General features: G+C 40.0%; 7 protein-coding genes across 8 annotated transcripts in view; 3 read left to right on the forward strand and 4 right to left on the reverse strand.

Annotated features, from left to right (window-relative positions):
• Positions 1-986, forward strand: part of LOC111410702 (protein LNK1-like) — a 4,404-nt gene extending 3,418 nt beyond the window's left edge. For both annotated transcript variants that reach the window (XM_023041178.1, XM_023041177.1), the window contains 3 exons: positions 163-311; positions 401-536; positions 686-986. In XM_023041178.1, coding sequence (XP_022896946.1) covers positions 163-311; positions 401-536; positions 686-766 — 366 coding nt within the window. In that variant the 3' untranslated portion in view covers positions 767-986. The remainder of the gene's footprint in view (positions 1-162; positions 312-400; positions 537-685) is intronic.
• A 258-nt stretch (positions 987-1,244) lies between these two features.
• Positions 1,245-3,399, reverse strand: LOC111410703 (the record flags this gene model as incomplete). The annotated part of the gene is made up of 4 exons (XM_023041179.1): positions 1,245-1,670; positions 1,796-1,970; positions 3,102-3,225; positions 3,316-3,399. Coding segments are annotated over 4 exons (603 nt in total), but the record flags the coding sequence as incomplete, so codon positions are not given.
• Positions 3,400-24,387: 20,988 nt separating this feature from the next.
• Positions 24,388-28,786, reverse strand: LOC111410704 (5'-3' exoribonuclease-like). The gene is made up of 5 exons (XM_023041180.1): positions 28,211-28,786; positions 26,191-26,315; positions 25,762-26,076; positions 25,494-25,663; positions 24,388-25,064 (listed from the first exon to the last, which is right to left on the reverse strand). Exons 1-5 carry the CDS (start codon positions 28,544-28,546, stop codon positions 24,649-24,651), a joined length of 1,362 nt encoding a protein of 453 aa, XP_022896948.1. The 5' UTR covers positions 28,547-28,786; the 3' UTR covers positions 24,388-24,648.
• Positions 28,787-30,786: 2,000 nt separating this feature from the next.
• Positions 30,787-31,568, reverse strand: LOC111410705 (early nodulin-93-like). Its single transcript, XM_023041181.1, has 4 exons — positions 31,419-31,568; positions 31,278-31,339; positions 31,105-31,180; positions 30,787-31,031 (listed from the first exon to the last, which is right to left on the reverse strand). Exons 1-4 carry the CDS (start codon positions 31,495-31,497, stop codon positions 30,943-30,945), a joined length of 306 nt encoding a protein of 101 aa, XP_022896949.1. The 5' UTR covers positions 31,498-31,568; the 3' UTR covers positions 30,787-30,942.
• Positions 31,569-37,059: 5,491 nt separating this feature from the next.
• On the reverse strand, positions 37,060-38,803 carry LOC111410706. Its single transcript, XM_023041182.1, has one exon. It carries the CDS (start codon positions 38,635-38,637, stop codon positions 37,312-37,314), a length of 1,326 nt encoding a protein of 441 aa, XP_022896950.1. The 5' UTR covers positions 38,638-38,803; the 3' UTR covers positions 37,060-37,311.
• Positions 38,804-41,200: 2,397 nt separating this feature from the next.
• On the forward strand, positions 41,201-41,752 carry LOC111411481. Its single transcript, XM_023042005.1, has one exon. The coding sequence runs from the start codon at positions 41,201-41,203 to the stop codon at positions 41,750-41,752; it is 552 nt and encodes a 183-aa protein (XP_022897773.1).
• Positions 41,753-43,195: 1,443 nt separating this feature from the next.
• On the forward strand, positions 43,196-44,481 carry LOC111411482. The gene is made up of 2 exons (XM_023042006.1): positions 43,196-44,367; positions 44,460-44,481. Exons 1-2 carry the CDS (start codon positions 43,196-43,198, stop codon positions 44,479-44,481), a joined length of 1,194 nt encoding a protein of 397 aa, XP_022897774.1.
• Positions 44,482-72,089: the final 27,608 nt, after the last annotated feature.

The following is a 72,089-nucleotide window of genomic DNA, read 5'->3' on the forward strand; positions in this document are numbered from 1 at the left end:
TGTGTGTGTCTGTACGTTTTGCATCTGATACGTTTTTGTTATTAAAGGAAAATGGAGTGTGTTCATGTCTTACATGTCATGATGTCAATTTTACAGTGTTTAAATTATGTTACGAATTCTTCTGCCTTGAAACTGACGATGGTTAATGTTTTCTTGGTTTAGTTGGACATGAAAACAAAATTATGCATCAGGGACAGTTTATATCGTTTGGCTATGAATGCTGAGCAAAGACATACCCATGCAAGCCCCAATGGTGGCTGCAAAGATGAGAGAGAAGCCAGTGGAGCATTCATGGCAGAAGGATCAAACAAGTAAGTCAAATCTGTGATTTCTGTATCGTTAGTCTCATCTTTAGTTGCAAATAATGACACCCTCTGATACTCTCATGATTTTTCATTAGGTGCACTGGATTTATAGATATGGAAACCGACACAAATCCTATAGATCGCTCCATCGCTCACTTACTGTTTCACAGGCCTTCAGATTCGGCTTCCATACCTGTCAATGACTCATTTGCATTCAGGTCACCAAGCATGGTAATTTTTCATTTCATGTTTAGTTACAACATGCATATGTTGTCCCAACAGTTTCTTGATGACAACTTATGGTGCGTTCAGTAATGAGGATTGAAAAGTAGTAGATGGTAAAATGTAAGAAATAGATGCTAAAATTCTATTATGAACAGGTTCATGGACCCATCACCAGCATGTCTGCAATGGATGAGAAATCTATCAATAATGAAGAAACTGCTGCTGCTGAAACATAGAGAATTGTTTCTTGACTGCTGAGAGTCGACGAGTCTCTAGCTTTTGCAAAGCCCATACCATGTACATAAACATACCAGTTGACTCAAGCTTATATGCTATTTAAATCATGTAAATTTGAGTCTGGTTTTTAACCTACTGTTTGGTGACCAACCTTGTACGGCTTTTCATGGGGAAATTGTTTTTCTTTATTTTATTTTATTTTTTCACATTTTACGAATATCACTGAGTAAATATGAAATTATGCTCTACATATGACTGTTTGATGCGAAACACAGAGAGAGTTTAATGGTTCGGGGTTGAACCAACTTGTTTCTAAGCCAAGACTGATCTTCTATTGCAGCAATTCAAATAGTGCGGCATTTAAGGAAAATGCGAAGATACAATTTGTCCCATAACAATTTCTTGAGCCCGTACATTTCTTGGCGGAGAAGGGTAGCGAGTTTAGGAAGTTTTCAAAGACTTGCCATTTTCGAGAAGTGGAAAAAAGTGAAATGGTTTTAGATTATAATCAAGAAGTAAAATGTGACCAACCAAATTCAAATTCAGCCATAAATAACAGATCTAAAATTCTTACGCTCACAAATACTCTGCTGTTTATGCTATGCTATACATAATGTCGAACAAAAATGAAGAAGAAATTAGCAAGCATTGATGATCTCATGACTAAACAGAAAATTCCACTGCTAATCAAACTGTTGTCGGAGTTGCATTTCTGTCTCACTTTTCCAAGTAGCATGTGAGGATTGACCCTTCATCCTCTTACTCTTTTCCTTATCCTTAATGGTAGATTCTTTCTTCTTGACAGGCTCGTCTGTGTCCATGGGAGGGAGATCACCACAGACAGGGCAGACAATTCCCCTTGAATGAGAGTATGTTTTCGGTATTCCACACCTGACACACATTCTACAAGCAAATCATATATCATTACACAGCATTTCACCCACATCCCCCTCATCCCTTTTGGGATGAGGTTTGGGAGGAAAACCATAGTAAGTGTTCTTTATAATATGGGATGTTAATATACACACCTGAGTAGCTCTGCTGCATCTTCTATATTTGGGTTGCCAGCAGTTACCATGCGCTTTACACCATGTGAATGTCCTACAGAACCATTATTTTGACAATGGGCAATGTTGCTTTCAACATTGCTTCTCACTCTCTCGTGGATTCCAACTAACTGAGCTTTAGATTCCACTACAGCACCTATAACGGCCAACAGCAACATTCAGAATTATAAAATTGAGAAAAATTGTGTCACTCTGTATCCAGTACACTGTAGTAAAAATAAAAAACTTCATTTGCAACGATGTGGTAAAAAGCAACGGTGACTTGAAGGACAGATCTGTTGTGGATTTTTACATATGAATATTGGTAACAGTTGGGTTTAGCTTGAAGTCCATGAAAACCAAATATGCTCTCTTGCGATTGTAGCATCCACATGTCACAAAACACCCCATTCTACCATATCTCATCCACCTATTGGAGAATGCATGATGTTCTCATACCAGATTCCAACAGATGACATATATGGGATAAATACTATAACATAGCTATGATCTGCCGCCTTATTTAATAATATTTGACACTATGTATCCAATATAGTGATCGATGAACTTATATAGCTATGTGACTTGGAAGTCCAACCTTAGCGCCTAACATATTTGTAAATAAGTAAAAGAGATATCACAAAGCATCAAGGGGGCTCGCTCAAAGTTGAATGTAGTCATAGAATCACTTAAACATGATAATGAAGTATTATCTGAGGTCTGAGGACAATACATTAGGAGCTGAATACAACGGCAAAGGCCCATATCCAACCTAACAAAATCCAAATTTTAATAACATCACTTTATTTCCTTTCCCTTCTTACTATACTTCACTATCAACATGGCAACCCAGCTTTACGAGTTTTCATTCCAAGTTAAGTTTTAAACCCTTCGCAATCCTTTCTCTTTGCCTTTCACCATATTCAACCTAGTCAATAAATTTATAACCATGTTTTAAAGTTTCTCTCCAATCTTCACCGTCCATCCAAAAGTCACCTAAGAAGCTTTTCCTTTCCCTTTTTTTTTGTTTTTGGTTAAGGGAAGCCCAAACTTTTCACTTGCTTCCAATCATTAGCCCCAAAACTTTCACCAAAAATTCAATTCCCATAAAATTCAAATCATTTGCCTAAGCAGTTCTAGACAGAAAGGTACTGTATCTCTAACTAGTCTTTTGTTTGTTTAATGTCTTGGAATTTTGATGTTTAATGGAAATACTTAATTATTCTATTGAAATATGGACATTAAGGTTTATGCAAGCATACGAAATTGAAAACCAAAAGGAAATTACCGGCAGGTAAATCCTTTTTATCTCTACGGTTTCTCCGGCCACTATGTCGCCAACCCCGCCGATCGTCCTCTTTTGCCGCTTCCTCCTGGACGTGGTTGTTAAGAAACCTCGGATGCCCTGCAACCTCCAGAAAAAATTCCCACAAAAAAATAAATAAAATTAAGCAATTCCCCCATCAAATTAGAAAAAAAAATATATAAATTCTGGTATTTACTTCGGAGAATGCATCAAAAGCAGATGGGAGGGAAGAAGAGGAGGGTGGATTTGGATCGAACAAAGGTTTGTATGAAGGGTTATTTCAAACGACGCCGTTTTCTTCATCGTCTGAGGAGTTTTGGCATTTCGGGTCTCCTAGTTCTCCGTGTCCTTCTTCTTCTTCAGCCGAGGGGTAGCCTTGCAACAGAGACAAGCTCATTTTTTCAGATTAAAGATTCGACCTCAGTTCGGAGAAAAATTAAGTGAAAATTTGATAAGCGAGAGACTAATTATGATACATTTCAAAAATAAGAAAATAAGTTTCAAATTTTAAAAATCAGATTAATTTAAAAATTATTTATTATTTAGTTAATTAATTAATTATTTTAGTAATTAAATATATTTAAGTAACAGATTTATATAATTTGGTCATAAATTAACGATTTAATTCGTCACTTATTATTTTTTGATCACAAGTCAGAAATTTGATGTCATAAATTACTTTACAGTTAAAATTCGAAAAATTTATGGATCACAGTTTGTTCATCGGTCACAAATCGAAAAATTTATAAATCACGATTTATTTATCGATCACAAATCACAAATATTACAAGTCACAACTTCTTATATAGTCACAAATTATCAAATTATCGGTCACGGATTAACAATTTTTCAAGCCACAATTTTTTTTCATTGGTCACTTATTATTGGTCATAGTAATCCAATTTAATCGTCACAATCAACCAAATAATTTGTGACCATTACCAAAAAAATAATGCGTGACCTAAAAAATATTATTAGTCACAACTCATTTACTCGTTGCAAATTATTGGATTAATTAATTACGATAATTTTTTCGACAATTTAATCAATCGTGAGTCACAATTGAGAGTCACAGTCACAATTTTCATGTTACGTATCCAATTGTGAGTCTCAATTCACGATTGAAAATCAGTCACAGTCACAATTCTCATTGCCATCACCATCACTATTGTCACCACCCGCCACACACCAACACCACAATTGGGAGTCACAGTCCACACAACCACCAGGTCCATCGAGTGCCGCCACCACAGCACCTCAAACAACCCACTGCAACACTTCAAATAGACCACCGCCACCCTTTGAATATTGTCAGTGAACTCCCACCGCCAGATCAGCCACCCACCGCAACACCGCCACCACATAAACACCGTCGTCGCCACCACACAAAATCCACGATCGCCATAGATCAAGGGATTTGTAGCGCACCACTACTGCACAAAATCTACGATGCTGCAATGATCGCAGCACACCACCACCATACAAAATCCACAACGCTGTAACGAAAGGGGAATCGTCGTTGCGCACACACCACCACAGCCTCACACCACCTCCGCCGAATACACACACACACACATCTCGCGACAGTGGTGTGAGCTGCGCCATCGACGGAGATGGAGAGAAAAGAGGAATCGCCGTGATCTACACAGGGTGTCGCCATATCCACCACGCCATGCACGTCACAATCTACATCGCATCTCGCGGCAATGGCGCAAGCTGCGCCGCAGGCAGAGATGAAAGAGAGAAGAAAGTGACGGTGAGAGAAGAGAGAAGAGAGAAGAAAGGGAAACGCGCAACCGATGAGAGAAAGAGGGAATTGAGAGAGAGAGGCAATTGAGATTAGGCAGAGAGAGATAGGCGATAATTAGGTTTGATATTATTAATTTAATTACTTTTTAATTATATTAATTAATTAAAAAATTTTCTGATTTGTGAAATACTAAACATGGTATCTTATTTATGAAATGTGGATTTTTAATCTATTAGAATCTATAATTTCCACAAAAATTAATCTAGTGCTAGATAATGGGGGTTGTACTTAAAGCTCCAGTGTGGGGTCCATTCAAATAAGTATCTTTTATTCGGATGCATCCCACATCCCATATGAAAGGAGTATATACGCTTAGATACATCTCTATGTACAACTAGCACCACCGTTTAGAGAATTCGTTGCTATCAGATATTTTAGAGAAATTTCTTTGCTCTTTCCCTATTGCCAAACTTGTCCTTAATACAAAATTATATATTAAAATATAAGAAGTTATTTATAAAGAAAATTCATTTATGCTTAAAAAAATTATTTTTAATTACAAAATTTACTTATAATAATGACATTTATTTATAACTCAAAAGTTACTTAACTCAAATTGACTTATACGCAAAAAAAATTATATATTGTTATAAATACAGTGATATTTATGAATGACTTTTATATCCCTCCAGTTCTAGTCATTATGACTATTGTATTCCTGAGTCTCTAAAATTCAAAATGAACTAGTTAAAAGGTAATGATTTTTATAAGCATAATCACATGTCGCACGTACCAAAATTAATTTAATGACATGTGAATTTTTTTTTATTGATTTATGGAATTGAGAAAACACAAAAATGGAGGATTAATGCATAGTTGTTCTAGTGTTTATTTTATGGTGTTTATAGTTATTGTTTTACTAATGCATGTACTATTCAAGTAAGATTATTTTGTATGTATGCCATATTTGTATCCATATCTTATTCGTATATCCTGTTTGCGTGGATTTTATGTAAATTCAATTGTGATACTGTTTATACAATGCAACTATTTGGTTAATCAATGATGAGACCAAATTATCTATAATAATATTCCAAAAAAAAATTATAAATTACTTGAAAGGAAATAATCTTAATCAATATTCCAAAGGAATATAATTGCTTCCGAAGATCATGAATTATAATTTTTAATATTCTAGAATAATATTAAAATGTTGTTCATGAAAAAAGCAGAAGCTATCTTATATAAATATTTCAAAAATGATTATTTGTTCCCAAAGAGCATGTTATTACCAAGTATAAACCATATTCTAGAAGAATATTGATTGATTTCTAGGTAAAAATACAAATTAAATTACTCTATTTCTTTACTTATACATTCTTTTGTATAGATTTTATATATTGATATATTTTACCTGCTTGAAGAGCATAATTAAAAATTATGAAAAAATTCTTATACAATTTATTATTTCAAATAATAATATATTATTACTTATGAAGAACACACTATGATTCCAATATTTTAGAAGAATATTGATATTGCTCTTGAAGAATCGACAATAAAATACAACATGCTCTAAATATCACATGTTTTGAAGAATATATCATGTTCTAAACCCATCAAACCAGTTGGTGAAATAGTAAATCGATGAATCGATCATGATTTTTTTGTGGCTTTCCCTATTTTTTCTTTTTTTAGATTTAAATGTTTTAACTTCATGAACGGGCCTCATAAACTACAATTCAAAAATCCATAGAAAAATATTAGATGACATGCTCTTTTTATAGATGCATTTTCCTTTGATGGTTTCATAAACTTCCAATGTGGGATAGTGACACAAAAAATGTTAAAATGACCATCAAAATCATTTTTCAAATGTAATGTCTAATTAACTAATTTGATTGAACCCCAACTAACTAAATTGTAATATCCACCTTCATCTTTTCATTTATTTAATTATCAAATTTAACTTAAATTGCACTTGATTATTAATATATTAATGGTAGATATCATTTTCTATAAGTTTAAACTATTTTTAATTTAACGAAGCAAATTATTTTAACATATTGATTTATAAGTTTTGAAGTATTGAGACTAATTGTAGGATAATGAATCTCATTAACACATTATTAATATGAATTTTTTTTTAAATTACTGTTTTCATAGTATTTTATTATTTTGTAAATATTTATTGCATTCGATTTGATCCCGATTCAATATGTTGATCCCTGACCCTTCACTTTTTCGGATTGATAATCGGGTCGATTTTCAAAATATTGTTTGTGTTTATCTCGAAAGGAAAATATGCAACTTATGTCATGTCCATTGATCATTATATGATTATATAATGTTTAATCATATTTTTCGAAATTAAATAATTGACTTATATCTTATATTGAATCAGAAGTTCAATTTGTTTGCCATGATCAGTTGGACCATCACTGGATCAATAATGATGTAAACTTAAAATTCAAATGAACATTTAACAAAAAACTAGAAATTTTTAATCCAATAAATTCATATATGTTATTTGTTCTCTTTATCGAAAACTGTTCATTAAACATCACTAGTTAAAATATGATTGAATTCCCTATAATTCTGAAAAGTAACTAGGATGATAAATAGGGCTCCATTATCGTATATGTTGATCATTTAAATATTATTTGTATCTAATTTATTTGATATATATACTAGATGATTGCATGATGTTTGCAACATGAAGTTTCGAAATTACTGCTCAAATTTAAAATTTTTGAGTATAATTTTTGCATTATATAATTATGATTGTGCATTGTTAATGCTTGCTAGACTAAATGTCAACCTTTTAATAAATGTTAGTTGAGATGTTGATAAATGATTTAACACTATTATTTGTTAAACGTCTCCAATTAATTGAGAACAAAGTTCATTCTATTTTTGTTTAGAGGATACTATTACACATCATGCCAATATTATAATCCTCCATGTAATAATTAGCTTATGGTCAAAGCCTAATTCAATTATTAGATTATTTTGTAGTGCAATTAATCCACCCTATTGCACCAAAATAAAAAGTAATTCATTTAATAACGCAATTTGTTGATTGTCAATTTGATTGGAGAATTCTTTTAGCATTAGAGTAAGAAATTAAAAGTTGGAAATAATGTATAAATGCGTCATTATTCTCACAAAAGATAATTTGAACTAGATGTTTGAAATATAATTTCTTTAGATGCATGTACTAATCAAAACCAACTTTAAATGCTCCAACACGAATTAATGTCATCTCAAAACCAACTTTAAATGCTCCAACACGAATTGATGTCTTATGAGTACAATTAGTTAGCGTTAAATTTGATATATCTAATGCACACCTAAAGTATGATGATATTCGATTATAATACAAAAATATCAAAATGAAAGTTGAGCAATTACCAAAAGATTGTCCCATTAAATAGGCATACACTCTTAATGAGTATTTAGACATAACAAAATGCAAATCCACAGAAGATGATTAGGTGCCTAATTTGTTAAAAATTGAGATATCTCTATATACCATATCGTTACGAAAAAACAAAATCGAAAATAAAAGTTATCGACAATAATTTTGTACATAATGCAACGCTTCATATTATGAATAGTGACGATATCGAAATAAATTCATGAAAACATATCCCTCGAAGTAATAATTGCCAAATAAAATAAAACCAATCATACTAAAATTGAATTTACTAGATAAACCTAAAGCTTCTAAACGCGATCCTACTAAATTTAAACTTACTAGAGAAATCTGAAATTTTTGGATTTACAATATAAACACCTAAAGGTGTATATTTATACAAAATGAAAAAGAAAAAAGGTAAAGTCGTAATAAGAAATATACAACTCGTTACATAATGAATTTCACGAAGACTTGTATAATTAGATAAATTATCGTGTGGTGAATATAATCACAATTCTCTATTTCATTAACCTTGACAATGCATGAAACTTAATATGCATGTAATAAATATGATTATAGCCAACTCATTTTGGCTGGGTTTAATACTACCTTTGAAAGATTTTATATGCTTGAAGCGTAATTCAAGCGATATTATCTTGAGGAAAGTAAATACGCGTTGTACTTTTTTTTCCTTAATCAAGTGATGATACCAATATTGTATACTCGAGGACCATTTTCTCGAGGACTCCATATGTGCTCCGCCCACTTTTCTGCCAAATGTCCTTGAGATCTTTCTAGTCCTCGAGGACTGCTCATACGAATATAAAAATCACCCCGTATGGCCCTCGGGAATATGTTCTCGGGACATCGTCCATTAACAGATCTTCTAGACGTATGTGCCTAATAAACGGACACCTAAATACCCAATAACTCTATATTAACTCTTACGCCACTAGTCAAATAATTTCATTACGAGTAGGACATTCCTCACAAATAGGACTCCATTGGATAAATACTTCCAACTGGCACAATCCTATTAGGAGTACACTACTTACCTCTATAAATACAGAACATTGAGCCATTATTCAAGTACGTTCTCATTATTCTCCAGTTTATAGCCTCACGCACATATTTCCCTTTCTGACTTAAGCATCTGAGGGATGACGAGAACACACCTCGTTGCCTTTGTTTCAGGTATCGAAAGGTCGCGATCGTGCTCATTCATAGTCCTCAAGCTCAGGGATCCAGCAGGTACAATTTCTGGTAGCATCATTGGCGCCGTCTGTGGAAAACGCTACCAAAAGCCATGGTTAACACACGATCAGGTCTTCCTCCAGCAAGCTCATCTGTTCCCAATCCTAATCATCCTAAAGACCAACGGCTTCTCAAGAAGAGTCATCAGAAATACCTACGGCCTAGCCAGCAGTTGTTACGGCTAGAGCCTTTGAAGAGCTTCGTCAACAGGTGGCTACGTTAACTCAGCTACTAAGTCAGAGAAGTTCGCATCCGTCACCAGTACCGATAGGACATGATGGATTTATGAATGATGCTCGAGCTAGAGCACCTAATCCCGCAACGGGCAATGGAGTAGGAACCTCATGTGTACGCAATGTGGCCTCGGGCTCGAGGTCGGTGACTATGGATTCTGGTGAGATTGCTCGGATTATTCAAGAAGGAATTACAGCTGGCCTACTTCAGAATGCTCGAGGGCCAACGGGTTTTACCCCGAACTCTCCATTTACGCCGGAGATATTGTCATATCCCCTGCCTGACAGATTCAAGTATTCTCGTATTAAAGAATATGATGGGACGACTGACCCGATCAATCATCTCAATCTGTATACCGATGTGATGAATTTACAGGCTGCACCAGATCAGGTGATGTGCAGGCCTTTCCACAAACACTGACTAATGTCGCTAGGGATTGGTTCTCAACATTAGAGCCTAATTCCATAACCTCATTTTCAAACTTGGCTGATAAGTTCTCTGCCTTTTTTGTAAGTAGCAAGCGCATTAAGAAGACCGCAGCCTCTCTCATGCAACTGCGCCAAGGACCGAATGAAACCCTACGAGGTTTTATGAAAAGATTTAACAAGGAAAGACTTCAAATACCCGACTTTCACATTACAACAGCAGTTTCTGCCCTCACCTATGTCATAAGGTATGAGGCCTTCAAAATGTCTTTATCAAGGACCCCACCACAGACAGTGACCGAGCTCCTTAACCGAGTTGAAAAGTCCATCAATATGGAGGAAATCTTGAATCCAAGGAGAGCTGGTCATCCTCATGAAAAGGTCGAAAACAAGAGGCAATATGATCCCATTCCCCGGCATGAGCCTCCTCGGGACAAGCGTAGGAATGAGACCCCGTTAGCACCTCACTTGGTTGAACACCTCTAAGACAAACATCTTGATGGAGATTAAGGATATAAAAGAATTGAAGTGGCTTTCAAGGATAAAGTCGCCCCCCGACACAAGAGATAGAAGCAAATATTGCGAATTTCACGAGGATCATGGGCATACCACAGAGGATTGTCATGCTTTACAGCAAGAAATTGAAGCCCTTATCAAAAGAGGATTTTTTAAGAATTATGTCAGTCAAGATAAATGCCCAAGGAATGATCGTGACAAGCGGAATGACCCAGGGCCAGGAAGCAGTGCTCAACCCACAACTCGGACAATTAATATAATCATTAGAGGCATAGCATCTGGGGGAGACACTAATAATGGATGGAACCAATATGCCCGACAGCGTGCTCATACTTCGAATGGATTCCACGATAAACACGAGGACATAACTTTTGGAGCAAAGGATATGGAAGGGGTGTCATGTCCTCATGATGATGCCTTGGTTATCTCAGCTTTCGTGGCCAACTTTGAAGTAAAGAGAATTTTGATAGACAATGGAAGTGCAGCAAACATACTCTCTCAGGGAGCTTTCACAAAGATGGGGATATCCCCCAGTCAACTCAAGGCAGTAATAACTCCGCTTCAAGGTTTTGGAGGTGGTATCATTATCCTAGAAGGCATTGTTGACCTTCCACTTACTCTGGGTTCTAACAAAGCACAGGTGATGGAGATAACGCCCTTCCAAGTGGTTAGCATTCCTATGTCTTACAACATTATCCTGGGAAGGCCCCTACTAAACAAGATTCAAGCCATTGTATCCACTTTTCACCTAGCCATGAAGTTTCCAATGAGTCATGGCATTGGAGTAGTTCGAGGAGATCAAACAGCTGTAAAACAGTGCCATGTCACTAACATTCGGGGAATAAGTACCGACGTTATGCAACTATCAGACCTCAAGCTCGAGCCGAAAGGTAGGCTTGCCCCGGTTGAAGAATTAGAGGTGGTCGAGCTCGAACACGAGAAAATGGTGACTATTGGTCAAGACCTCAACGCCAGCCTCAAGGAAAAAATCATCAGCTGTCTGTCCCGCAACATTTATGTTTTTGCGTGGAAGGTCAAGGATATGCCAGGGATTGACCCTGAGGTCGCAGTCCATAGACTCAACATAAGTCCACAGGCCAGACCGATTAAGCAAAAGAAGAAGCAGTTTGGGCCGGAAAGGCGAGAGGTTATTCAGGAAGAGGTTGGCAAACTTGTAAGAGCAGGATTCATAAGGAAAGTCCAATACCCTGATTGGCTAGCTAATATTGTTCTTGTGAAGAAAGCTAATGGTAAATGGAGAGTCTGCATTGATTTCAAAGATCTCAATAAGGCATGCCCTAATGACAACTACCCGTTCCCTAGGATAGACAATCTTGTGGATAGCACATCCGGACATAAGTTATATAGCTTCCTAGACGCATTCTCAGGGTATCACCAAATTCTTATGGCTAAGGAGGACCAGGAGAAGACTTCTTTCATGGCTGATTCTGCCATATATTACTATGGGGTCATGCCGTTTGGGTTGAAGAATGCTGGGGCAACACATCAAAGATTGATCTACAAAATCTTTGCTAATTTGATAGGGAAGAATATTGAGGCCTACGTTGACGACATGGTGGTAAAGAGCAAGAAGATAGAAAGACATGTATTTGATCTCGAGGAAGTGTTCGCCACCCTACGAAAATATAAGATGAAGCTCAACCCAGAGAGGCGTGTATTTGGCGTAGCTTCGGGAACATTTCTGGGTTTCATGATCATTCATCGGGGGATTGAGGCCAACCCCGATAAGATTCAGGCTTTGGTAGCAATGGAACCACCAAGTACCAAGAAAGAAGTTCAAAAGTTGACAGGCAGGGTAGCCGCCTTAAACAGGTTCATGTCCCGAGCAGCAGACAGGTACTTTCCCTTCTTCAAAGCCCCCAGGGGTAATTATTACTTTGAATGGAATGCGGAGTACGAGAAGGCTTTCCAGGAGTTCAAGCAGACATTGGAATCTCCTCCTATCCTCACCAAACCCGAGTCCAGGGATACTTTGTATTTGTACTTAGCCGTGTCTCAGAATGCAGTGAGTGGTGTCTTGGTGAAAGAGGTTAACAGGGCCCAGCAACCCATTTATTACGTAAGCAAAGTCCCACTTGATGCATAAACAAGATACACTTTGGCATAATAGCTTACCCTTGCACTGATAGTGGCAGCACGAAAACTTCGACAATATTTTCAGTCACATCCTATTGTAGTGCTCACCAATCAGCCTCTAAAACACATTCTTCAGAAACCAGACGTCTCGAGAAGATTACTGAAGTGGGCAATTGAACTCGGAGAATTTGACATAGAGTTCAAGCCCCGTAATCTATCAAAGCTCAGGCCTTAGCTGACTTCATTGCAGAACTCACCCCAAGGCCTGAGGGGCCAGATGGTAGCTCGAGCTCTTCCCCAGGCATATGGCAAATTTTTGTAGATGGAGCATCAAGCTCCTTGGGCTGGGGTGCAGGGGTCTTAATCATAAGCCAGGACATGCTCATAGACATTCAATGTGCACTCAGGTTCGAATTTGAGGCAACCAATAATGAAGCAGAGTATGAGACCATCATCATAGCCATGGAACTTGACATCAATCTCAAGCTTGAAAACATCAAAATTTACAATGATTCCCAGTTGGTGGTTGGACAAATTGAAGGAATGTTCGATAGGAAGGACGAGAAGATGAGCTTATACTGCTTGAAAGTGCATGATCTCTAGAGAAAGTTCAAGAGTTATGAAATTGTGAAATTACTCGAGCTGAGAATTGTAAAGTCGATGCCTTGTCAAGATTGGTGTTCATGGGGATAAATGGGCTTGATAGGACAGTCCACGTTAGAATTGTAACCGAGCAAAGCATCAATCAAACCGTAGGCGTCATGGATATTGATAATGAGCCATCGTGGATGGATCCAATAGTAGACTTCATAAAACATGGCAATCTTCCAGAAGATCCTCGAGCAGCAAGAAGCATCCGGTCCAAAGCTCCAAGGTATTGCATGATTGAAGAAGTGTTATTTCGTCGAACCCTCAAACTTCCATACCTCAGATGCCTTAAGCCCTCCGAATCATCCCAGACCCTAGAAGAAGTTCATGAAGGAATATGTGGGAACCATCAAAGAGCTCGGGCATTAGCCTGCAAGCTCATAAGGTATGGATATTATTGGCCTACCAGGAAGAAAGATGCCCAGGAATATGTCAAGAAGTGTGACAAGTGCCAGAGATTCGGCAATATCATCTACTCTCCCGCAGAGGACCTCACTAGTATTAGTTGCACGACCCCGTTTGAGCAGTGGAGAATTGACATCCTTAGTCCCTTTCTAATAACTAGACGGCAATTGAAGTTTGTGGCTGTGGCAGTAGAGTATTTCACTAAGTGGGTGAAGGCCGAGCCTTTAGCAACAATTTCAGAGCCTAAGTTGAGAACTTTCATTTGGAGGTCCATCACATGCAGGTTTGGGATATCGAAAGTCCTCATAACTGATAATGGCAAGCAGTACGACAATGCACAATTTAAAAACTTCTGTTCCAACCTAGGGGTTGATCACCGTTTGACATCGATTTCCCATCCTCAAAGTAATGATCTTGCCAAAGTGACCAATCAAATCATATTGCAAGACCTCCGTACAAAGATCGGAGATGCAAGAGGTTCTTGGTCTGACGAGTTACCTTCCATACTTTAGACATATAGAACGTCCCACAGAACCGCTACGAGAGAAACCCCTTTCATGTTGGCTTTCGGTATTGAGGCCACCATCTCTATTGAAGTCAGGTTGCCCAGCCAAAGAAGACTTGAGCCCGAAGATGTAGGACGCACCACTGAACACCTTGACCTCTTGGAAGAAGTTCGTGATCAGGCAGCTTTAAGAATGGCCTCTTATCAAGATAAAACAACAAAGTATTTCAATAAAAAAGTGAGGACGTGAACATTCAGAGCCGGAGACCTTGTGTTAAGAAGGGCCGAAGCAGTAGGTCATGCTCTGAGCAAGCTAGGGTCAGTTTGGGAAGGGCTCTTCGAAGTCATACGACAGCTTCAAGGAGGTGCATACGATTTAAGGGATACATCAGGAAGACCACTTCCAAGACCATGGAACACCGAGAATTTAAATATATATTACAAGTAACTTGCTCTTTCTATTTCAGTAGTCAAGCCTGCGTGTTAAGGTTCACATTTTCAGTTCTCAGGCCTGCGTGCCAAGTCTTATTTTTCGGTAGTCAGGCCTGCGTGCCAAGGTTCACGTTTTCAATTATCAGGCCTGCGTGCCAAGTTTATTTTTAAAGTACAATAAGAATTAAACTATTCATCAAAATGTGATCTCGCTACTAAAAGCCTTTCCCTACGCAAACACCTTAAAAGTCTTGCCCCGCGCAAGAAACTCAAAAGCTTTGCCCCGAGCAAGCACTTCAAAAGCCTTGCCCCGCGCAAGCACCTAAAAAGCCTTGCCCCGAGCAAGCAATCAAAGCCTTGCCCTAAGCAAGCGCCTAAAAAGGCTTGCCCCGAGCAATCACTCTAAGCCTTGCCCCGCGCAAGCACTTGAAAAGTCTTGCCACACGCAAGCACCTAAAAAGCATTGCTTCGAACAAGCACTTAAAGCCTTGCCCCGAGCAGGCACTCAAAACCCTGTCCCAAGCAAGCATCACAAAACCTTGCCCTACACAACCACTCACAGTAAAACTCAACCATGAAACATTCTCAAGCACAATCATGATAGTAATGCCCGGTAGCATATAAAAGTCCTCTATCTTTCTAGACAATTTTAGCTCGAGGATTACTGTAGGAGTTAAAGATTTTTGCCTCAAAACTTGATGCTTGAGGCAGAACTCTAGTCCTCGAATATATCAAATTCCCGAGGACGTCACATGAATAATTACTTCTTTTCAGAGTTAGTGTGCTCGAGATGTGTGAAGTCCTCGAGTATATCAAAATCCCCGAAGACGTCGCATGAGTAATTACTTCTTTTTACAGTTAGTGTGCTTCAGATGTGTGAAGTCCTCAAGTATATCATAAATCCCTGAGGACGTCCCACGAGTAATTATTTCTTTTTGCAGTTAGTCTACTCGAGATGTGTGAAGTCCTCGAGTATATCATAAATCCCCCGAGGATGTGCCATGAGTAATTACTTCTTTTTACAGTTTGTGTGCTCGAGATGTGTGAAGTCTTCGAGTATATCTTAAATCCCCCGAGGATGTGCCATAAGTAATTACTTCTTTTTGCAGTTAGTGTGCTCAAGATGTGTGAAGTCTTCGAGTATATCATAAATCCTCGAGATCGGGATGATTAATTACCTCACATGCACGATTATCTTTTTATTGTTAGTGCATGAGATCGGGATGACTAATTGGTAGTTCATATCTAAAGACATTGATTCATTCAATAATAACAAAACATTATGCAGTCGTCGAACATAATACTTGTTTCAAAAATTACAAAACAAGAGATCAGGGTGGGGACACTATCCAATATGACCAAGGGGAGGGTCGAGGTTGTGGATGTCAATCTGCACGTCGTCCTCAAGGCCTTCCTCGTCGTCGTCCCCACCTGATCCTCCATCTTTCGAACCCGAGAGCTCCGGGTATCAGTGATAGAAGGCACGATCTTCAGATCATCTGGGGTGACGTCGGGTAATTTCAGACGGAGGAAGGCCCGAGCCTCCTTCAGAGTGTGGAAGTACGCCCCCGACGTGTACTCATCCTTAATCTTGTCACAATCCTCGGAGGTTTTAAACTCCTCCCAAGCCTTCTCCTTGACGTCCGCGAGCTCGCGCTCAAAATCCTTTGTCTTTTGGATAAGTCGAGCCTCGCATCCTCAACCTCATCCTTCGCAACACTAAGGTCATCCCAGGCCTTAGCAGCCTCCCTCTTTGTGTCATCACGCTCTTTCAACAAAGCCTCGACCTCTGCCTCAAGGTTAAGAATTCTCCTGTCCTTAGAGGCCATTGAGGTCTCCGCCCTAGCCGCTTTCTTGGCTTCCTTGATTCCTTGAAGAGAAAGTCCTCGAGCTACACTCAACGTCTGAAAAAAAATTTAGGGTATTAATCTCGAAGAAGAAACTAAAAGCTGAAGTCAAATGTTCGAGGATTACCTTCATAGTAAGGAGCTCGAGGACCTTCATCCCATCCTCGAGCTTTACCTCCTCCTTGTATTTATTAACAAGACCGGGAACAAGGTGGCAACGTTCAAAGTCTTCGGTCAGGGAATTCACCAAAGGAACAGTGTCCTCCTCGAGATCGACTGCCTCAAAAGGAGGTCGAGGAGTAGGAGATCTTTGGTTCGACTGCACCGGGCTCGAGACTTGAGGTTGTGCTCGAGATATTTTGCCAAGCCCCCTCACACTTTGCTCAATTGGGGTTCCTCGAGGCATTTTCTTGCTCTTCTTCTTCGCCGGAGGTTGCCCCTGTGGACGGGCATCAGCCCTTGTGCTGACAAAATTACGGAGGGCTCGAGGATCAAACGACATACCTGCAAGATTACAATACTTTAGAATGAGCACAAGGTCAAGCTATTTTTCAAAAAATAAGGGAATATCCCTACCCTCGACGCCTCTAATATCTGCCATGTCTATAACCTCTTCCCCAATCTCCTTCATCATTGAGAAAAGGGGGTTGAGCCCTATCAGCATCCTCCTATGCTCTTCCAACACATCTGGATACACCTAGCCCTCACAGAACTTTTCGACATCGGGGATCCTCCAATCGGGCCAGAAAGGAAGGTCAGGTTCTTGCGCTATTACATAAACCACCCCTCCCTCCACCCCTTTAGAGAACTCGCCATTCTCGGGAACTTAAAACCTCCTATCGTCGAGAGATAGCCAAAACAAGTATACCGAGGATGCTTCTTAAGCTTAAACACCAATTTACAAAGGTCAATGTTGGGCTCGATACCTAAGCACCTACAAGCTATAAAAAAAATACACGAGCATTCTCCAGGCATTGGGCACTAATTGCCCCGGGCACATGGAGTGCTCAACCAACAAAGCAATGAAAAAGGGGTGAAGGGGCCACCTAAAGCCAGCCTTAAGGGTTTCCCTAAAAATAATGAACTCCTCTCGTCGAGCTCGAACAATCCTATCCTCGGGGCTAGGGAATCTAACATCACAAATAGGCATAGTACCATATTCCCTAGCCGCAGCAATAGCTGAGTGCTCTTTTAGCCTACAGGGTTTATCGAGATACTCGAAGATCATATTAACTTGAGCATCGGGTGTAGCCTCTAGGAGAATAGCCGTCGGAATTATCGACGTTCCTACGTCCTCGCTACTACTCGAACTACTGGATAAATCACGACCCTAACTACTCGACATTACTCAATGAACTTAAGACCTAGCTTATGGAATAACTTAGAGTCTCGAGCCTTACCTGGAGTTTCCCAATGACTTGAGAAGTTTCCAAAGTATTTTTCTCGAGCACGACCTCGCAGAATTTAGATTTACAGTGGGTAAAAGTGAAAAATAATGGTGAGAACAGCAGTATTTATAGGTGAAAACGACGGGAGGCCAAATGTCGCCATCTATGGCTGTCCATGAAGACACGTGTTACCAATCCAAGCTCTATCTCTGCAATGGTCATATCAATACCGACCTTTATCGTCAACCTGTATTTCTCGACGACGTTACCTAAAGTGAGGTGTTCATAACTCAGGTTCACCCCATCCCAGAGCTCGGTCTCTAGGAAAAGTGCACGGGGGCCAATGATGATACCAATATTATATACCCGAGGACCATTTCCTCGAGGACTCCATACGTGCTCCGCCCACTTTTCTGCCAAATGTCCTCGAGATCTTTCTAGCCCTCGAGGTATTTTGGTCCTCGAGGACTACGCATACGAATATAAAAATCACCCCCTATGGTCCTCGGGACATCGTCCATTAACAGATCTTCGAGACGTATGTGCCTAATAAACGGACACCTAAACACCCAAGAACTCTATATCAACTCTTACACCACTAGTCAAACAATTCCATTACGAGTAGGACATTCCTCACAAACAGGACTCCATTGGATAAATACATCCAACTGGCACAATCCTACTAGGAGTACACTACTTGCCTCTATAAATACAGAACATTGAGCCATTATTCAGGTACGTTCTCATTATTCTCCTGTTTATAGCGTCACGCACATATTTTCCTTTCTGACTTAAGCATCGGAGGGGCGACAAGAACACATCTCGTTGCCTTTGTTTCAGGTACCAGAAGGCTGCCATCGTGCTTATTCAGAGTCCTCAAGCTCGGGGATCCAACATGTACGATTTTTGGTAGCATCATCAAGTTTTTTGTCCCATTGGATTTTCATGATAAAATTTTTAAGGGGTACATTTTTATAGCATATTCAAAAGAATAATATTTTTTTCATTAGATTTTAATGAGGCATATTCTTTGTATAATAAATGTCCATGATATAAGATACACTCAAAATAATACTCTATATGTATGAGACCTCTGAAGATATCATCAAGAGCTATTTTTCAAATCATCGGGTTAATACCATCATCAAAGATCGATAAATATCTTGTATCAAGACGGTGCCAATTGAAAACTATACAAGATAACACGAGACATACTTCACCTGAGATTACAATATTGAATATATTGACGTAGAAGACATGGATGACTCGATATAAGAATTTTTATTTATTGAAATCAAGGGGAGCAACTGTACTCTTTTTCCTTCGATCAGTTTTGTGTCATTGAGTTTTCTTGACAATGTTTTAACGAGGAAACATTTTATTACTTCAAATTATTTAGACTCTTTTTTGTTGGCATTTTTGTCTCATTGGATTTTTGCCAAATAATGTTTAAATGAGATAATTATTGTGTAAATAATCATTTAAGGAGGAGTGTAGTAAATATAATAATATTTATGAATAACTTATATACCCTACAGTCCTAATCATTATGATTATTGTATTCTTTGTAACCCTAATTATTCTCTATAAATATGAGACTTTGATTTTTAATAAAACATACAATTATATTGGATTCTCTCTTTTGTTCTCTTTTTATAACAATATAAATAAAATATGAACTATGACTAAAAATGTCAAACAAGAAATTATAAATTGAGAACTTGGCTAATATATATATATATATATATATATATATATAATAAACTCTCAAACATCAATTGCACTGTTTTATGTTACTAGAAGTTATCCCAAATCGAACCCTCTTATAAACGTCTAAAATCAAGATGTATACATGTGTAAAGTTGCCTAAGGGCTCATAGAGTTGAAATTGTTGGATATTTGATACCCAATAATCCCGGACGATGAAATTAAACAGTGTCGGATAGTCGGATTAGATTTCATAGGCTTCGACCGATGATTGAAATATTTATTAACACACTCGATTAATTGGCTCGACCCAAAAAACAACTTGAGGGTCGTTTGAAGCAACTTAATATAGTTAATGTTGCTCACGACCCATTTACTTCTTGGATGGCTCAATTTGTGTTCCGCCCCCTTTACCCATTAGTTGGTCCATGAGCCCATTATATTATTACACCCTAAACCTATATATTGCTCCCATTTGTTGAAAGAGCCATGTGTTTTGCAATTGAAAAGAGGAGCCGACATTTTTCCCTAGTTTTCTCTCTTGAGCCTTAAAAACTGAATCCGTCTTCCTCTATTCTTGGTGATTCATTGCAGCCACCATATTGTGTTCTTTGTGAACACATTGACTTGAGCAACTGAAGTAAGAATCATGATTGTTTGGGTTGGAGCCATTGTTGGGTGTGTTTAATAAGATAGAGATTGGCGAAATTAGGCCCGAAAAATCCACCATCGGAGGTCGATTGTTCAACATTTGTATCAGAGTGAGGTTGGGGTGGAATTTCCGGCCAAAATCCAACCAAAAAATAGGCAGAAATCAAAAAAATAAAACTGTCCAAAAAATTTTCCCAAAAATCGGATCTGCAACTTCAATTTTCGGCAAATCCAGACGTCTTTTGGAGAAATGGAGGCCGGATTCGTGATCTGCACGTGGAGGCGGTGCTGGGTGGCCGACGGCGATGGCGGGGGCACGTGGCTTCTTCGGCGGCCCGTGGGCCCGATTCTGGGGAAGGTGTCTTCAAATAGTTTGTTCCTCATATTATTTCTAACATTTTTCGTGTTGAAAGTTTTCTGTTTCAGGTAACATAGAAAAAGTTGGACGATTTTGCCCCTGGAAATCAAACTACATTTCTTGGCGAGCTGCACGGTTATATTTTCTGAATCTTTAGGACGAATAGTGGTGGTCCTAAAGTAGCAGATTCGCATATCTCTCGATTATATGGACTCAGACACGTCCGCTCTGGTAAATTGGCTTAACCCGTTAATTTAAGCATTAGTGTGTCACCGCGTGGGATGACAATAGGTTGGGGGTTGTCATTGCTTGGCATCCATTGCTTGTGCTAGAAATTAGGATTACTTGCACTTAATTGTTGCGATTGAGTACTTATTTTTGAATAAATTAGCGTATTGTGCTTTGTGCTAAAATTGTCGTGAAATTTCATTTGATTGGATATACCTATTTTGTTGCATCGTAAATTCCACTGTGTTGTTACTTTCGTTAGAATACCTAGACCTTATCCGTTCAAACGTTCCCTTGATCTAAGACAGCGAGTCTTACGAAACCCTGGGAATCTAGAACGGTGTATATTGCGACCGTAGGATTACTTTGTGTGATCTATTTGCCTAATTGATTATTTCGTTTTTCAAAAATGTCTTCACATTTCGAAGTTGGTATTTTCAATGGAAAGGGTGATTTTTCAATCTGGCAACAAAAAATGGAGGGTATTTTAGTCCAACAAAAATCTGGCAACAAAAAATGAAGGGTATTTTAGTCTAACAAAAGGTTTCAAAAATCATTGAAGGCAATTTTCCAGCTAATTTTTCAAAAGAACAAAAAGAAGAAGCCGATGAGCTTGCTTATACCTCAATCATTTTACATCTGTCTGAAGCTGTTTTGAGAAAAATAGGAAAATTGAAAACTACAAAAGATCTTTGGAAAAGGTTGGAAGATCTATATTTACTTAAATCCACTCCAATAAACTTTATCTTCTTGAGCATTTCTTCAGTTTTAAAATGGATCCTTCAAAGGATCTTGATGACAATTTAGATATTTTCAATAAACTTGTGCAAGATATTGTTAACTGTGAAGAAATCATATCTGAAACTTACAAGACTATAATCTTGCTTAATTCTATGCCTGAGTCATATAAGGAAGTTAAAAATGCCATTAAATATGGTAGGAATACATTGACTCCCGAGATTGTCGTAGACTCACTTAGGAGTAAGGAGATGGAAATGAAAGTTGAAAATGAAGATAAGAGGAGTGGTGAGTTACACATGATAAGGCGTGGGATGAAGTTTAAGAAAATGAATTTGGGTAGAGTTCAAAATAGCGGTGATTCGAGTAGTGACTCGAGTGATGAAGGTGGTAAGATGAAGGGCAAGGGACGAGACAAGTCTGGTGGTAGACGATGTTATATTTGTGGTAAGTCTGGACACTTTATTAGGGATTGTCCCAAGAAGAAGGATAAGCAGAAGGGTTATGTGAGGGGTGAGACGAATGTGGTTGAGGGGTCGAGTTATGACCCCAGTGAGGTTTATTGAGAGAGTAAACCTAGTCACTGCATATGCATCTGTGTGTGATCCTTTCAGCATGTGCGTGATTGCCTAATTTGTTGCATGACTATATGTTGCATTTCAATTTGTTTGATATGTGTGTCTACATGAATTTTGAGGTAATGTGATTACTTGGTGTGATCGTTTGCATGCATAGTGGGTTAGGATGCATTAGCAGTGTGTTAGATGTCTTTTGGTAAGGTGAAGTATAGATGTCTAGGGGTACATGGTGATTTGTAGCGGGGAATGTGGAGTGTGACATTTGGATCACGAGTGGAGATGTGATCAAATGTGTAGAAATCTTTTATCTGTGAAAGAGACCCTGTACAGGTGGAGTGCGAGAGAGGCACTTCTATCACTTCTATAAGGTGGAGTCCCATTATCCACGTAAGTTAGGAGAAGTGATGGTTATAGAGGATTATTCCTGAACTTAGGATCTACTGTGACTTGTCATTTTGACATGAGTTGTGTGATCTATTTAGTTAGCATGGTGGGCGATGAGAGGAGATATGTGTTCTCGAGGTGGGAGTAACACGAAATGGGATAGGATAAGTGTGGTGAGATCTTTCATGAGGTCATTTATGCATTTGTTGCATATGTGTTTGACCGTGTGCTGATTAACTTGGTGTTAATCTTTAATTCTGTGTGAACGTGAATTTGAAAAGATCTGTGTGATGTATCCTATATAATATCTTTATCGCATGATTAGTTGTTCACTGTAAGTACTTGTTTCTACCTGGGTGTTTTTTGGACTTTAGCCCCGATGAGTACATGGATCAGGTATGGTGTGTGTTTCGGTTCGAAACACGAGGTAAGGTCTGAGATACCAATTTTATAGGATTACCTTGATTGTGTAAGTTTAAACTTTGTGTTTTGGTTAATTTGCAGATTATTGGGCATCAAAGTGGAGATTGTTGGGTTTTTGATATCCAATAATCCCGGGCGATGATCTTAAACAATGTCGGATAGTCGGATTAGATTTCATAGATTTCGGTTGATGATTGAAATATTTATTAACACATTCGATTAATTGGCTCAACCCGAAAAACAACTTGAGGGTCGTTTGAAGCAACTTAATATAGTTAATGTTGCTCACGACCCATTTACTTCTTGGATGGCTCAATTTGTGTTCCGCCCCCTTTACCCATTAGTTGGTCCATGAGCCCATTATATTATTACACCCTAAACCTATATATTGCTCTCATTTGTTGAAAGAGCCGTGTGTTTTGCAATTGAAAAGAGGAGCCGACATTTTTCCCTAGTTTTCTCTCTTGAGCCTTAAAAACTGAATCCGTCTTCCTCTATTCTTGGTGATTCATTGCAGCCACCATATTGTGTTCTTTGTGAACACATTGACTTGAGCAACCGAAGTAAGAATCATGATTGTTTGGATTGGAGCCATTGTTGGGTATGTTTAATAAGATAGAAATTGGTGAAACTGAGCTCGAAAAATCCACCATTGAAGGTTGATTCTCCAACAGAAAGTTCTGAAAGAAATTCTTCATTTATTTGATTAAGTAATTCATTGGATGTGTTAGCGTGGTCCTACCAAGATATGCCTAGAATTGATCTTAAAATCATGCAACAAATGATTTCCACTTGTCCAAATGCTAAGCCATGAGGCAGAACGAGACGGAGATGGATTAGATTGATCCCATGAATTCCAGTTGATAAATTGCCTGTGATGTAGGGAACATAACGCACTCCTAGACTTGCATACTGTCTTTTTGGATTCGAGCTAACAAACCTGTCTTCATCAATTCCAAATGGAATTCAAGGATTGTTTGAGCCGCGTTCTCTTCACAAAAATACATTTTGTAATATATTATGATGGAGAATGTGTGGTTGAAAAATAAAGAAAAATTTTAAATTTACGTGTGATATTATTTTATTGAAAAATGTGTGATTGAAATAAGGTCAAATCACTATTTAAAAATACATTTTGATAGAAAAATGGGGCTCGATTCAAACCCCTTCCTAGATCAGCATAATTCCACATGTTTCATGCGATCCAATACTATTCCTCCTAAAAAGTTAGAAATTTTTTTATTTTTTTTTAGACGAATGGAGCTGCCAAGTTCACTCGTAAATAAGTAAACAAACAAATGTTGTTTATCCATCAACACTTAAAAATCTGGGTGATTGTCTAGCTCTGAAGAAGAATTACATGATGACGCTCTTCACGAAAATAAAAAATAATGGAACCATCTGAACTTGTCAAAAACGTAACATATTACACTGACAACTCTGAAAGGAGAGTTGCCCTTAAATGCATAGATAAAATTACTCTTCTTGGAACTTATGGTGTGTGGAAGGAACACGAACAGAGGAAAAAACTCGAGAGAAACTATTTACTTGCTGCAAGAGCCTCCAACTCTGTTTGACTGACTGAAATATGGGAAAGCTCCAATTTGATAGACTCAAAATCTGTGCTCTCTCTTTCTTCCTTTGACAACCATGTCGATAAATATTGCTTTATGAACTCACTGGCAGACGTGAAAGTTGAAATGCCCCTTGAAACCTTCGTCTGTCCAAATCTCGTAATAAGTTTCAAATTTGAGTCAGTGGGATCTTTGACATAAGTTTCTAGGATTTCTTTGATGGCATTGCACCAGATTGGCCGAGCCACCTTAAGGAACTCGTGCACCACCATCACTGGAAGACTCACACTTCCCATCTCGGATTCGTGCTGACCACTTCTCCCATGATAGTCCGATCCTCCAAGTTTCAAAAGATTTTGTGCATCAGCCAAATCACTGTATACTATATTGAAACAAAGGGTGAATTAAAATATCAACATAAAACCTTACAAACTAGAATTAAAACATACATTTGTAGTTCCTTCGCAGTTGATCTAAATAACAACCAAGAAGAAATCATTTTTCAAAAACTCTCATATACAGCTAATCAGAATATGACCCGTGCAGCCATATCTGCAGCAGGTTGTCATTTGAAAATCATTCCTATTTCTTTTTGGAAGGGCGGGGACGGGGGTATATAATTCTAGAATCTCTAGTTGGAAAGTCAACTAGTCCTCTGGTGATGGTACTTAGTACCATTAACTAGTACAACATTTCGCCGATAACTTCAATATTAAAATCTGTTAAGCTCAAAAAAATTAAAAAATTAAAAAAATCATAAACGTTTTGGGTGAATTACATGAGAGTAGAACTATATATAAAACGTACGTACCTTCGAGTTTTCCATCGTTTCGGTAAGCCTCTATCCCATGTAGTCCTGCTTCTTTCAGTCTTCTGATGATGGTGGCAGGATTCTTCAGTGCCCATGGATGTGCCAGCACTGCAATACCTCCCGTTTCACGTATCAATTCCACAGCCTCCTCAGACACTGGCTCACTTCCCCTGCACCAAAGAACATGCAAAACTTCTACATTGGACTATTTGAAAACATAAAAACCAGCAAACAAATAAAGCCAAGTTGACGATGTCAAAAATATTACATAGAATATGCAGGTCCACCATCATAAAGATACTGAGTAAAAGCCTGTTTTAGATTTTCTACATGGCCAGCTTCTAGCAGAGCACGAGCAAGATGGAGCCTCCCAGGAGCAACACCCTTTCCTGCAATCTTGATTAGATTTTCCCATTTAAGAGGCATCTTGAGCTTGTTCAGTTTTGAGATCATGTTTTTCGCACGGATGAAGCGTCCATCCCTAATATTACCTAAGAACTTCTCGAATTCCTCAGATTTTTTTGGCCCCCAACTGCTGTAATATGCGAGAATGTGAACAGGTTCTTTTGGTCCCGACTCTCCTCTGCAAGTCATTTTACAAAATAAATACATAGTACAAGAAATAATTGCAACGTTCTAGATAATCACTACCATGATAGTAAACATTAAGCAAATGAATACACAGGAAAACAATAACCTTGTGGAGAACATTGTACTAATTTCAACACCAGGTATAATCTTGATGCCAAATCTGCGTGCTGCTTCCAGGGCTTCAGGGATTCCAGACATCGTGTCGTGATCCGTTAAAGCAAGCACTTTGACCTGTTATGGACAGACTTACAAATTAATAGCACAACTAATTATGATCTAAAAAGGATTATTCTAAGAAAATAATTTGTCCTCAAAGATAAAATTACACTGTTCTTGATAGAAACCAAAAAATAAAAGAACAACAAACAATGTTGGAGGATAGATTATCTACATAATCACGATACAACCTGAGCAAACAGCATTAAACATAAAGGATAGATCTCCAACAACACATGATATATCAAATAATCACAAGAAATAGAATTATAGAACATCTTCTCTCAGATTTTTATGTCACACACAAAATCAAATTAGATTTATATGTTATACAGATGGTAAATCTTTAATTTACTCTCTCTCTCTCTCTCTCTCTCTCTCTCTCTCACACACACACACACACACACACATTCATGCGATTATAAAGCTTCCTTGTTCACAGAAATTCCTCTGCATATGTTTTAGAATTCATTTTTATAGATGAAGGCAAAGTTCCTCTTGGATTTCAATATTGTTCAATAAGCTGTAGTTATTTTACAATTTCCTTATTGATTTATTTGATTGTTCCAGAAGGTTGCAGGACCAACACCAAGAAGTCATTATTTAAAGCGAAAGGAAATAACTACAGAACACCCTCTATCGCGAACTCCTACCCACCCCCTTACTACCATTCCTTCAAAGAGAAAAGGAAAAAGAACCTCTTTTTGGAGGCGTGCACACACAAATAAAAACAAAGCCACTCAATGAACACCAACAAATACATACTCTTGGAATGTGATCGTATCGAATTTCAGAAAGGACATCTGACTTTGCGATGACAAGAATAGTTTTTGCTTACATGTAAACTAATATACATTGACCTGCTTTTATTTCCATTCTTCTAGCCTTTCTGGTAGTAACTTCACAATTAATGCCAGTAAGGCCATTTGGTAGGCCTAAACAGGTTATTATCTATTAACATTTTTCTTCTTGCAATATTTTGCACATTTAGAATAAATGATCAGGAAGAATTGTAAAAGAATGCAAAATGCTACCAAATGCATTGATGGCATAGAAGATCTGCAGAGACGAGACATCTATAAGACAAACAATTTGTGTCTCGTGCTTCTATGACAGCAATCAACATGAAATTTGATGATTAAGTTGAAAAGCTGGCATATGGATAAGGAAAAGATGATATAAGTTTTACAACCTAACTCTGTCTCCTTCCCCTTCACAGTGAAAAATTGAGCCAAAATAAAATACCCCAAGGAGTGTCATAAACCTACAAAAATGATCCTTCTTGATAATTCTGAAATGTTCTATCCAATTCATACAACACAGTTCTCAAATTGTCACCTACATTATCGTGTTCTGCACTTGACGACATTTAAACTACAAGATCAGAATGCTCCGGTTTTGACTAATGTGTGGAGACCAGAGACTTCAAAACTTAATTCCAATACTAAATTGAGCCCAAAGGAATCATTGATAGTCTATGCACTGTCCGATTTCCATCGACTTATGTACTCAACTGACTCCAAAGTTGAAGAGCTTATATATAAAGTTATAAACATACCTAGGATTGTAGAATTTTTGCCTTAAAATTCGTCACAATTCAATCATCTACCCAACTTTTCCAAAAGAAGAAGCAAAAGGGTGAACTTTGATAATCAGAACACAATTCAATCAGAATGAAATTTAACAATATGGGGAAAATATCAGATACTTGATCCAAAAAATCATCAAATCCTTTCGTTTATAATTGAAACACCAATTGCATATGAACAGGGTGAAAATAGAAATAGCACATTCAAATGTATAACAAAACCAATTCAAAGGAAAATTCATCTTCCGTAACTACAAAAAATGAAGAACACCCCCCACCCCCAAAATAATAATAATAATTGGAAAATGAAAGAAAAGCTCACCCCATTTTGATGAGCTCTCTCCACAAGCTTGGAAGGAGACAAGAATCCATCACTGCATGTTGAGTGACAGTGAAATTCAAAGACAAGTTTTTCTTTTGGCTGGTACCATTGCACCCCAAAGTCATCCAAAACCGAATCAAAAAGACACATTGAATTAAAGCTATTATCATTAGACCGGTCCAAGAAAACCCATTCCCGGACTGATTTGTATGCCACTGTTTGTTCAAGGGTCATTTTCCTCTTGGCACCGCCTCTCTTCTTTTTCTTCTTTTTCTTAGAATTATTATTGCTGTTATTAACAATTGGCTTTTTCGAGCTTTCTTTATCAGCCATCATTTGATTTTGAGAGAAAAAGGAAATAAATGATAATGACGAAGCAGGAGAAAAATAATGAAGAAGAAGAAGAAGAAAGGAGGAGGGAATCGTTGGGTTTTATTGAACAATTGAGGTCAAGCGGTAGGATCTGTGTAGGGTATATATCTATTTGTTTTCGAATATAGTACTTTGTTCTCTATCTTTTCTCGTTAAAATAAAAAAAATATTATCGTTATTCATAACATTGAGTCATCAAATTAAAATTTTTATATTTTGTATGGGACTCATAATAATTATATTTTTCATTTTCATTTTTAAAAAAATGAGAAACAAACAATAGTCATAGAAATTGGAGAAGATATCTTTACATGGTTTCTCTGAATGGAACACTCTCAGGGAAATTTTCTTTTCTTTTTTTTCTTTTCTATTTAACATGAAAATAATGCATAGATTCCTTATCAAACAAAAAATAGAGAGAGAGAGAGAGAGAGAAATTAAGATTCTTGATTGTACTTGTGGTTTCAAAATGGACCTACTAACTTGGAACTTGTTTGCATAGATATTTGAAAATTATTTTTTTTTAAACTTATTTTTAATCATATATGTTCACAGTTTAATAATTGAACACGCGAACATATAATTTTTCATTACTATTTAACACACCTTCTCTAGAATTATTTTTCCACTTCAAATGAATAAAAATTGAAATTGAGATTTGCCATCCTACAAGGTCAAAATAAATCTGATTAGGCACTAAACGAAACTAAAACACGGTATAAGGCTAGCCCTAATAGTTGATTATTGGGCCCGATCATCCTATCAATTAGTTATATGTGTTTGTTTGGTAAGGATTTTGATAATTGATTTTTTGACCATTAGAGATAAATTGGATCCTACCTGTGAGAGAAAAAATCAAAAATAACGATTGAAATAGTGAAATAACAGTCAAAAATTGATTTTAATTAACTTTTAAATTGTACCAAATAAGTTGAACAATTTTCAACTACAAGAATAAAGTGTACACTATTGTTTATAAATATATTGATTTTCATTTTCCCTCCATTATTACTTTTCTTGTACACAACCTTTTAATCCTTTGGGTAATTTAACTTTTGTTAGGCGGTTCTCTTCTAAAGCCTGTCTCCCACTAAAACAGGACGTTGCCAGTCCCCTGAACCTGATCCATTCCTCCCACTCCTCTTTTTCACAATTTAATTTTCAGATACGACGTGACGTTATCAATCTTCTTTTACTCAAAATAAAGTCTTAGAAACAATATGAAAATTTAACAAGAATTAAAAGTTTTTTTGTCAGGAAAAAATGTCATCCTTATTGACTAATACCCACATGAGGCTCAAAAAAAGGTCAAATAATTGCTGCTGCCTATCGTGAGAGGGCTGTCAGAGAAGGTGTCAAACCCTCAAAGCAAAGCAGGATTGATTTAACAATATCATGACTGAATTCTGTCTATGGTGATCAGGAAATATATACTTACATGTTCTTTGTCGCTTGAATTAATGCATATGCAAAAATATTTGAAGCTATTATATCATGTAATGACGATCAAAAATCTATAACAAATATTTAGCTCGAGATTAATGCACTGTCTCCTCCATCATTTAGTAATTACTAGTTATAAACTTATGTTTGGAGAGGAGATATTTCTTATACTATTTCAACGACCAATGAGATGGTACATTAGGCAACTAGGGCTAATTGTTCAAGCGGCACAACCCATTGTTTTCCACGGCTTTTTGATTATTTGGATTAAAATCTTCATTATTTTTCGGTATTTAAAAAAAATGAAAAAGAAAATTTGGTTGGAGAGCTGAATGACAGATGGTCTAATCAGATGTAGAGTGCAGAGGCCCTCAGGCCCCCTTGCCATAGAAATGTTATAGCTGATTTTACTGAGACAGCATCTTTCCACCTGTACACCCAACATTTTCCAAGATGCATACAGTGCATTTGTACATAACTTTAACTGTCTATAACCACCGACCAAACAGCTCCAATTCAATTCGATTAATGGGTTAGGTTGGCCCGCCAAATACGGACTAGGCTCGCCCACTCTGATTGTTTCCCTTTCCTATTCAAGAAAATATATTTTTTCTACTTATCTTGTACATTTTCCTTCTATTTTAACCCTACGAGTGTCCATTAGGTGTGGGGGAAAGGTGGTTCCACCAGGATATCTACTAGGATCATTTGTTTTACAGCAAAAAAATAAAAAATAGTAAAAGAAAAGGAACCAGAAATACAATTTTTATATTTGTGCTGAATAAGAATTTATGCAATTTTACAATATAAAATAAAGGAAAAGAAAGCAAATTTTATTTAATACTGAAAGCGGTAAAAGATGGATAAATATTACATAACTGACTGCGAAAAACAAAACTTTTAGAAATTATTATGGTTCAGTGTAGTTGTGACTGGTTGAAGGAATTTCGCCGTGCTGTAGCCAGAACGGTCTTGTCAGCCACAATGAAATATGCCATTCCAGCCACTGTTATTTAAATCAAAATAAATATTACTTACTGTAAATTAAAACTGAACAAGTTTCAATGTAAAAAAGTAACCTGTGGAAACGATGAGAGCTTGAGCGGTGGGATTGAGATTGGCTCTCACCCAAGGCACCATTCTTGCACTTGCCAACTTTTTTAACACATATAAAAGTAGGGTTTATAATAAGTTCAAATTAATTAAACATGTAACAAAGCCTATTATTATTAATTTAATTGATGTTATGTACCGTCGGAATCGCAGTAGCAATGGAAGCCATGACAGCTGCTTTGGCTCCCGCCATTACACCTTCTGCAAATACAATTAAATATGTTTATTAAACTGTTCGTTTAGTATTGTACGAAGAAACAAAGATAATGATGTTATGTACCATGAGAACAACGTTTGGCAATGGCTAGCTTTCGATCGAGGGAAGCCAAACTGGTTATTTCAGTAGCATTCTTGGCCATTGTGTTGTGGTTTGGTTAATTGGTTGGTATATAGTTACTTAGGGAGATGTTAGTGGAGTTTATTGATTTAGTTAGGTATATATTTATAGAAAGCAGTCAATGTTTAAATTGATAGCAGCCCCCTGAATCTTGATCCATTTCAGTACAACATTTGATGGTTTCATTGTCATTTCTAAGGTCGGATTCGGATTAACATTTTATGGTCGGTTGCCAACTTAAAATTTCAACATAACCCTTCTGTCTCATATACATGCCATGGACATTCGTAATTTGTTTTGAATTAAGTCCCTGTTTGGTAGCAATTCATCTAAAAAAATTAATTTTTTGATCGTTATTTTATAATTTCAGTCGTCATTTTTGACTTCTTTACTTACTGATGGGACTCACTTTTCTCTCCAACGATCAAAAATCAACTCTTATAATCACTATCGAACATGCCCTAAAAATTTATTTTCAAGAGCGATTTTGAAGTGTCGTGTCACAATTTCTCATTTCTATATCTGATCATCTATCCGTTCTCATGTTTGGTTCAGCTCAATATGATTTCCATCAAAACCAGGAGGCATAATGTAACATGGTTGGCACTTGAGGTGCGTACAGATCCAAATAAAAGTTTCTCTTTATCATCAATGAATTCATAAAAATGTGATTTTCCCCAATTATAAAATAATTTCCCGGATTTTATTGCATCTTTTCATCCACTGCCACTGGTTTGGTGTCCAAAACCATGGGAAGAATTCGCCTGGATCTGGACCCAACAACACTTAAAAGTCCATCGGATTTCAACGTATGTCAACAAAAAAACACAGATGTATTTCTGTGTACTGTATATGGAAAGGATGGATACCAAAATAATTGAAATCCAGACTTTGACATTTTTTTTTTTAATATATCCAAGTATCCCATCTTACACTAGACTAAATCCTGGATCTCCAAAATCCATGCCCCTAGAACCTTGGAGGAGGTAAATCGCGGGTTATGCCTCAACTGGATCACAGGTTCCCCCTATTGACTGTACACTTCTGCGCACAAGAGACCCTCCTCCACAGTAATTGCTCCATACCAAATTTTTGGCCGCAGGTTCCCACCAAGAATCGAATTCTCCACCCTGCCGCTAGAAGCAAGTCAATGTTGATTGATCCACCAGTTGAACTGTGCCCCGGGGCTCCAGACTTTGACATTTTCCATTTGACATATGGATACCAAAGCTTCAATTTAATCTTACCTTTACAAATTAGCAAAGATTTATTTGAAGGGATCTATCTACTCTTTTGAAACAAAATCATTGCTCTTAGTTCTAAAAACCCACTTGAGTGTATGTTCAGTATAATGTACAAGCTATTATTGTGTTCTGTATTTGTCCAACACAACATCCCGAACACCAATGACTATTCCCTAATTGAGAAGCAATGCTTTTTATCCCTTGAACTAAAATAGATACGTAAAACTTCACATCTCTACTCAATTTCTATATATAAATAGTGATGACAACGGTGCGGGTGTCCAGCCGCCGCCCCGTCTAACTTCACATCTCTACTCATTTTCTATATACAAATAGTGATGGCAACAGAGCGGGTGCCCTGCCCAGCCCCGCCTTGCCTTAGACGGGGTGGCGGCTTGCCACATTTATTTTTTCATATTTTTTATTATTTTTACTATTATTTTTTTAATTTTTTCTCTTCACGGGGCTGAGCATCCCCCGCCTCGCCAACCCATCGAGATGGGGCAAATTGCCATCCCTGTATGCAAAAGGTTCCAATACTTAGCAACATGGACTTGTCAATGAAATACTTTTCTCAACCATAAAGTATTATTCCATATGTACCGAATGGTGTCCCCCTTTCACAATGCATGCGGGCTCCACGTGACTTTAAAAATGCCGATATATGATCTTCACTCCTGTTGTGAGTAGTAAGTAAAAAATTTGATAAAAAAATTTAATATGTGTAGCATTGTCCTAAAGTAAAATCTACATTCTCAAAAAAAAAAAAAAAAAAAAAGTTAATAAAAAAAAAAAAAAAAAAAAAAAAAAAAAAGTATTGCAACTGGAAAAAATGAGTGCAACTTTTAGGAAATAAGCACAAAAAGGTTCACACATTTATTAAAATTTATTTGATGAACGAACTCCCTCAATAAGAAACTTTCAAAGCTTGGCTGCTAGTACCGCTAACTAATAAATGAGATTGAATGTGTAACAAACGTGCCATCAGTTTAGATGTAATTTTCCATAGTACAAGTTTGGTAGAAACTGTGAAATGTAGACATCACAATAACAAAAAAATCTGAACTCTCCAGAGTTATCAGAAAACAAAGTTGAAAAATGCCACAAACAACGTGTCAGTATCAAAGGTAGAAAGCAATTCAAACTTAATTTTTATTTACCACCAAGATCAAATATTAGCAAGTAATAAAACCTAAACATTTCAATCTGACAACTAATAGTGAAGGTGCTTATCAGGAAATTTGCTTTTATGTTTTGTGGAGTTCTTGAAATCTACATTATGTAGTTCGGAAACAAAACTTGGCAAATGGTTAAAACTTAAAAGAAAGGTTCTATAAGCAAGACGTGGCAAGGTGACAGGATCAAGCCTCAAGAAGTTTTCTTATTTTTAATATTATTTCAATCATTCTAAGATTAATAACAATAATAATAATTCATTTTACTTAATTAGTTTATTTAACTAAGAAAAGAAAAAAGGAAATAAGGCGCATAAGACCTGCATTAGCCTACCCTTTTGGTGCTTAGATCCTTATTATAGGTGGTCGAAAAAGGGTTAACTACCATTTTCACACCTTTTCCATATGCAGGTCGCCTTTTCACGCCACATGCATAGCAGCATAGGCCCTGCCTTTTAGAAAACTAGTTGAGAGATAACCTCCAAGAATAACTTGATTTAAAAACTTCTAGTTTTTAATGTATAATCAGGCCTCCATTCCAAGCTTTAGACTGTTCATGCTTGGCTTGATATCATAGAAGAGCAAAAAAATTGTTCATTTTGAAGCTATGTCTAACCAAACTACTGTCTTTGTGTGCCTAAATTAAAACCCAACTTGGTTGATTTACATTACACTTACAACTAAACAAGCCGGGCTCGACTAGAATCCAAAAAATTTTAGAAGCTAAAAAGTATGCATTGTCTCTCCCAAGTCTCTATACAATATTCAACAAGATATAGAGAAAGTGAGCACAAATTGATACATAGCTGCTTGAGCCTATATACAACTGTAGACACTTCAGGATAACATAATAGGTGTTTCCCCCTTACATGATTTCAATGACCGACTGTATCTCATGACACTGGATACTATCAAATTCCCATTAATTTATCTACATGTCTTCATCTGATATATTTACCTCTAGATATCAACATAGGACACATACCCTAACCAATAGGTTTCTCATTTTCATTGTTGACAAAGAAGAAAACATTGGTCATCTGCATAAATTGTGTTTCAAGTTTAGAAACTGAATGAATGCCCACGTGCGGTTTCAACTATATACTAAATTTAACTTCATCAGAACACAGCATCACTATTCGGCAATCATTTACATCAGAATCTCCCCATTTTTGCCCCCATTTCAGAGCAGACATCAGATACAATTTGCCTATTTTTACACGTACATGCTGCAAACAGCATTGCTGTCTCTTTTCACTGTGCAATGTCAGCTATTCCAATTCATATTCCCCATAGAGAAAGCACAAGATTTGCAACTTAATCATCTTCTTTAAGCCCCCGTTTGGCCCCCGTTTCCTGAAAATGAAAATTGGTGGAATAGTATTTTTTTTGAAAAATGAGTGATTGAAAAAGAATGAAAAGTTTTTGATTTATGTATAATATTATTTTATGAAAGATTGTGTGGTTGAAAGTAGGAGAAAGAAAAATGAAATGTAATATAATTGAATTTAATGGGGGCCAGACGGGAGCTAAAACTCACCAATCCCACCCACTTCCCAAAAAACTCAATTTAACTGAAGTCAACTCAATAAAGCTTCTTCTCACGCTTGATTGGATGAGTGACAAGGATCTGCTGTCAGAACCACTTCTATAACCTAATCAAAGGCTCTAACCCCTTTTCAATTATCAAAGTTCACGTATTTTTTTTATAAAAAATCTTCTCTATACTAGCCCCGTTGTTTCTCCTGATAAGTGCATCTAAATGCCTCAGTGACTGTACAAACTGTCTTAATAAGTTCTCCATCAAACATTTGCCAATTACATACCATGATACGTAAAAGCTACATTCGTTTTTAACAGTGTTAATTCTATAGAGCGTTCAAGAGGCTTAGGCTACCACATTAGTCAACTACCCATAGGAACCAATCAAACCAAATCATATCTTTTGATCTAGAAGTACTGATGTGCAAAATTTGAGATATCACCAGTTCGGCATGCTCCTATGATGTTACATAAAATCCAGTCCTCCCATTGTTGTTCCACCCATTCATCAACAGTGAGAGCAAGACTTACAATCTCTAGCTATTTCCGTGTCAACAACAGCAAAAGAAAAGCAAACCAACCAGTAGAAAAACATAAATGGTGTGCTAACAATCAGGTTATCTAGGTAGGCATCAAATTTAGTTAAATAAATGTTCTAGAAAAAGAAGCTAAATAAGTAACAATAATGCAGTTACAATATAGTGATGAACGTTTGCATGGGCAAGAAAAGGCATAATGATGGGATGGCTAACTTAAGTTCTTTATATGGCAGTTCAGCACTTCGCTTTTAAGTTCATCACATATCTTAAATGACATATACATAACTCTTATAGCACAACCATAAAAGGAGGAATACATGCAACATGCACATTTCCTCTTCTATCAACTGGTAAAAATAGCAGTAATAACCTAATACTCCCTCTATCACACATAGACAGTATGGGCTTCAATATTTATCTATTCCGAAATACACGTCCTAGTATTGATTCATCTATTTTCACACCACCATCTTAGTTGAATATATCCGAGAAAAATGTAACAGGGCGGAGAATCATTCACTATAACCTCATCCATTTTTCTATATCAATTAGCTAGCTTCCAGGGTCTGACTGATACACAAGTAGTAGAGATCATTACTCTGATGTTCTAAATTTAGAACCACTCAAGCCTATAATTCATTGCCACAGACAAAAGTTTTGAAGTTTAATTGAATATTTGACTCAGAACCTAAGTAGAGTCAGCATATAATTCAATAAGATATTTCTAAGATATTTCAAATTAGACAGCGTACACTTATGCCAACAAATACGTGAAAAGATTTTCTTAACAAATAAAGAAGCATAAGACGAGTTGTACTTGATCTCTTATAGCAGAAGTCTTAAGCAATATGAATAAACCTACAACAATATAGCTGCAAATAATCACTAACGAGACCTAAATCAATGCCAAGCAGTGTTAACACTTTGAACGCCTGTAAAACCCAATTAAGTTTCAATTACAGAGAAGTTGGATACACAAATAATTTTCTTCACATGTTAGTTCAGCAATGTATTAAAGAATATGTAGAGATAGTCAATTAAGAACCAAAAGGAAATGATTTTAAGCATAGGTATATACAAAGAGTTAACAACAAATTAGCATCTACTAAAAGCATTGACAAGACAAGGAAATTCGAAATTGAAAATTATAATCTTACACAGGTTTTTACTCCTGGGAATTGTAACATCTATCACTTCAATCTAACATACTCATGGTAATAAATACATATGATACACTCAAATGAGCATTTAAAAACTAAGGTAAATAGAAAAAACATACATTTTCACAAAAATCAAAGTCGATGACAGGTTTAAAAGATGCCTTCTACTATTATAATCACTTGGAAACCAAAAGGATCTCAGGCTTCTTAGCCTTACTTGGTGTATTTGCATTGGACCCAGGGGCACTGGCTGTTGCTGATGCTGATGCTGATGCTGCTGCGGCCTTCACTGCATCACGCTCCCTATTGTCCAGCTGAATTAAACTCCTGGTAGCCAAAATTGCCTGCGGAACCAGATCATGTGAAGCTCTAGCATACAGATGCCGCAATGCCACTGATGCTGCATCCTTCATCTCCATTACATTCAGAGGACCCAACAAACAGTGGCCCAAAATTCTCAAAACTGGCTGCAGCAACTCCCAGGGAAGCGGAATTCTACCATCCGGCCTTGCATCCTTGCAATTATCATCCTCAATATCCAAATCCGTAACCCTTGCCACCACGTTTTCAATCTCATTGAAATTGACCCTCTGATCTTTCTCAAACCCATCATTGTTCTCAAACCCGTGATTATTTTCCACAACATTTTCAGGTTTTTTGTCAAAATCTGACGTACATGGGCAATCCTGACCGGCCCATTCAGCTGTGAATTTACAAAAATCAAGCTTTGACCAAATGGGCATCTGCGAGATCTGCTTATAATAACAATCCAGAGCAACCCCAACAATGCAGGCACGTTTAGTTGATTTCACTGCGATCTGTGGTTCTAAAGGCGGCGATAAAACCCCAACCAAAGGCTTAACCTGAGAATTGGCGGAATTAGGGTTCGATTTAACGGGATTCCGAGGGGGGTGATAGAGTGAAGGTTGAGAGAGATCCGGGATTGAAATAGTTACAGGTTTGCCATTTCGTGATTTGGTTTCGGAGGAATAGAGGGCCAAGAGCACAGCTTCAAAACCGGCCAGAGATACGGCGGTTGAAGAGGAGGGATGGTGAATGCGGTGAAGGTATAGGGACGTAAGAAGGGGGAGAAAGGAGAGAACGACAAGACGGAGGTCTGGATCGGAAGAAAGGAAAGTATCATATAGCCACTGGCAGAGGGGGTCAGCGCCGGAGCCGGAGGAAGGGGAGGAAAGGGCGGCAGAAAAGGAGAAGTAGGCGGCAGATGAGAGGAGGAGGGAGCGGGCAGGGCGATCGGTGTCAGCGAGAGATGAGAGGGAGAGAGAAGACTCTTCATCAGTGGGGAGGAGAGATGATAGGATGTGGATGCGGGAACGGGCTTTGGAAATGGTTTCCCACCATGAGTGCATGGAGTCGGAGGTGGGAGAGGGGGAGGAGTAGAGATGTCCATTTTGGTGGTGAGGGGTGGAAGAGTTAGGGTGGTGGTGGTCGGAGGAGGAAGTGGAGGAGCAAGGAGAGCCACGGGGGAGGTTAAAGTCCATGGCAGCGGCGTAACGGTGGAGCGAAGAGATTAATGGAGGCTCCTCCTCTCCGTTGGAAGGAAGAACCGTGCTTCACTTCCAAGGCCACGAGGAGATTAAGAGGAAACGAGCATCTAGGTGTGAGATGGCCAGAAATTTTATATCGTATCAAATTCAGAGATTCGAAATTCAAAATACCCCTAACGATTGAAGTATCAGAAGATAAAAACGTAACAATGTTACCATCCTCCCTTGTTTGACATTGTGCCAAAAATACTTTTTTTTTTTTCCCTATTTTTTCATTCACGTATATTTTAATAAAATAATATTACGAATGACGATGCCAGTATTGATACACCCCGAGGAATACATCCCGAGGACTCCATATATACCCCATATCATCTCTCTGCCATGGTCCTCGGGGTCTCCCTAAGACCTCGAGGTATTATTATCCCCGAGATTCCTCGAGGACATATTAACATCCTCTCAAATCCTCGAGAATAGTCCTCGGGACATATACCACCAACATACCTCCTAATACCTGGGTATCTAACAAACAAACCTGATGCTACCAAAAATCGTACCTGTAGATTTTCCGATACCTGAAACAAAGGCAACGAGGTGTGTTCTCGTCGCCCCTCCGATGCTTAAGTCAGAAAGGGAGATATATGCGTGAGGCTATGTGCTGAAGAACAATGTAAAAACGTACCTGAATAATGGCCCAAGGCTCTGCTTTTATAGGAGTAGGTAGTGTAATCCTAGTAGGATTGTGTTGGTTGGATGTTTTTATCCAAGGGAATTTCTATTATAAAGAGTATCCTACTTGTAATGGAATTGTTTGACAAGTGGTGTAAGGGTTGATGTAAAATCCTTGGGTGTTTAGGTTTGTTAGTTAGGTACCCAGGTCTTACGAGGCATGTTGGTGGTGTATGTCTCGAGGACTACTCTCGAGGACATTTGGGGAAGGTAAACGTGTCCTCGAGGTATCTCGACGACTATGATATCTCGAGGACTTGGGTTACCCCGAGGACCATAGGGAGAGAAATGAGGTGGGGTATGTATTGAGTCCTCGGGGATACACTCCTCGGGTATATCAATATTGGCATAGTCAAAACCTAAACACCCAAGAATTCTATATCAACTCTTATACCACTTGTCAAACAATTCCATTACAAGTAGGACACTATTTATAAATAGAAATTCCCTTGGATAAAAACATCCAACCAGCACAATCCTACTAGGGGTACACTACCTACCCCTATAAAAGCAAAACCTTGTGCCATTATTCAGGTACGTTTTTTCATTGTTCTCCAGCACATAGCCTCACGCATATAATTCCCTTTCTGACTTAAGCATCGGAGGGGCGACGAGAACACACATCGTTGCCTTTGTTTCAGATACCGAAAGATCACGTTCGTGCTCCTCATCAGTCATCAAGCTCGGAAAATCTACAGGTACGATATTTGGTAGCATCATTGGCGCCGTCTGTGGAAAACGCTACCAAAAGCCATGGTAAACACACGTTCAGGTCTTCCACCAGCAAGCTCATCTGCTCCAAACCAGCCCCCTCCTGAGGATATCCCTGTTCCTCAAGAGGAATCATCAGAAGTGCCAGAGCCCCAGCCGGCAGATGTCACTGCTAGAGCCTTTGAAGAGCTCAGACAACAGGTCGCCACACTGACTCAGCTACTAAGTCAAAGAAATTCGCATCCGTCACCCACACTAGCATCCTAGGGGGGTTTTATGGCTGATGCTCGAGCTCGAGCTCAAAGACATGTCCTTGACAATGGCGGAGCAGGGGCCTCGGGTATACCACATGTGACCTCGGCCTCGAGATCAGTGACCATGGAGTCCGGGGAACTCGCTAAGATTATTCAAGAAGGAATTACGGCAGGCCTATTTCAGGGCAACAAAGGGACGACAAGATTCAGTCCCAACACTCCCTTTACTCCCAAGATATTAACATTTCCCTTGCCAGACAGATTTAAGTATTCTAGGATCAAAGAATATGATGGGACCACCGATCCAATCAATTATCTTAACGTATACACGGACGTCATGAATCTACAGGTCGCACTAGATCAGGTGATGTGCAAGGCCTTCTTGCAAACTTTGACGAATGCTACTAGGGATTGGTTCTCAACCTTAGAGCCCAACTCCATAGCCTCATTCTCGGATTTGACGGACAAGTTCTCTGTTTTCTTCGCAAACAGTAAACACATTAGGAAGACAGCGGCTTCCCTCATGCAACTTAGATAAGGGCAAAATGAGACCCTACATGACTTTATGACCAGGTTCAACAAGGAAAGACTTCAGATTCCCGACCTACACATAACTGCAGCAGTTTCTGCCCTCACATATGCCATAAAGTGTGAGGCTTTCAAGATGTCTTTATCCAAAACTCCGCCAAAGACAGTGATCAAGCTTCTTACCCGAGCCGAGAAGTACATAAATATGGAGGAAACACTGAACCCGAGAAAGGTTGGACCCGAACCCCCGTGAAGAACAACATTGGAAAAAACAGAGACAGGAGGTTCCCCCGACGTCATTCACGCGTTTAAATACGTCAAAGACCAATATATTGATGGAGATCAAGGATATGAAGGAACTCAAATGGCCTGTCAGAATGAGGTCACCACCCGAATCCAAGGACATGAACAAGTACTGTGAGTTCCATCGGGATCATGGGCATACCACGGAGAACTGTAAGGCCTTGCAACGGGAGATTGAAGCCCTTATTAAAAGAGGACTCCTGAGTTCCTACGTCGGTAATGACAAATGCTCGAGGAATGATCTTGGCAGGGAAAAAGCCCCTGAGGCAAAAAGGGATGGTCAACCCACTGCTGGAACCATCAATATCATCATTGGAGGTATTGCCTCGGGAGGAGACTCCAACAGTGGAAGAAAACAATATGCCCGACAATATGCCTTGGCCTCTGGGATGCCTCATGGAAAGCTTGAGGATATTATTTTTGGGACCGGGGGCTTAGAAGGTGTATCACTTCCACATGATGACGCCTTGGTAATCTCAGGGATTGTGGCCAATTTTGAAGTAAAGAGAATCTTGGTTGACAATGGGAGTGCGGCCAATATACTTTCACAAGAAGCTTTGGCCAAAATGGAAATCTCATCTTAGCAGCTCAAAGCGGTTAAAACTCCTCTCCAGGGGTTTGGGGAAGGAGTCATCACTCCAGAGGGTGTCGTCGAGCTTCCTCTAACTTTGGGTTCTTGCCAGAAATAGGTTACGGAGATGACATCTTTTCAAGTGGTACATGTCTCAATGGCCTATAACGCTATTTTGGGAAGACCACTCCTGAACAAGATTAAAGCCATTGTGTCTACATTCCACCTGGCCATGAAGTTTCCAACAAGTAATGGCGTTGGGGTCGTCCGTGGAGACCAGACAGCTGCCAGACAATGCTATGTTGCCAGCGTTCGGGAAATAAATAACGACGTCATGCAAATCTCGAGGATTGAGCCCGAGGTCGGGCAACAAATCAGACTTGCTCCTGTCGAAGAATTGATGGAAATTGAGCTCGAGCATGATATGAAGGTGACGATTGATCGAGATCTTGACGTCACCCTAAAGACAGAACTTGTTCGTTGCTTATCTCGCAACATTGACGTTTTTGCCTGGAAGGTTGAGGATATGCCAGGGATAGACCCTAAAATTGCAGTCCATAGGCTTAACATTAGCCCAGGGGCCAGAGCAGTAAAGTAGAGGAAAAGACGGTTTGCCCTAGAACGTTGGGAGGTCATTCGCAAAGAAATTAACAAACTCGTCAGTGCCCAGTTCATTCGGGAGGTCCAATATCCCGATTGGCTTGGCAATGTTGTTTTAGTGAAGAAGGCCAATGGTAAGTGGAGGGTCTGCATTGACTTCACAGATCTTAACAAAGCATGTCCAAAGGATAGTTATCCCCTACCGCAGATTGACAACTTGGTGGATAGCACGTCTGGACATAAGCTGTACAGCTTCTTGGATGCATTTTCTGGTTATCATCAAATCCTCATGGCCGAGGAAGATCAAGAAAAGACATCATTCATGGCCGATTCCACCATATACTGTTATAAGGTCATGTCTTTCGGTTTGAAAAATGCAGAGGCAACATACCAAATGCTCATCAACAAAGTCTTTGCTAACTTGATTGGAAGGAATGTGGAGGCGTACGTTGATGACATGGTGGTCAAGAGCAAACAGGAGGACCAGCATATTTTAGATCTTGAAGAGGTTTTCGATACCTTGCGAAAGTACGAAATGAAGTTGAATCGCCCAAAATGTGCATTTGGCGTGGCCTCGGGCAAGTTCTTGGGCTTTATGATCACTCACCGGGGGATAGAGGCCAACCTTGACAAAATACAAGCCTTAGCGTCTATGGAATCACCAAGGAACAAGAAAGAGGTACAGAGGTTGACTGGTAGGATAGCAGCCTTGAACAGGTTCATGTCCCGAGCATCAGACAGGTGCTATCCCTTCTTCAAAGTCCTCAGAGGAAACCAAGGCTTTGATTGAAGTGAAGACTGTGAGAAAGCTTTTTAGGAGCTCAAGCAGACATTGGCATCTCCTCCTATTCTCACTATGCCTGAGCCTGGTGACACCTTATTTTTGTACCTGGCCGTATCTCAAAACACGGTCAGCGGGGTCTTGGTGAAAGAAGTTAACAAAGTCCAACAACCTATCTACTATGTAAGCAAGGTCCTACTGGATGCGGAAACAAGGTATACTTTGGCGGAACAACTTGCCCTTGCCTTGGTTATAGCAGCACAAAAACTCCGGCAGTATTTTCAGTCTCACCCTATTGTGGTGCTCACTAATCAACCACTTAGGCATATACTTCAGAAGCCGGACGTATCGGAAAGACTGATGAAATGGGCAATCGAGCTTGGAGAATTTGACATAGAATTCAAACCACGCCCATCTATCAAAGCCCAAGCACTAGCCGACTTCATTGCAGAACTAACCCCTAGGCCTCGGGGGCCAGATGACAGCTCGAGCATGAGCAATAATTTGGACACTTGGCAAATATTTGTGGATGGAGCATCGAACTCCTCGGGCTCGGGCGCAGGGGTCATCATCATCAGCCCTGACAAACAAACAGAGATCCAATGCGTTCTCAGGTTCGAGTTTGAAGCAACCAACAATGAGGCCGAGTATGAGGCTGTCGTTATTGCTATGGAGCTAGCCCTTTGCCTTGAGCTCGAGTTCGTAAAGATATTCAGTGATTCACAACTGGTGGTCGGACAGATTGAAGGATCATTTGAAAGGAAAGACGAGAAAATGAGTTTGTACTGTATGAAGGTTCAGGATCTTCAACGAAAATTCAAGAGTTGTGAAATTGCAAAAATTGCTCTAAAGGACAACGGAAAAGCCGACGTATTATCCAGGCTTGTGTTCATGGGGGTAGACGGCCTTGATAGAACAGTTCACATTAAAATCATCACAGAACCCAGCATCAGTCAAATCCTCGACATCATGGACATTGACAACGAACCATCCTGGATGGACCCAATCATAGAATTCATCACAAGTGGAAATCTACCAAGAAATGCCAGGTTGGCTAGAAGCATCAGAGCTCGAGCTCCTAGGTACTGCATGATCAGCGGTGTTCTCTTTCGTAGAAGTATTACTCTTCCATACCTAAGGTGCCTCAGACCATCAGAGTCATCCCAGACCCTTGCTAAAGTTCATGAAGGTGTGTGCGGGAATCATCAAGGAGCCAGGGCCTTGGCCTTTAAACTCGTACGATATGGGTATTATTGGCCAACTATGAAAAAAGACGCCTCAGAATATGTTAAAAGATATGATAGGTGCCAGATGTTTGGTAATGTTATCCACTCACCAGCCGAAGACCTCACCAACATTAACTGTTCGGCCCCGTTTGAACAATGGGGAGTAGAAATCCTCGGCCCCTTTCCTGTGGCAAGAGGTCAATTAAAGTTTGTTGCTGTAGTAGTAGAGTACTTCACAAAATGGGTAGATGCCAAACCTCTCACCACAATATCGGAGCCCAAGCTAAGAGCCTTCACTTAGAGATCTATCATTTGCAGGTTTGGGATACCTAGGGATGTAAACGAGCCGGGCCGAGTCGGCTCGCGAGCCTAAAATTTCGGCTCGGGCTCGACCCGGTTAAAATGACCGAGCTTTTTTGCGGGCTCGAACCGGGCCGATTGCTCGGCCAAAAAAAATGGGCTCAGCTCGGGCTTTTTACGAGCCAAGCCGGGCAAGCTCGTTTTCTCCCCAATTTTTTTTCTTCCCTCCTGCTGCCTTAAAAGGCAGCAAGCTGAAGGCAGCGAACTGCTGCCTGTTTTGCCTTAAATTTTTTTTATTAAAAAGCTCGCGAGCTCACGGGCCGGCTCGGGCAAAGCCCGTGTCCCCAAAATGGGGCTCGACCCGAGCTTAGGCTCGGGTCTACCAAACCCCGAGCCGAGCCACGGGCGGCCCGAGTCGGCGAGCCCGATTGCCATCCCTAGGGATACCAAAGGTCCTCATCACCGACAATGGCAGGCAATTTGACAATCAACAGTTTAGGGACTTTTGCTCAAACCTTGGGATTGATCACCGTCTAACACCAGTTTCGCATCCTCAGAGCAGGCGACTTGGTTCTGAGGAGGGCTGAAGCTGCAGGTCACCCCCCAGGGAAGCTCGGGCCCATCTGGGAAGGACCCTTTAAGGTCATACGACAGGTTCGCAAAGGAGCGTACAGTCTAAGAGACACTTCGGGTAGACCTCTTCCAAGGCCCTGGAATGCTGATAATCTGAAAATATATTACAAGTAACATTCTCGATGCCATCTAGGAGATTTTCTTTTTATTCCTGCATTTTTTCTTCTGAATATTATTTTTGGTTCCTCGGGCCTGCGCGCCCTTGCCTTTTATTTCTCTAGTTTAGCGGGCCTGCGTGCCCATGCATGTTTTCTGTTTTCTCTCATAATGAACTACGTTCGGCTTGATCCCGTTTGGGTACGTAGGCAGCTTGGATACAATATAAATCCAAGTCCAGTCTGAGAAATTAGTAAATTCAAACCTCGGGTATAACAGCCCTTTAGTTTACTTTGCGTCCAGGAATCACCAAAGTCTTGCCTCGAGCAAGCTCCAAAGCCTTGCCCGCGCAAGCACAAAAAGCCTTGCCCCGAGCAAGCACTCAAAAAAGCCTTGTCCCGTGCAAGCACCAAAGCCTTGCCCTGCGCAAGCACAAAAAGCCTTGCCCGCGCAAACACAAAAAGCCTTGCCCCGAGCAAGCACTCAAAAAAGCCTTGCCCCGTGCAAGCACCAAAGCCTTGCCCCGAGCAAGCACCAAAGCCTTGCCCCGCGCAAGCACAAAAAGCATTGCCCTGCGCAAGCACCAAAGCCTTGCCCTGTGCAAGCACAAAAAAGCCTTGATCATATACTCAAGCGTAAACCGTTATAGTAACACCCGGAGACATACAAAAATCCTACATCATTTTTTACAATCCCTTGAGGATATCACATGAGCAAATAACAACTATTTAAGTTAGTTGTGCTCGAGGTTTACAGTCCTCGAGAATATTACAACCCAACTTTTTAAGTTAGTTGTGCTCGAGGTTAACAGTCCTCGAGAATATCACAACCCAACTTTTTAAGTTAGTTGTGCTCGAGGTTTACAGTCGTCGAGAATATCACATCCCAACTTTTAAGTTAGTTGTGCTCGAGGTTTAGAGTCCTCGAGAATGTCGCATTATTTCATTTTAATCCCTTAAGATTATATGCTCGAGTTGTAGAATCCTCGAGTAAACTCTTCAATGTTGCATGAGCAGTTAATTTCCAATTTGTTTGCTCGAATGTATGAAGTCCAAGGGGTCGGGATAAATAGTTCAAATAAATTAACTTCAGAACATACATAGTCCTCGATCAAAATACATGTTCAAAGTTTAAACAAAAATTACAAAAGATCGGGGTGGGGAAGTCATCCAATGTGGCCAAGAGGAGGGTCGAGGTTGCTAATGTTGATCTCAACGTCATCCTCAAGACCGTCCTCCTCATCTCCGCCCGATCCTCCTCCATCTTCTGAACCCGAGAGCTCCAAAGTATCAGGAATGGAAGGCACTGTCTTCAGGTCATCCGGAGTGACGTCGGGCAACTTCTGACGGAGGAAGGCTCGGGCTTCTTTCAGAGCATGGAAGTACGCCCCCGACGCGTACTCCCCTTTTATCTTGTCACAGTCCTCGGAGGTTTTAAACTCCTCCCAGGCCCTCTCCCTAACAGCCGCGAGCTCGCGCTCAAAATTCTCTGTCTTCTGGATAAGCTCGAGCCTCGCACCCTCGACCTCATCCTTTGCTACAACAAGGTCATCCCTGGCCTTTGCAGCCTCCATCCTTGCGTCATCACGCTCCTTCAATAAAACCTCGACTGAGCCTCGAGGTCTTGAATCCTACTGTCCTTGGAGGCCATGGACTTCTCGACCCCAGCTGCCCTCTTGGCCTCCTCGAGTCCTTGCAAAGAAAGTCCTCGAGCTACACTCAACATCTTGAAAAAATGAAGAAAATGTCAAGTATTAATCTCGACCAAAAAACTTGAGGCTAGAAGTCGAAAGTTCGAAGATTACCTTCACCGTAAGACCCTTGAGGACCTTCATCCCATCCTCGAGCTTCACCTCCTCTTTGTATTTGTTTACGAGCTTAGGAGCGAGGTGGCGAGTCTCAAAGTCCCCGGTAAGATACGGGTCATCCTCAAGGTCAACCACTTCAGAAAGAGGTCGAGGAGTGACGACCCGAGGAGTGGGAGATCTAAGGTTCGGTTGCAGATGTTTCGCCAGGCCCCCTCACACCCTCAGGAGTTCCTCGAGGCCTCTTCTTGCCTTTCTTCTTCGGGGGTTGCCCCTGTGGATGAGTGTCAGTCCTTGTGCTGACAAAGTTCCGAAGAGCCCAAGGATCAAAAGACATACCTGCAAAAATTTACAAACATTTTAGAACGAGCACAAGGTCAGGCTATTTTTCAAAAAAAATAATAAAGGAACATCCCTACCCTCGACGCCTCTAATATCTGCCAGGTCTATAACCTCTTCCCCAATCTCCTTCATCGTCGAGAAAAGGGGGCTGAGCCCGACCAGCATCCTCCTATGCTCTTCCAAAACATCCGGATACACTTGGCCCTCACAGAACTTCTCGGCGTCGGGGATTCCCCAATCAGGCCAGAAAGGAAGGTTGGGTTCTTGGGCTATAACATAAAACCACCCCTCCCTCCACCCCTTCAAAGAGCTCATCATCCTCGGGACTTTAAAACCTCCAATCGTCGAGAGATAGCCAAAACAAGTGTATCGAGGATGCTTCTTAAGCTCGAACACTAATTTACTGAGGCCAATGTTGGGCTCGATACCTAAGTATCTACATGCTATAAAAAAATGAACGAGCATTCTCTAGGCGTTGGGCACTAACTGCCCCGAGCACATGGAGTGCTCGACTAATAGAGCAATGAAGAAGGGGCTACCTAAAGCCAGCCTTAAGGGTCTCCCTAAAAATAACAAACTCCCCTCGTCGTGCTCGAACAATCCTATCCTCGGGGTCAGGAAATCTAACATCGCAATTAGGCATTATACCGTATTCCCTAGCTACAGCTATGGCTGAGTGCTCTTTAAGCCTGCAGGGTTTGTCGGGATACTCAAAAACCATATTAACCTGAGCCTCAGGAGTAGCCTCTAGGGGAATAGCCATTGGTATTATCGAGGTCCCTACGTCATCACTACTACTAGAACTACTAGAAGAATCTCGACCCTCACTACTCGACATCACTTAGCAAACTTAAGACCTAGCTTATGAATAACTTAAAGTCTCGAGCCTTACCTGGAGTTCCTGACGACTTGAGAAGTTTCCAAAGTGTTTCTCTCGAGCACGACCTCGCAGAATTCAGATTTACAGTGGGTAAAAGTGAAAAATAAAGGTGAGAACAACAGTATTTATAGGTGAAAACGACGGGAGGCCAAAAGTCGCTATCTACGACCGTCCACGAAGACATGTGTCACAAATCCAAGCCCTTCTCTGCAACGGTCATATCTCGACCTCTATCATCAGCCATCACTTCTCGACGACGATTCAAGAAATGACATAACCCATGTGCACCCCATCCTAAGAGCTCGATCTCTAGGACGAGTGCACGGGGGCCAGTGACGATGCTAGTATTGATACACCCCGAGGAATACATCCCGAGGACTCCATATATACCCCATATCATCTCTCTGCTATGGTCCTCGGGGTCTCCCTAAGACCTCGAGGTATTATTGTCCTCGAGGTATCTCGAGGACATATTAACATCCTCTCAAGTCCTCGAGAATAGTCTTTGGGACATATACCACCAACATACCTCCTAAGACCTGGGTATCTAACAAACAAACCTAAACACCCAAGGATTCTATGTCAACCCTTATACCACTTGTCAAACAATTCCATTACAAGTAGGACACTCTTTATAAATAGAAATTCCCTTGGATAAAAACATCCAACCAGCACAATCCTACTAGGGGTACACTACCTACCCCTATAAAAGCAGAACCTTGGGCCATTATTCAGGTACGTTTTTTCATTGTTCTCCAGCACATAGCCTCACGCATATAATTCTCTTTTTGACTTAAGCATCGGAGGAGCGACGAGAACACACCTCGTTGCCTTTGTTTCAGGTACCGGAAGATCACGTTCGTGCTCCTCATCAGTCATCAAGTTAGGGAAATCTACAGATACGATATTTGGTAGCATCAACAGACAACCTTGAGGTCGGCCCTAATATATTGGGGGTCTTGTCCAAACTTCAAATATGGGATCTCTATATTTTGAATTTTTTTACATAGAGTTTTAATATAATTATGAACAATCTGGACAGACGAGTAAGCCCCAAATTTTGAAGAGGAAAATAAAAAAATGTCATATTTCAACATGCAATACAAATTGTTACGCCCCCTATCTGAACCACCTCGGAATGGTCACCACCGCACACTCCGATCCGCTAGACACCCATCCGAAGTGGTTCCAAAGTGATCTCCCCAATGTCAACGACCTGCTATCACACTGCAATACATAGGCAATCTTTTTGAACTTACCGAAGTGTCCTCGCCCCTGAGGCCGAGGCTAAGTAAACTCCGGAGACCTCTGTCAGAAGATCCGCTACCAATTTCAGAAGGAGATCTCTGTCAAGATCCTTTCTACCCCTAAGATTTAAATTGATTTGACGTCTCCATGAGGCTAGTTGATGTGACTTATCAACTTTATGTCAACTCAACTCGGGAGAAGCAATTACCCTCCCATCCTACAGACGCGGCTGATTGACGCCTATGAGTAGACACCTCATGCCGTCAGATGTATACACATGCCCCACATCCAACGGTTCATCCCACCTATAAGTACCCAATGGTTGGTAAGAGGCAAAGGTAATGAAACTCTTACTACATAGCACTCTATAGCAAGTATATATTTTCTCATCCCCCTTATTATTTTGCATAAACTCTGGGTACTATTTCGACCACTTGAACCTGACTTGACAGTCGGAGCGTATACGGTCGCCACCACCCCCGCTGGTCCCAACCGTGTGTCTTTCACCGTAAGTTGATTGTGCGCAGGGAGGAATACGTGGAATAGCTCTCGGTTGGCCACGTGGAAGATTCAATTTTCGAGGTTAACAGATTGGTTTCATAAGGGAAGCCATCTACCCAAAATAGATATCCAACCCGATCTTGGTGAAAAAGCCTAGCGAAAAGTGGAGGTTATGCGTAGACTTCACAAACTTGAATAAGACGTGCCCTAAAGACCGCTTCCCACTTCTAAGGATAGACCAACTTGTCGATTCCACTACTGGACACGAACTGTTGAGCTTCATGGATGCATACTCAGGGTACAACCAGATACCCATGTTCCGACCTGATGAGGAAGCTACATCGTTTATTACGGACAGAGGTCTGTACTGCTACAAAGTTATGCCTTCGGATTGAAGAATGCCAGAGCTACATATCAGAGGCTGGTCAACATGATGTTTGCCGAATTCATTGGCAGAACTATGGAGGTTTATGTGGATGACATGTTAGTCAAAAGTCTCCGGGCAGCTGAACACTTAAGTCACCTCAACCAAACTTTTCAGATACTTAGAAAATATAAGATGAAGTTGAATCCTCTCAAATGCACCTTTGGAGTGGCATCGGGTCAGTTCTTGGGATATATTGTCAATCAAAGGGGAATTGAAGAAAATCCAGTTAAAATAAGGGCCTTGCTAGAGATGAGGTCACCTCAGAGACCAAAGGAGGTCCAAAGCCTCAATGGTCAGATAGCCGCACTTAGTCGCTTCATCTCCAGAGCTACAGATAAAAGTTTGCCTTTCTTCAATGTGCTTAAGCAAGGAAAGAAGTTCTAATGGATTGCTAAATGTGAGGAAGCCTTCCAGGCGCTGAAAAAGCACCTCAGAGAGGCACCCCTCCTGTCAAAACCTCAACCAGATGAGTTACTACTGCTATACTTAGCAGTTTCGGACGTGGCGGTCAGCGCCGTCCTAGTCAGAGAAGAAAGTGAGCGCCAGCTGCTAGTGTACTACATCAGCAAAGCACTTCTCCCAACTGAAACACGCTACCCAAACATGGAGAAACTGGCACTCGCCCTTATCACAGCATCAAGAAAACTGAGGCCGTACTTCCAGGCCCATTCAATCGAAGTTCTCACCAATTTCTCATTGAAGCAGGTGATGCAGAAAACAGACGCATCAGGACGCCTACTAAAATGGACAATCGAGCTCAGTGAGTTCGATCTATTGTTCCGATCTCAACACGCCATCAAGGGTCAGGCCCTTGCAGATTTTATGGTTGAATTTGCCAAAGCCCCAGAAATGAAGGTGATAATAGAACCAGCCGAGCCCCCCACATGAAAACTTTTCATTGATGGGTCCTCAGGAGAGACTGACTCCGGGGCAAGGATCGTCTTGGAAAACCCAGAAGGCCACAAGCTAAACTACGCAGTAAAGTTCAGCTTCAAAGCCTCGAACAACGCCGCTGAATACGAGGCCCTTCTGGCAGGTCTTAGACTTACTAAAAAGATGCAGGTCAGAAGGTTCCTGGCGAGCAGCGATTTTCAACTTATAGTGAATCAGGTCAATGGGAACTTCGCGGCCAAGGACAGTAGCATGGTTGCATACTTGAAGTTGGTTCTGGACCTAGTTCCTCATTTTGAAAGGTTCGAACTGACTCAAGTCCCCCGCCTAAAAAATACACATCCAGACGCCCTTTCAAAACTGGCCAGCAGTAGAGATTCAGAGCTACTAAAGGTTGTCCCTATTGAGCACTTATCAAAGCCCTCCACTTCCGGAGGTGAAGAGGTACTATGGATAGAAGGCACCCCAATATAGATGCAGCCTATCATCACTTATCTAAAAGATCAATCCCTGCCTGCCTCTAAAAGATAGGCGCGGAAGTTAAGAAGAAGGGCTGCACACTTCGTCCTGCAAGAAAATACTCTTTACAAAAGAGGCTTCGCCTCGCCACTTCTCTGATGTGTGGGAGGCGAAGAGGCCACATATATATTCAGGGAAATCCATGAGGGAATCTACGAAAATCACTCTGGAGGAATGGCTCTAGCACACAAGGTTCTTTGTCAAAGCTACTTCTGGCCGACCCTGAAAAGGGACGCTTGCCAATTTGTCCAGAAATGTGACAAGTGCCAGTGCTTCTCAAATATTCAAAGGCAGCCTTCTCAGAGCCTCTCCGTAGTAACCAGCCCTTGGCCATTCGCCAAGTGGGGCATTGACTTCATTGGTCCACTCCCAAAAGGAAGAGGAAGCGCAACTTTTGCTATTGTCTTCATTGACTACTTCACTAAGTGGGTCAAGGCTGATCCCCTTGCCAAGATCACCGAGGCGAATACTACTAAATTCGTCTGGAAGAACATCATTTGTAGCTTCGGTATTTCCCACTCCTTAGTGTCTGACAATGAAAGACAGTTCGACAATAAGAAGATGCGGGAATTATGCGACGAGCTAGGCATTAAGAAAGACTTCTCAACGCCTCATCATCCTCAAGCAAACGGGCAAGTTGAGGCAGTGAACAAGACGATCAAGCACACCCTGAAAAGGAAGCTTGACACCTCAAAAGGGGCTTGGGTGGACGAGCTCCCCTACGTCCTCTAGGCCATTAGAACATCTAGCCGAACTGCAACAGTAGAAACACCATTCTCAATGACCTACGGGGCTGAGGCCATAAGCCCGGTCGAGGTCGGTGTCCCATCACACCGTCGGATACACATCAATGAGATCAGCAACGACGAGGCTCGAATAAGCGAACTCCACCTCCTTGAAGAAAGGAGGGATACTTCCCAAGTGAACTTGACAAAAAATCATCGAAAGATGACCCGCTATTATAACTCCAAGGTCAGAAACAGAACTCTTCGATTGGGAGACCTCGTCCTAAGAAGGGTATTCCAATCTTCAAAACCAACAGGATCCGGAGTGTTTAAACCGAATTGGGAAGGCCCTTACCGCATTCATAGAGAGTCCCGACCTGACACCTTCGAAATTGAAGACATGGCAGGAAAGGCACTACCTCATTAGTGGAACATCGAACACTTGAAGAAGTACTATCAATGATGAGCCTTTGTTCCGATCCGATCTCAATATTGTCTAATGAATGGGTTTTCTGATCTGATCTTCGTTGTAAATTTCCTAGCATACAAAGTGCTGAAATTGTCTTGGTAAAGTATGGTGTAATTTGTGTCACATCGGTTAGTAAATTGTTTTCTCAGTCCTTCAATATGTTTATTTAAGTGATCCAATCCCAAATTGTTAACTGATTAACGCCTCGAGGCACTTCATGTTTACTTAAGTGGTCCACTTCATATTAACTTAAGTGGTCCGATCTTCTGTTATTAACTGGTTATTATTAAAGGGCACTTAGTCTTGAATGTTCATACAAGGGTAAACAGATCAACACAATAAAATAGCAGAAGCACCAATACTTAAACAAAATAATTCATTTCATTTACGTCAATTCGAAATACAAAAAGGCTGAAGCCATTACAAAAGTTGACCCTATTCTACCGAAGGGTCTTCTTGGGCCGCTTTTGCCTCGACCGCCTCTAAGGCCTCCTGAGCTTCTTCAGAAAGCTTGTCAGGTCGGCCTCCAGTTGGTCCACCGAACCCCGTCTCCAAAGTGGAGATGCCCAGAGTAGGGTGGACCTCTTTTAGCCAATCGAGCAAGCCTTGGGCACTCCAAGAGGCCCAAAAGTTAGCGAAGTCGTCGTACAGGGAGTGTTCTTCGAAGTGGTCAATAAAATTCTGAACCGCCACCTCCCCTGCCGACTTCAACTCCTCCTTCAAGGAGGTGATCTCCTCAGATTGAGCCTCTGCCTTTTCTTTGTTCGAGGCCTCCAAAGTCTCTGTGGTGAGCCAGTGGTGCTCGTTGGCACGATCCACTCGCCGAGTCATGGCAGCCACCTGGTACCCCACCTCATATAGCTCTTTTTCAGTCGCTTCACTTCGGCTTTGGCGGCAGATTGCTGGGCCTCGGCCTCTTTCCTACTCTTCTCCTCCTTAGTGGCCTTGGCCCGGGCTTCCCTCACAGTATCCCCATAATGCATCGCCTCCTCAAGGTGCTTGGCGAGGTCCTCCCTTTTAGCACTTAAATCCTTCACCAAGCCCTCCAGTTGGATGCTGGTGCTGAGTGGTCGGGCCATGCAGGCACTATTGGCCGTCTCCAAGTCTTCGACCGTGCAGGAAGCGGTGTGGTCCCTCCACTCTTCAGTCCAGTATTTGTTGTGGACCACCGCCACTACAGCCATTTTTGGAGGAAGAGCCTCCAACACTTCTTTAACCGGCTCCTTCGGATTGGTGTCCAAGAAGTCGGCCTTCTTAGAGGGATGGGCCCTTTTCCTTCTCTACTTCCCTGGCACTTGAGCAATAGGAACCGCAAAAAGTGACGAAGTGGCCGGGACAGTAGCAACCTCTGCTGGTGCAGGCCTCTTCTCCGGAATGGCCACCCCAGTTGGAATTGTTGTTTGCTTTAGAATTGAGGTGGCCTCGCCACAGTTGGGCGTTTCGAAGGGGCGGCACTCTTCTTACCCTTCCGCTGAAGATCCGTCGCGGGGTCCTCTGCCACCTCCTCCTCGGTTGGAGGTAGGAGCCTTTTACTAGCGTCCACTAGGTCCTCCATTTGCTTCTTGTAGGTGGAGGAGGAGGTCTTCAGCGCCCAAGCCTCTGCCATCATCTTGTGGATGGTCTTGAAGTCGGAGCGCACAGGCATCTTCTTGTTGAAATTATCTGTAAAGAACAAACAATGAATCAGTACAAGTGTAAAGACTTCAGAAATATGAAAGGACGAAGGCTTCGGAATAGTTACCTTGAGATGCCATCAGGTCGTGTGTAACGAACTATAGATTTTTTCTGATCAGCCGGTGATATGACCTCTTCTTCTGAGGCAACTGATAAATGATGCAAATGGTTTCGAAGTCCTCAAAAGACAGTTCATACTGAGGAAGAGTACCTTCAAAAGAAATACAAATATTAGTCACGATCCGAACCGAAGAGAAATATAAAGAAACGCAACTGTGATACTCACTAAGTGTCGAGTGCTTCATGGGGATTGTAAGAGGTGCCAGGGGGTCCCCCTCCATCGTGTCCCATCCTCCTACGGCCCAGCACCACAAGCCCTTCCACTCTTTGATGGAGCTCGGCAGATCGAGCACGAATGGAGTATGGGAACCCCATGAAGTAAGGTAATACCAACCCTGGGTCTTATCCCCCTCAACTGTCACTTTAGGGATATAAAGGGTCTGAAAAATGGAGAAGGGCATCTCAACCCCAAGTGACGCCTCTTTCCACAATATCCAGGAGCCCACCATTCGACTCTAGGAGTTTGGGTTGAGTTGAGTCGTGGCTAACCCATAGGACCTAAGTACCATCCTAAAGAAATGATGGATTGGAAGCCTAAGGTCGGCCCTAAGAATTGCCTCACTTATGACCACGCACCCTAGTCTAGGGTAGCAAGCCCTCTTTTCAGGCTCGGGGAATATCAGATCTACACTATCTGGAATCCTATACTCTACCCTAAGTCTCTCTAGATCGGCCTCTTTTAGTTTGGAGGGATAATCCGACGCCCTCCCAGTGCACAGAAGTATCAGCTGGGCTATCCGGCCTCCTCCATATATTCTCCCTCCCCAATAATCACTTCGGTTATCTCAGAGGAGGTCGCCACAGTGGGCTCGTCCATCCTCACTAATTCTAGCCCCCTCCTCGAACCAGAACTTCCCTCAAACGCCATTTTTCAGAAAATAAATATCCTAAAAGATATTGAAACTTACGAGTTCAGAGGGTTCCCCAGTCGAAAATGGTCAAGAAATGGTGTCAGGTCGTCGAAAACTGATATTTCCCGTCGAAAACGCTTGAAAGATGCCGGAAATCGTGAATGGTATGAGAGCAAAATGAGTTTTCTGTTTGCAAAGAAGGTGAAAAGCTTCAAAGACGCTTAAAGTCCGCCTTTTATAGAACGCTTCAACTGATCTCCACCGTTGAATTCAAATGCAATCAATCTAGGTCTTCCGTCGCACAATCAATCTAGGCCGTTCAAATGACACGCCAGATTTCATCTACGCCTAAGATCTTGCTGTGACCCTCACACTCGTATAAAATGAGTCACCTCGGTCACCACCAGCCATCGACAATAAGTAGCCCCAGCAGCCTTTTAGGGGAATGGGCATGGCACCCAACTGTCACATTGAAATACGCAACAGCTATCAAATCATTTAACGTTAGATGCTCGCCTCGGGTCGATCTCCTCACTCAACTTTACAAAGCTTAGACACACCTGATACGGAGTCCCCTGTGGGTCATCACCTCGGTCGCTGCATTTTTTCCTAAGCTTTACGAAGTTTTAGCCATCTTCTAACGCGTCGTCCCCTGTGGGTCATCGCATCGGTGGTAGATGAGCTCCTCACTCAACTTTACAAAGTTTAGATGTACCTTACGCGGAGTCCCCTGTGGGTCATCTTCTCGGTCACTGCGTTCCCTCCTAAGCTTTACAAAGTTTTAGCCATCTCCCAACGTGTCGTCCCTTATGGGTCAGCGCATCGGTGGCAGATGAGCTCCTCACTCACCTTTACGAAACTTAGTAGACGCACCTGACGCGAAGTCCCCTGTGGGTCTCGGTCGCTGCGTTCCCTCCTAAGCTTTACAAAGTTTTAGCTATCTCCCAACGCGTCGTTCCCTGTGGTTCAGTGAATCGGTGGCAGATGAGCTCCTCACTCACCTTTACGAAGTTTAGACACACCTGACGCGAGTCCACTGCAGGTTATCGCCTCGGTCGATGCGTTGATCACATCATCTAGTCCTGCAGCACTTCGATCCACATAAATGATTTCCTTACGCAGTAGCGAAACTTTAGAGCATCTGCCTAAGATCATCACTTCGGCGAAATCAGAAGATCGACCCACAATCTACCACAAGTCACGGTCTATGTACCGAGGCATACACATCCGGTCAGAAAAGCAAGCCCACTCATGATATAAATATTCATACCTGGACTTGGGGAACCACTGTTACTCCCCTATCTGAACCACCTCGAAATGGTCACCACTGCACACTTCGATCTGCTAGACACCCATCCAAAGTGGTTCCGAAGTGATCTCCCCAATGTTAACGACCTGCTATCACATTGCAATACATAGGCAATCTTTCTGAACTTACCGAAGCGCCTTCGCCCCTGAGGCCGAGGTTAAGTTTACTCCGGAGACCTCTGTTAGAAGATCCGTCGCCAATTTCAGAAGGAGATCTCTGCCAAGATCCTTTCTGCCCCTAAGGTTTAAATTGATTTGACGTCTCCGTGAGACTAGTTGATGTGACTTATCAACTTTATGTCAACTCAACTCGGGAGAAGCAATTACCCGCCCACTCTATAGACGCGACTGATTGACGCCTATGAGCAGACACCTCATGCCGTCAGATGTATACACGTTCCCCACATCCAACGATTCATCCCACCTATAAGTACCCAAGGGTTGGCAAGAGGCAAAAGTAATGAAACTCTTACTATATAGCACTCCATAGCAATTATACATTTTCTTCTCCCCCTTATTATTTTGTATAACCTTTGGGTACTGTTCCGACCACCTGAACTTGACTTGACCGTCGGAGCGTATACGGCCGCCACCACCCCCACTGGCCCCGACCGTGTGCGTTTGACCGTGCGTTGATTGTGCACAGGGAGGAATACGTGGAGTAGCTCTCGGTTGGCCATGTGGAATATCCAATTTTCGAGGTCAACACAAATTAGAAATGAAATTTGGTAAACAAAATTACAATGCGATGACAAACGGGTATGTTTGTTTCTTTGATCATTTTTTCCAACAACTATTTTTAAAAAAATTGAATATACATTTGAGTAATTTATGTACAAAATTGTAGAATGTTGACAATAAAAGATAGTGTAACAAAATAATAAAAAAGACGATCAAATACAAGTGATCTTCTAATTTTATATTACTTAACTTACACATAAAAAGTATGAATACAGACAATTATTATTAAATTTAAAGTACCTTCAACAAACATTTAAAAGGGTTGTGTACTCTGTATATGTTTTGAAAATAAAAGAGAGAAAAAACTTGTAAGACTGTAACAATGGTAGTGAGACCAGACTAGTCAGTTAAATTGAATCTTCAAAATTTTAATTCAAAGGGAGATAATTTATTTCTTATTGGGTTAGAAAAATTTTGGTGGGTGACTATTGCATGTGGATTTTGAAGAGATAAAGAGATCATCTGTTCGATTAAGAAAAAAAATAGGAATGTTTGGAAAAGATGGTCAAAGTAGTTAAAGAGAGAATGTTTGTGATATATATTTATATGATAAATAAATATAGGTGGTGAGTTTTAGAGTAAAGCTACTTTGTGGTGCTAATGTAATATTAAATAATAGGTGGAATTAAATGAGTCATTCATAACATTACCTGAGTTTTATGTCCTTTATATGATTTATTAAAGATTTTTGTATTTTCAATTTTTATTAATTTCTTATGTTTGCATATGATAATTCTTTTTTTAGAGAATTTCATAAATATAATTTTCTTTTTTTTTTTCCTTCCGACCAACTAATTAACCTTGCATAATTTGGGGGCGTTACCAAAATGGAACCTTAGGCGATCGCTTATCCTGTCGATAGTCATGGCCGCCACTCACAACCTAAAACTCTCTTTTTATTTTTTAATTACACATCTTCAATTAATCTACTAGTTCAAAATGTAATTTTACAATAAAATTAGGTTCAAACAAGCTCCATATGTAGAGGCATTGTTGCCCCTTAATTTTTTCTCAATTCTTGGACCAAAGGGCCGTGCTCCCTAGCATTGTTATCCCACTGTCGAAAACTTGACACATCACTAGGTTACCTTCTCGCCATTTGCAAGCAAGAATAATTATAGTTGATGTTATCAAAAATCTACACCTACCGATTCTTGAGTTTGAGAATAAAAGAAGCACATGAATAGAATCTCTAGTACCTAAAAGAAAGGCAATAAGATCACAACTCGTTGTCCCTCTGATGCTAAAATTAGCGAGAGGGAAAAATATAAGTGTAAGGTTATAAATTGAATGTAAAAAGCGTACCTTAATAATGATCCAAGGTTTTGTATTTATGGAGATAGGTAGTACACTCATGTAGGGTTAAGTAATACACTACTACTAGGATAAACCAATTGAGCATCCTTATCTGATTAAAGTTTTTGTGAAGTGTTTGGGAGTCTTTTAATACTGAGGAGTTGTAATTTGATTGGAATTGTGAGTTTGGATGAGTATAAAACTCTGATGGTAAAGTCCTATCAGATTAACAATATCCGTGGTTTTGTTAATGAACTGAAACACCTCATCAGGGTCATGTACACTACCCCAGAAAGCCTCAACCCGACGACCAATGAAACTTAGGTCTAAATACCTTGAGCTCACTCATCAAGGGTGATCTTCGGGGATTCCAAAATTGGGAATATCCTGATAGAAAGAGAGGAAAAAGGATGGTAAAGGACACAAAATGTCAAAGGGCTTCAAGCTCGAGTTCATTCAAACAAGCTCGAGGATATTCTGGCCCAGGGAGAGAGTGTCTTCGAGCCCATTCACATAAATTCGAGTGATGTTCTAATCCTAGGAGAGTGCTCAAGGTTCTCAAGACCTAGAGCATGAGGTCGTAGATGGTTGAGTCATACAAAAATAGTACACATCAATAATGGTGTGACAATCAACGAGACACCAAAAAAATGAAATCGTAGATCTCAATTCACTGTGAGGCTAGGGCTTGACACAAATTCAGTATGATAAAATTATCTCAAATCATGCACTTTAAATCTCAATTTCAAAAGGGTACTAATAACTTCTTTTTATCAAAAACCACATATATTTACCACACCCCACTTGTCTCCTAATCTATTTCTCCCCAAATCAAATTTATATACATGTGGTGTAAACGTTTTGCATTTTTTAATGGTCCATCATTGCCCTCATTTATTGGTAAACACCATCTCATAACCATCCATTTTCCCTAACCGTTCATATTTTGTAACTCCTTTGATGGGAATGAGTTTATAAAGGGAAGTAGTGGTATTGGTCCCCGAGTCGAGACTTTCACGAACTTGCACCATCGCAAAGAGGCCTTGAAGACTTGGAAGCACCAAACACAATCTGAAATCTGGTATTTTGAAGATCAATGGCTAGAGGTTAGTTTCTGTTATTTATTTTCCGCATTTGATCTATATGTTGCTTGTTTATCCACACATGATAGGTCAAGATAAAGTCTAACAGTTGGTATTAGAGCCATATTTGCTTCTACCTTGCTCACTAAGTTCTCTGCAATTCTTGGAAAAATTTTCAGTAATTTTTCCAGAAATTTCAAAACCTTATTTTGTAGTTTTTTTTTTTTTTTTTTATGGAAATAAGGATAGGAATCATTAGGAAATTAGATTTCTAACATTTCTAGGATTTGAAATGTGATTTTTGGTGTCCGAAAGATAGAGAAACCGTGGGGTTTTTCATTGGGTCGAAACCGGATCAAAATGACCCGATTGAAGACAATCTGTAGGGGAAAAACTCATGGGCCCACTTACGTGAAATAAGGCTACTGTTGTACTGTTAAGTTTGGTAAAGATCAATTGTGCCAATTTGTTACTGCACATGATTACCAAATAGTGAGTTGGTCAAAAATGGTGCAAACTTCCAAGTCCTTTCCATAACAAATTGGTTATGTTATTATTTTGGAATATTTTTATAACATTTTTGACCACCGAACATTGACACAATTGGAATTTTTTGAGTTCGTACATCACTATGGAGCCATGTGCTAGAAGTTAATAGGAATTGTTTATTAACTTTGCTTTTGTGTGCTAAAGTTGTTTAGTTTTGTTATTCTGTATGTATAATTTTCTTGTTTTGTTATACATGCAATATAGAGATAAATAATTTAGCACATTGAAATTTTAATTTTACTGCCCATACTGCTTATGGGTTTGCGCAATTTGTGAATTATATTTTTAATGTCGAGTGACCCATAAAATTTTAATTAATTAGGGAGTAGTCATATCATCTTTAATTATGTAAAATTATATATTAAAGAGGCATTAATTGTGGTCGATCATATTTAATATAGTTAATTTTATCCCATAGGAATTTTTATTTGTATGATCAACTAGGATAAAATATTAATTACTTTCCTAATTACCCATAGGAATTGGGAATTAAAACATGATTTAATAGTTTTATCATAAAGTTTGTACATGAATCTAATTAAATAAGACTTTAGCCCACAGGCAAGTTCTATGTCACTAGATTCATATTTTGAAGCATAATTTTACATTGGTAAAAGTAATTTGATAGTTTATCATAAAGTTTATACGTGGATCTAATTAAGTAGGACTTTAGCCCACAAACAAGTTCTATATCACTAGATTCATATTTTGATAAAAGACAATAGAAGTATTTCAACAGTAGGCAATATGTGCATGATTTGGAAGTTCTATGTCCTGACTTAAAAAGGCAAAAATTCAGGGAAATACAGCTAAAAGTTAAAATTAATTGCAAGTGGGTGGGGGCACTTGGACCATATAATAGAAAATAGAAAAGAAATTTTAAAACATCTGTGTAACAAGCATTTATTTATTTAGAAAGAAAAGAGAAATATGCATCTGAAAAACATTAATGTAAGAAAACAATAGGTGTTGCCGTTGCTCGAAGTGTGGATTTATTATCCACTTAAAAGATTTCACCAACAAAAATCAAAATTTATAAAAAAAAAAAAAAAAAAAGTTTTGTTTTTTTTTGGAAAAAAAAAAAAAAAAAAAAAAAAAAAAAGACTCCGACCAACACTCCAAATGAAATTATTCTTTATGAATGATGGGAGCGATCCAATCGCCTTAGTGTGATGTTCATATAGAACAAGATTTATGCTTGCATTCGTGGTTCCATCAAAGAGCATAAAAATGTTAAGGCATTGCTGAAGGTTATTGATGAGCAATTTGAGACTTTAGATAAAGCACTTGCCAACACCTTGATTGTGAAGTTTTCATCCTAGAGGATCACTACTGAGAGAGGTGTGCATGACCACATCATGCAAATAAAGGACATTGCGACTCAATTGAAGACACTTAAGGTTGATATGTCTGTGTCTTTCTTTATACACTATATATTTTAAACACCCTTCCACATCAATGTGGACTCTTCAAGATATCTTATAACACGTATATGGATAAATGGTCAATTAATGAACTTTTGACCACATGTGTTCAAGAAGAATGGAGATTGACAAATGGAAATGGGTGAAAGTGCTTTGACGGCAACGCAAGGAAATGATGAAAAACAAGCCAAAAGAAAAGGAAAAGGCAAAATACCTCCCCAAAGTGGAATAAAAAAGGAATCCAAGTGTTTTTTTTTTTTTTTTTTTTTTTTTGTAAAAAGAAGTGACACATAAAGAAGGATTACACAAAGTTCAAAAAATGGCTTGAGAAGAAATGTAAATCAATCTCACTTATATGTTATGAATCTAGTATGGTTCATTTTATTTCTAACACATGATGGATTGATTCTGGTTTTATAATCCATATTTCGAATACCTTACAGGGTTTCTAAAACCTAATCAAACCAGTAGAAGATGAGCAATGTATTTATTCAAGAAATAAGATGCCTCACATGTGGAAGCTGTTGGAACATGCAGTTTAGTTTTAATCAGTGATTTTATTTGAACTTAGAAAAGACATTTTATATTCCAAGTTTTTCTAAGAACTTGATTTCAGTTTCAAGACTTGTACCTTTAGATTATTCCTTTAATTTCTCAAGAAAATGATCTTTTAATTTATTTTATAAATTTGATTTTATTGGGAATGGTACATTGTCTGGATGGCATTTTCTCTATTAATCAACAAAATAATACTAACAATGTTATGCATGTTCAAACTGGTATGAAACGATGTGTTATGAATGAAAATTCCTCTATGTTGTGACATCGAAGATTATGACATATCTCCATAGAAAGGGTTAAGAAATTAGTAGATGATGGAGTACTTAGTACTTTGGATTTTATTGATTTCGACTCTTCCACAGACTGCATTAAGATAAAGAAGACCAACAAGTCTAAGGAAGGTGCTAAGAGGAGTACATACATATTAGAAATCATACATTTAGACATTTGTAGTCCAGATATGGACTCGTATGGTTCGAAATACTTCATCTCTTTCATAGATGATTATTCTTGATACATGTATATCTACTTACTTCATAATAAGAACGAAGCAATAGATGCCTTTAAAAATTTTAAGGCCGAAGTAGAGAAACAATGTGAAAAACAAATTAAGATCGTGAGAATAGATAGAAGTGGAGAATATTATGGTAGATACACCAAGGATGGATAAGCACCTGGTCCATTTGCGAAGTTTCTTCAAGAGCACGGGATAGTTGCCTAATATACCATGCCTGGTTTCCCGAACCAAAATGGTGTAGCAAAAAGAAGAAACTGAACTTTAATGGACATGGTGAGGAGTATGCGAAGTAATTCCAAACATCTTGAATCCCTGTGGACTGAAGCTCTTAAAAAACAACAGTGTATATATTAAACTGATTTTCAACCAAGGCTATCCTAAAGACGCCATTTGAATTATAAAAAGATTGAAAACTGAGTTTGTGACATATAAACATTTGAGGATGTCCGTCCGAAGTAAGAGTTTACAACTCACAAGAAAAGAAACTAGACCTAAGGACCATTAATGGCTACTGTTACACGTATAAATTACCGCTTCATATTGGGCCATCTTATTGGACTTGGACGAGGCCCATCAGAATTGGGCCCCAAAGTCGAGGCTCTGACGAGGCTAGCCGAGACGCCACAGAGGCCCTAAGGAGTTCAGTCAAAGTGCTCGTCGAAGTGCCTATTATTATGTTCATATGATCACCTCCTTATTGCGCTTGGACTTCGGCCCACCAATCCGTTTGGCCTATTTCATTTCCATTTTTCTATATATATGGATTCACTCACACAACTAAAACATGTTCTACACTCTTTATCCAAATCTCCATCTCCATACTATTGCACTCTATATATCTATCTCCGTCCGGCTGTTGACTTGACAATCGAAGTGCAAACGGTCGTCGGACCTTATTTTCGTCCGGCCGTCTTTACCTCTTGACGGGATGCTACTTGTGCAGGTTTCGAGGGGACGAGGGTAGGAAACCTATTGGAGCCATTTTTGGAGGTCAACGGATTGGCGCCGTCTGTGGGAAATGGTACGTTAACCATGTTATACCACATCCCAAAAGCTATCGAAAAGGGAGAATTTTTCCTATTAGTTCTCTGCCAAAAAACGGCAAAGACAGCAACCAAGAATGAAGAAGAAAAGGCAGTAACTGGAAGAGGGTTGAAAAAACTCGATGGTTATTTTCGGCACAAAACATAGCTAATCAAAGGGAGAAAATAGTTTGGCAAACCGAAATTAATTTTTAGTGGAGTTTCTCATGCCCAAATTGAAGAAAAAAGTCATGAGAATGGTGATAAGGAAAGAAATGGACATCTACCCTAGAAGGTTCTGCCTTTACGTTTGAAATAAGAAAAATACTCCTCTTGCTAGAATTATCTACTTTTGCTTTCCTATACAAAGAAAATTTCAAAGGATTTATCTTTAAATCAAGTACTTTAACTCCCTTCTCATATGAACTAAACAAGTGGAGTCTCTGCAAGGCCCCTCTCCAAAATGAAAAGAATTTCGAGTCCAAAATAATTGCAAGCAAGAAAAGCAAAGGAAGATCCAATTCTCATGACAATTGAGGAATTTTCTACAACCATGTTGAAAGGAATTAACATTTTTCTATAGAGGCTCATGCAGATTGGTAAGTTTCTCTTAGCATACATGAAGAAAACGAGCCATCCTAATTCAAAGCTCTCATAAACTAACATGGCGGTACCGATGTTCGCCTGCTTCTGTTGATAAATTCTATCCGTGAAAGAATGCCCACGCTGTGAGGTTGCATACCAAGTGTTTGACAGAATGCTCAAGTCAGAAATTTTCTCTATGGCTATTAACGCTTGGCATTTTCTAAACCTCCGACGAAGGTTGTTGAGACATCCATCGGCGCTAGCGACATCCTACAACACCGCAGTAACCACCGGTGCATCAACACGATGCCGTCCATATTAATTGGTGATGGGGCCCCTAGGGCATATCTCCCAGTGGCAAAGGGGAGGACGGATAGGGCTCAACGCGGCAGTGTGCAGAGTTCGATTTCCCGCAAGGTGGAATTGGCTTTGTTGCAAGTGGGAGTTACCATATGGGTTAACAGCCTTGGCCTATCCATGTGCTCTCCACCCTGGCTCTTGGGAGGCACGTCCTGCGATTTACCTCCTCCACGATGGCCCAGGGCAGGTTCGGTGGAGGTCCTTAAGGTTGGGGTTCAACCTTTTTTAAGGTTGGAGTTCAACCTTTTTTTTTTTAATTGGTGATGGGTGCAAGACATGGCGGTAGCATGCTTTTCAGATGGTTTGATGGGCTGTCAATCTTCAAAACTTCAACTTTTGCAGACTTTTTGTTGTCAAATGAGAAAATGTTTTGCAGGTTACTGTATACTTTTAGGAATTATGCTACTTGATTAGAATTAGAAACAGGGTCAAAAACAAGAATTTAAAATTGGTGACGTGGCATTTGTTGGAGGGAAGCAAACAATAAAGACCCCAAAAAAAATGAAAAAATCTGGAACATTCTCTATCCAACATTGGGCACCTCTAACCCCGTCGCCTTCCCCTCCCATTTGAAACCCCCAAAACTCAAACCTTCATCTCCAGTAGTAAAAAAAAGTGGAAGAAATCTATAAATCAAGAACTTCTCTCTCTCACAATTGAAAATCCAAAAATCAGAAGGCCAAAGATTGAAACCCTCCATCTCTGGTCGTTGCGCCGCACATTCGCGAAAAGGTGTTGCCGTCAAACACCAGTCCTCGCAAGCATTGCCCAAAAATGCCCATTTGTTGTTGACACCTAGACACAAGCCCGAGAAATATTCCAGTTTCATTGATAGGTGTGAATTTGCAGATGATGGGAATATAGATTCAAGTAGCGATAGAGCAAAAATGTCTGCTTTGCTTTTGTTTATTGTGTAGATTGATTCAAAGGGTTATACTAGTGTAATGGGGACGATTTTGGATGACAAGGTGACTAAAAAGCAAAGAAAGGATGCGATGCAAGTTCAACAGGCTTAAGAGCAATACTCTACCAAAGTCGAGTCAATTCCGATGGCCATTTCAGATACATCTAATGGCTGACTGGCTGTGGTACTCATCGGATCAAGAAAAATGCAGCCATTACAACGCCGCCACCATTGGTGTTTCAAGGAGTTTTCTACAGGGACCTTACGGTGGTTTAGGGTTTGGTTTCCCAGACAGGATTTAACTGTCCGATGCCAGCAAAATATGAAGCATTGAGCTACTGATAATGTTGATTATTGCAACAATTAGCGAAAATTGAAATCAAGCTTTGAGGCAAACAATAAATTCACTGCGTTTCTTGTTCAGACGACACTTCAATAGCTGATTTCTACCATGTTCTATAGCCTTTTCGAGTAGCACTTCAATCACACTTCATGTAGTTGTTGTTAATGATGTATTTTTTAACTATTTGTTTCACTTAAGTTATTTAGTGACGTTATTTACTAATTCATTAGTGATGGAAAAGATTGCTTATTTACTGTGTTATTCTTTGACAGAAAACTCTTCTTCCATGGACTAAATACTGAATTGGAAAAAGAGGATTAAATTGCACTAATTTTGGCTATAAAAAATCATACTGTATACTTAATTCAGTAGCTCCACAATGAATCAAAATCTGAAATATCAAGACTAAATGATAGACCATCAAGGTCTTCAAATGGATTCATGCTTTCAATATCTCCCTCAGTAGCAATATCATGAGTACTCAATCCAGTATCTCGGGAATAACTGATCAAAGAATTGTTCGCCGAAAAATGCTCGGGTTTGCACTCTTTCTCGAGTTCCAATATCCTTTGATCTGGTGGCATCAAAAGATTTAAGCTAGGCTGTTCAGATTTCAGAACCTTTGAAGGGGAAGATTGAGTGATATCTAGGAAGAAATTCAATGAACTCACAGAATTCTTGCTAAATATCCGAATTCTGAAATAGGTCGTCTTTTGATGGAATCCATTCTCTTTTCTTTCATGGCTATTCTCCTGCCATATAGGTCGTCTTCTCTTCGCCAAAGCTTGAGAAGTAAGAAATGGCTAGGACTTTGAGAGATTTCTGTTAATTGGTGTTGTTGGATTGCAGAAATTATGTTCATGGCACATATTTATTTCTGTTGATGCTCTTTGTTGACTGGGATTTTGACTACGTGGTCGTCTTTTATTTCTGCCATTGATTCGAATGCTTCCAAGAAACTAAAAACAAATTGACGATATAAACAAAGAAAGTAAAAAACAACAAGTATGATGTATGCAGCAATTAGAATTCTACAGAGATTCAAATGGATTTTGTTGCTTAATTTGGTGAAGGAAATGAAGGGGTGTTTCGGATATTTGAACAATTCTGAACGAATTTTGGCCCCTCCTTTTCACGGCGACCGGTGGTACGACGGCGACACCGTCGGTGAGAGTAAGATGCAGCAACATCGGAGACATACATAGAGTTTGATTTTAGGGATTTTTCATCTTTCCGGAGCAAGAAGTCGTGGAAGAGTGGTGACTGGTGCGTAATGTTTGTCTTCAAAATGGATTTTTTTTTTTTTGGCAAATGCCACGTCAGTCTGTTTGTAAGCCTGTTTTTACTTGCTTTACGTGTTCCAGTCAAAAGCTATTATCATTCATCAATCAAATTAAAAAATCCGCCCCCAGGGCATATCTCCCAGTGGCAAAGGGGAGGGCGGATAGGGCTCAGCGCGACAGTGTGCAGAGTTCGATTCCCCGCAAGGTGGAATTGGCTTTGTTGCAAGCGGGAGTTACCATATGGGTTAACAGCCTTGGCCTATTCATGTGCTCTCCACCCTGGCTCCTGGAAGGCACATCCTGCGATTTACCTCCTCCACGATGGCCCAGGGCAGGGTCGGTGGGGGCCCCTAAGGTTGGGATTCAACCTTTTTTTAAAAAATCCGTGGAGTCAACTTTTGGACTTTTGGGCCATTGGATATTGTGGAATAAACTTGGATATTATTTTCATCTAGCCCAACATTCTTTGTTAGACAAAATAAAAAAATTCTCGGGCCTTTCTATGCCAAATTAATTGCCACTAGACTTTCTATATTGGGCTAATCTAATTTTCCATCCTTGGTCTTCATTACTACTCAACTTGTCCAAAGCTTTTAGGCCCATTAGATGATTTTTCTACTTATTTTTTTTGGGCAACGGTTCTTCTAGAATTTTGAGTTAATGAAAAGACATATTATGGTTATACTTCCATGGGCTGCCACTAATTACTTTTTAGGCTGCCCTAATCTTATGATTTTTGTTGGGCTTGGTGCTTTGCTCGTTCTATTTGTGCAGCCCTTTTATTTTGGGCCACCTTAATATGGAATGGGGCTTAGGATTTATTTAACTTGGACCCTTTGGAGACTTCAATCAGATTGCAAATTAGGGCGTTAGATGTGTTAGGCAACACAATTATGTTCAAAAATTAATGTGGAACACAATTATGTTCAAAAATTAATGTGGATGTGTATAAATGAATAGCCCAATTTAGCTATTTTTATTCCTTGAAAAAGTGATGAGGGTGCATCTTCAACTATCTTTTATCCCATGATTCATCACACCAATTTGATATATATTACATCTTCATTGAACCATATTTTTTATATCCAATACCAGCAAGAATTTTACATTCACCTAATGAGGGCATATGCATGTTTAATATCTTAAATAGACATGAATACATGCTGCCAAGATAAATTAAAACTATGGCCTACATCGCTCATGCCCCATCTCAATCATCGGTTGGTCAAAGTCCACAAGCTGCTTGTTTTGCATGGTTTAATTGGAGTCATACCGATTGAATTTTATATTTTAATCTTGTCTAGTTGGAGATTAAACTGTGTACAGAGTTGACACCACGCAAGAAATTTGAAGAGAATTTGCCTTCTTTATCGATATCTTGAGACCATAGACTACAACTTGTGCAGAAAATTCAAAATTGCGACCATGAACACCAAGTGTTCAACAAAATATGTAGCTTGATTCTCTATTATTTAACAGCCCCATTGATCATGCTAATTGCTCAAGGTAAGCCCTAAATTATGGATTTCTTATTATCCCTTGTTGTATTTTATAAGTCATTGCTCCTTGAATAAAGGAAGATGCAATATCTTTGAATCCTCTTTCCTTGAATAAAGGAAGAGACTGTATATTTTGGAGTCCTCGTTCCATGAAAAAAGGAAGAGGCAAATCGCCAGACATGTTTGCCCCTACAAAAGGAGTCTTTCCTGGCTTTATTCACGGGATGTTTATTCCCCATCTCGCCAGATACTTATCTCTGGCTTCGTGAGATGCTCATTCCTCACCTCTCACTATCGTTGAGCCGAGCTGTAAGACCTTGTCTATCCGAGACCCGCTTATAAGACTCTGATAGTTCGAGGGCTATTCGCGGGATGCCTATTCCCCGCCTCGTAAGATGCTTATCCCTAGCTTCGTGAGATACTCATTCCTCACGTCTCACTATCGTTGAGCCGAGCTGCAAGACCTCATTTATCCGAGGCTCGTTTATAAGACTTCGATAGTTCGTGGGCTATTCGCGGGATGTTTATTCCCCATCTCGCCAGATTCTTATCCCTGTCTTTGTAAAATGATCATCCCTCACATCTCACTATCGTCGAGCTTAACTCTTAGTCCTCATCTATTCGAAGCCAGCTTATAAGGCTCCGATAGTTCGACAGTTCATCAGATGTTTATTCCTAGCCCCGTCAGATGAGTATGCCTCGCCTCACTATCGTTGAGCTTAGCTCTAAGTCCTCGTCTATCCTAGGCCAGCATATAAGACTTCCATAGTTTGATAGTTTGCCAGATGCTTATCCCTAGCTTCATGAAATGCTTATCCCCTTCATTATCGTCGAACTTAGCTTTAAGCCCTCGTTTATCCAATGTCAGCTTATAAAACTCTGATAGTTCGACACTTTGCCAGATGTTCATCCCTGGCTGCGCGAGATGGCTTTTCCTCACTTCGCTATCGTCGAGCTTAGCTTTAAGCCTTCGTCTACCTGAGGTCAACTTATAAACTCCTATAGTTTGACACTTCACCAGATGTTTATCCCTGGCTTCGCTAGATGTGCTCTCCTCGCTTCACTATTGTCGAGCAGAGTTCTAAGTCCTCTACATTTCGAGGCTGCTTATGGCTCCGATAGTTCGAGTTTCTCACGGGACGTCTATCCCCTGCCTCACCAGATGTTGTCCTTAGCTTTACAAAGTTAGACACACCTGACGCGGAGTCCCCTGTGGGTAATTGTCTCGGCCTCTGCGTTCTCTCTTAAGCTTTACAAAGCTTTAGCCATCTCCCAATGCGTCGTCCCTATGGGTTAGCGCACTGGTGGCAGATGAGCTCCTCGTTCAACTTTACGAAACTTAGACGCACCTGACGCGGAGTCCCCTGTGGGTCATCACCTCGGTCCCTGCGTTCCCTCCTAAGTTTACAAAGCTTTAGCCATCTCTCAACGCGTTATCTCCTGTAGGTCAGCGCATCGGTAACAGATGAGCTCCTTCCTCAAGTAGGATCGAAGCTTCAGCACCTCAGTCGAAGATGCGTCCCGACTTTCAGCTTTACAAGCTTCAGCATCTCCCACGCGTCATCCTATGAGTCAGCGCTTCGGTAGAGACAGTTGAACCTACAACCGCAGCAGCAACCATACACTCAGCTGATCTTAAAAAGTCAACGGTTGATATACATCAGTATGCTTCAGTATCAATACATCTACTTATATTCAGTTTAGAGCATCGCCTCTGCTACTACATCTAGAGCATCGCCTCTGCTATTATAATCAGAGCATTACCTCTGCATCCAACGCATCACCTCTGTTGCCTATGCTACTTGCATTCAGAGCATCGTCTCTACATCAACTTTATCACAGCAGCTTAAATTTCAAGTCTGACCCGCATATAAATAATACAACTCGGACTTGAGGGACTGCATATTACTGCTAGCTTACACATCACATTACTGCTTCCAAGCATGAATGCCATATCACTGCTAGCATGTCATACATTATTTCCATCACAGCCAGTACGTATGTTGTGTTATCATCATTTTCGTTTTATTGTCAACATCATGTTGCTTGCTTCATTATATCATTACTGATACACTGAGCTGTGCGAGCACGTGATTTACCATAACGCATGACAGACCTTCTGCACATATCTTGGAGAAATGTGATATGTCACACCTTATAGTTAAGAGCATTTGAAGAGGCGAATGGACCCCAAATTTATTTGGTATATGTGTTGTGGATATATTGTATTGTATTAAAGGATTGGTTTAGTCCAAATTACAGAGGAGATGCTGCCGAAATTTCGAAAAAATATATGCAGTTTATCTTTGACCATAGACTACAACTTGTGCAGAAAATTCAAAATTGCGACCATGAACACCAAGTGTTCAACAAAATATGTAGCTTGATTCTCTATTATTTAACAGCCCCATTGATCATGCTAATTGCTCAAGGTAAGCCCTAAATTATGGATTTCTTATTATCCCTTGTTGTATTTTATAAGTCATTGCTCCTTGAATAAAGGAAGATGCAATATCTTTGAATCCTCTTTCCTTGAATAAAGGAAGAGACTGTATATTTTGGAGTCCTCGTTCCATGAAAAAAGGAAGAGGCAAATCGCCAGACATGTTTGCCCCTACAAAAGGAGTCTTTCCTGGCTTTATTCACGGGATGTTTATTCCCCATCTCGCCAGATACTTATCTCTGGCTTCGTGAGATGCTCATTCCTCACCTCTCACTATCGTTGAGCCGAGCTGTAAGACCTTGTCTATCCGAGACCCGCTTATAAGACTCTGATAGTTCGAGGGCTA

The sequence above is a fragment of the Olea europaea genome, chromosome 15 (genome assembly GCF_002742605.1).
Source record: "Olea europaea var. sylvestris chromosome 15, O_europaea_v1, whole genome shotgun sequence".
In the NCBI taxonomy this organism is placed as follows: Eukaryota; Viridiplantae; Streptophyta; class Magnoliopsida; order Lamiales; family Oleaceae; genus Olea; species Olea europaea.

Bases quoted from the DNA above. Each gene is read 5' to 3' on its own strand.
- LOC111410704 (XM_023041180.1), bottom strand. From the start codon at position 28,546: ATGATGGCTGATAAAGAAAGCTCGAAAAAGCCAATTGTTAATAACAGC. The intron at 26,316-28,210 runs GTGAGCTTTTCT...TGTCCATAACAG, and splicing joins AGAGAGCTCATCAAAATGGG to GTCAAAGTGCTTGCTTTAAC. The intron at 25,664-25,761 runs GTAATATTTTTG...TCTTTGGTGCAG, and splicing joins GGTGGACCTGCATATTCTAT to GGGAAGTGAGCCAGTGTCTG.
- LOC111410705 (XM_023041181.1), bottom strand. From the start codon at position 31,497: ATGGCCAAGAATGCTACTGAAATAACCAGTTTGGCTTCCCTCGATCGA. The intron at 31,340-31,418 runs GTACATAACATC...TTGTATTTGCAG, and splicing joins TGCCAAACGTTGTTCTCATG to AAGGTGTAATGGCGGGAGCC. The intron at 31,181-31,277 runs GTACATAACATC...GTGTTAAAAAAG, and splicing joins TTGCTACTGCGATTCCGACG to TTGGCAAGTGCAAGAATGGT.
- LOC111410706 (XM_023041182.1), bottom strand. From the start codon at position 38,637: ATGGACTTTAACCTCCCCCGTGGCTCTCCTTGCTCCTCCACTTCCTCC.
- LOC111411481 (XM_023042005.1), top strand. From the start codon at position 41,201: ATGGAGATCAAGGATATGAAGGAACTCAAATGGCCTGTCAGAATGAGG.
- LOC111411482 (XM_023042006.1), top strand. From the start codon at position 43,196: ATGCCTGAGCCTGGTGACACCTTATTTTTGTACCTGGCCGTATCTCAA. The intron at 44,368-44,459 runs GTATTATTGGCC...TCCACTCACCAG, and splicing joins TTTAAACTCGTACGATATGG to CCGAAGACCTCACCAACATT.